This window comes from Elephas maximus, chromosome 1, assembly GCF_024166365.1.
Source record: "Elephas maximus indicus isolate mEleMax1 chromosome 1, mEleMax1 primary haplotype, whole genome shotgun sequence".
NCBI classification, from domain to species: domain Eukaryota; kingdom Metazoa; phylum Chordata; class Mammalia; order Proboscidea; family Elephantidae; genus Elephas; species Elephas maximus.
In genome coordinates this window covers 75,602,663-75,674,751 of record NC_064819.1, presented here as the reverse complement: position 1 = coordinate 75,674,751, position 72,089 = coordinate 75,602,663, and the positions used below count along the sequence as shown (strand labels likewise).

At 41.3% G+C, this 72,089-nt stretch overlaps 5 non-coding genes across 5 annotated transcripts; 2 read left to right on the top strand and 3 right to left on the bottom strand.

Moving 5' to 3' along the window:
• Positions 1–10,393: 10,393 nt before the first annotated feature.
• Positions 10,394–10,466, bottom strand: TRNAM-CAU (transfer RNA methionine (anticodon CAU)). Its single transcript has one exon. It is a non-coding gene; the product is annotated as a tRNA-Met (tRNA).
• Positions 10,467–30,320: 19,854 nt separating this feature from the next.
• Positions 30,321–30,393, top strand: TRNAA-UGC (transfer RNA alanine (anticodon UGC)). Its single transcript has one exon. It is a non-coding gene; the product is annotated as a tRNA-Ala (tRNA).
• A 7,527-nt stretch (positions 30,394–37,920) lies between these two features.
• TRNAM-CAU (transfer RNA methionine (anticodon CAU)) lies at positions 37,921–37,993 on the bottom strand. Its single transcript has one exon. It is a non-coding gene; the product is annotated as a tRNA-Met (tRNA).
• Positions 37,994–41,122: 3,129 nt separating this feature from the next.
• On the bottom strand, positions 41,123–41,194 carry TRNAM-CAU (transfer RNA methionine (anticodon CAU)). Its single transcript has one exon. It is a non-coding gene; the product is annotated as a tRNA-Met (tRNA).
• A 12,247-nt stretch (positions 41,195–53,441) lies between these two features.
• TRNAA-AGC (transfer RNA alanine (anticodon AGC)) lies at positions 53,442–53,514 on the top strand. The gene has a single exon. It is a non-coding gene; the product is annotated as a tRNA-Ala (tRNA).
• The last annotated feature ends 18,575 nt before the right edge of the window (positions 53,515–72,089 follow it).

Genomic DNA, 72,089 nt, shown 5'->3' with positions numbered 1-72,089 from the left:
AAGGAGAGACTGGAAGTAGGGAGCGGGCTGACTCATTGGGGGGAGAGTAAGTGGGAGTATGGAGTAAGGTGTATATAAGCTTATATGTGACAGACTGACTTGATTTGTAAACTTTCACTTAAAGCACAATAAAAATTATTTTTAAAAAAATTGAGTATTTTCTGGAAAAAGCAGAAAGCCCCAGTGTAAAAAGCCAAAGCAAACCCATTGCCTATAGTGACCCTATAGGACAGGGCAAAACTGTCCCATAGGGTTTTCAAGGAGCAGCTGCTGGATTTGAACTGCTGATGTCTTGGTTAGTAGCTGAACACTTAACCACTGGGGCCACCAGTGCTCCAAACACTGCTACTGGAAAAAAAAAAAAAAAAAAAAAAAAAAAACAAAGCCGTGGCCATCGAGTCAATTCATAGTGACCCCATTAAAAAAAAAAAAAAAAAAAAAAAACATTTTTATCTAGTCAATTTCGACTCATAGCAACCCTACACAACAGAGTATAGAAGGGCATAATTTGACCAAATAGAAAGGACTCAGGAAAAAGATAAAGGCTCAGAAGCCCAAGATTAAAGCAGGAAACCTGCTACCAGAATGAGATTTCTGTGGTGGAGGGAAGCAAACAGTCAATGTGAGTTTTATATCCACAATTTGAAAGGCATATTCACCAGAGTTCCTGTCTACTGACTTCAGAAACAAAAGGAAGAAAAGAAACTTGTCCTGCCATTCAAGAGAGAGAAAACCCTTTCCTGTGATTTTTGCCTGAAAATCCTAACACATAATTAGGATCAAAAGGAATTCTGACCCTAGGAGTATTAGTGTTCTTTTTGTCAACCTTTCCTTCAAACCTAACTCTGAGGAAAAGCCCTGATTTCCATAGCTTCCAGTGATGTCTTAAAATTCTCCTCCCCCTCCCTCAACTTAGCCTTGTCCCATGATCCTAAGGTTTTCCTAACTTGACCCTATCTTTCTCTGGAAAATAGGTCAGCAGATCAAGCTCTACGTGGCCATCTTGTCCACATTGGGAGAGATGATTAGGTAGATATGTGGGCCTGTGAGGCTGCCCACTTCCTCCTCCAAAAATAAAGTGACAACAACAACCTCCCTTTTTAAATCACAGTAACACAAGTTTTAAGAAAGCCAAGTAGTTCTGACTGAAGCTGTTACCCAGCTAGAGATTGTGTCTTCCTTTATGGCAAATCAAGAAAGTAAACTTCAGCCAGCTCAAACCTTTCCACAGCGAGTTTTCCCTCAGCAACTTTCGTCAGGAATCCTTTCCTCCATACTCTCTGAGAGAACCAGTAATGTTCACCCAGTTTTGTCTGAGGCCATGTCTGAGATGCTCTGCCCTCACTTGGGTCCTGATTCCTCTTTAGTGGTCTTGAATTTCACTGAGGTCCAGGGTAGAGCCATACAATCGTCAGGGCACATCATGTCTAATATGACCACAGGTCAAAAAGAAAGCAAGAGCATGGCCAATTAAGTGAAATGGTAGAGTGTTTGCTTTGCACTCAGAGGTAATGGAATGGACGCCTGTTTTCTCTAGTTTTGTTCCTTCTTGTTAGGTACCCACCATCTCAGAGGTTCTCTTCTGAACTCAAATCCAGGAAATATTGAATTTCTTTCAAAAGTGGTTCTGGTTCTTTTCTTTTTTCACACACAAGACAGCTCAGGGTCAATCTTTCACCAACATTACCTGTCATTGTGATGTAGACAAAGAAGAACCCCTGAAAAGAGCTGTCTGTGGAGAAGGTAAGTATCATGTGTGCTAGGCATTTTCATCTTAGGATAAGGAGTGCTCTTTGGGTATTGGAGGGGCTGAACTCTCACTCCTGACCTCTCATCCCTGTTCTTGGACAGAGAGAACCTAATTTTTCAGGTGAAAGGAAGACCTGTCCTTTACTTGGAAATGGGATTATAGGGATCTTTGAAATATTTGAACAGATGAAGTAAGAAACAAGGAAAGCTGGGGAATCAAGGAAAGCTGATGAGAGACACCTAGAGAGTATGTACAAGACACTTTGTGTGGCAGCACACTCCGCCTTTCCACCTCAGGTTTCCAGTGTCCATCCAACCAACTCCTGTCCCTTTCTGCCTTCTCATCCTGCCTCTGAACAGGAGCTACCCATTTAGTCTTGTGCATCTGTTTGAACTAAGAAGCACACTCTTTACAAGTATTATTTTATGTTTCAGCATCTAGTCTTTGTCTAAAGTGTTGACTTTAGGAATGGTTAGTTTTAAAAGGGTTTTGAAAGGTAGTTTTCTCTTGCAAAAATCTATGAATTGGGGCAGGGTTACAACATACTATTAACTGTTCTGTTATTATAGAAAAAAAAAAGGAATTCCATCTGATTTGACATGGATTAGAGTAATCTGATTTAAAATGTAACTAAGGTTCTCATGGCATTTTTTAAAGTAACCTAAAGCTTCTGAAGCCCCTCCAATGAACAATTCGTTGCTGAAGTTGGGATGTCACACAGAGACAAAAGTGAGATGAATTTATTAGCTGTATTTGTTATTTATTTATTTATTTATTTATTTTATTAGTATTGTAAATATTAACAGCTGTCATTTATTAAGAATATATTATGTGGTAGACATCTTAGAAACATAACCTACATGATTGTCATATGTCTCTTTAGCCACAGAAAAGTAGAAAACCAAGATTACTGAAAGTCAGGAGGTTATTACAGCCAGCTCAGGGATGAAAACTCAGTAACAACAAAGTCCATGATATTTTTCTTTAATTATCCATCATCTGTAAACTTAACACTATACCAAGTTTTCTTGCTAATTAAAAAAAAAAAAGAAAGCTCTCAACTGAAACTGTTGTATTGAACTTGTAAGGGCTAGTCAGTATAACTATAAAATTGTCCCAAACTGTCTTAGAAATTAAGGACAGCATTGCACAGGTGATAGCTGAGTTTAATTAATTCATAATGAAGAGTCGTCTTGATTTACAAGATAAGAGGGTGGAGGAAGCAAAATAGAAAGTGAGATATTATGGTAAGGCTCAGCATGACAGAGTTTGGTTAGTGCAAGTAATTCCATATGGCTGGAACAGAAAGTGCTAATGGATGTTGTAGAGCCAAATAAATTAATTGCTAAATCTGTCCTGTAGAAAATTAAATTTAAAAGGTTCATGATGGGAATTGTTAAAGAAGGTGCAAGCCATTGGCTAACCATATGTATGTCAAACTACTTTTCTTGTGTGTTTAACTAGAACAACAGTAATCTACTTGCTTATTCTTTTCTATGCCCTCATTTATTCTTCTTCATCCCTTTGCCGAAGAAGCTGCCTTCTATCCACTCTCTTATTTTCCACTTCCAAAATATTCATGTCAAAGCTCAATCTCTTATCTCTAGGTCTAGCAAAAATACCCTTTATCCTACAGAGTTTCTCTGACTCCCTTAAAAAAAAAAAAAAAAACTCTTGTCTGAGTCACATCCATTTCTCCTATGCATTATTAATGTGTTAAATTAGGCATTATTTAATTTAGGGTGGATTGATTGACTGCCTACCAAGTGCCAGGTAATGTAATAAACAACTGAAATATAACACTCCTGATGGCTTAGTGGTGAAGCATTCAGCTGCCAATCAAAAGGTCAGCAGTTTGAATCCACCAGTGCTCCTTGGAAACCCTACGGGGTAGTTCTACTCTGTTCTATCAAAACCAAAAACCAAACCCACTGCCCTTGAGTTGATTCCGACTCATAGTGACGCTGTTCTATAGGGTCTGATGAATGCTTCATGGAAGGAGGGAATGGAATGTATGTCACCTTTACATAAATTTCTAAGGAGCTAAGTCTCAAGGCTATTTGTGACCCTGCTCTTAGTCCAAAGAAGTTATTTATAATGTCTCCATACACTAAACAGGACTGTCAATGTTAATTAATGAGACAAGTCTACTTTTTCATCTGTTTTGTAGAGAAAATATGTGTAGCACCAGATTTCGTTTAGTCTACTTTGTGCTGAGCTTCCAAAGCTAGAGAAGGCATACAAAAAATCAACATAATATTCATGATTCCTCAAGCCTCATTTGGAGAAGAACACAACCTGCACTTCAATTGTAATAAAGCCAGGGGAGCTGAAAAAATTCTCCTTTTCTCAAAAGTTTCCAATTCTTGAGTATAAAATATCTTGAAATACATGTTTTTGTCAATTTTTTGAAAGGCTTCGATATAATTCTATAGAATCAGCATCATAATTTGAAGCTCTTTGATTCCTGTCTAACTAATTTAAGAAGAACATTGAAATCTTCTCATAGTCTGGAGCTCATAGTCTAGATAGAGCTCCAAGGCATCCAAATTTAGCACACTGAAGAGGAAACAGCACCTTTTCCTGTCTATCTGAATAGGACATTGACTTTATGTCCCATCTTTCACCTACAGCCTTACAAACCTACCCTCATGCTTTAATTGTCTATCTATTTTTTAGAAATTCCTAGAGTAAATGTGTACCAGAGCCAGCTCATACTGGCTTATGAGAGCTGATTGCTAAATATTCAGGAATTTTGCAAGCCTGTTGTTAAACCATCGGTAGTTTGAAATCAGTCATGGTAGGAGCATTTATACCACAGAATCGGCAAATGCTACAAATCAGGCTGTGTTGTTGTGGTGGTCCAGTAACAGGCACGCACCTGAGAATAACCATTATGGACCAGACACTGTATTAGTGCTATGTATACTGATGTGAATAAGAGAGTATTTCTGCTCTCTAGAAACTTACAACCTAATAAAGAAGATAAACAGGCAACTACAATCATGCGACAGCCCAGAAACTGACTTTGAGCACACAGACACCTGAAGAAACCCTATCCCAATCGCTGAGTCAGACAGGGGTGAAGGAAAGCTCGTGAGAGAGGATATGATGGGTTTGTGTTTCAGGCATACAGAAATAGAGCCAAGGCATGGAGAAGATTCAGTATCTATTTTTTGTTTGTTTTGAAGAGCTGGAAAGAGTTATGTGTGAATTCTAGCAGAATGCCAGAAAAATGTATGTATGAAGGTAATCATTGCAGCAACACCAAGAGACTAAAAACCCCCTGAAGGTCCGTCTATAGAACAGTTTAATATATTACGGCACAGCCATATGATGGAATCTTTGATTAACTTAAAAAGGAAAGGGAGGCACAAGATTAAACAAAAGAGAGAGAGATTAAAGGTCTGTTGTTAAAAGTAAGTTTTCCAAAGATTGTAGAGCAAGAAGCGAAACCTCAAAAAGAAACCTATTGCTGTTAGGTCAATTCTGAATCATAGCAACCCTATAGGACAGAGTAGAGGTTTCCACGGTTTCCAAGGAGCCACTGAAGGAATTGAACTGCCTTCACCACTGCATTACCAGGGCTTCAGCAAAGAGGCAACTTTAAAGAAAGAAAGAAATCCAAACCCCTTGGCTTTGAGTCTATTCTCATTCATAGTCGACCTATAGGACAGAGTCGAACTGCTCTTTAGGGTTTCCAAGGAGTTGCTGGTGGATTTGAACTGCTGACCTCTTGTCTAGCAGTCGAGCTCTTAAGCACTGTACTCCCAGGCACCCAGAAAGGAGCCAGTAATCCAAAAATACACTTAGGTACATAGATCATTTCTTGGACATTCTTTAAATAGTCTTTGGAAAGACACACAAGCATTTGAAGACATTGCTTGCACCTGGGACAGAGAATTGAATGCCAAGGAACACAGCTGGGAGGGCAATTTTTCACTATTCCCCTTTGGAAAACTTCTTAAATATTGAACTATGTGATTGCATTACCTATTCAAAATATGCAAAATTTTAAAATACAATATTACTTTCAAATGACTGAGCCAAGGGTGGTAGGTGCAGCCTCCAGATATCAGGGAGAAAGCCCAGTGTTGCTGGCCTGGAGGAGCTGAAGGTTTTTTCATGATGGGATGGCTCAGGGAGAATGTGGAGTGCAAGGCACTCACAGTGTTCTTGGAGAGGGAATGGGAGGAATGGTAAGCAGTAGACTAAAAACTCTCCAAACACCTCATGGTCCCCACCTGTTTTCAGATAGACCTTGCAGTGTCAACAATTAAAGCTGAACATTGATTTCTTTCCTACAATTATTTTTTAGCAACTGAAAAACAAAACAAATTCCTTTTCATGTCAAAAGGATAGAATACTTAATTGGAATTTTAAACTAAAAGCTCTTATCTTGAGTTACAAATAAATGTACAAGTTACCAGTAAACATGGTTTTCTGCTTATACATAACTAGTCACACTGGGGAGAGCCCTGGTGGTGCAGTGTTTAAAGCACTCAGCTGCTAACCAACCTTCCAGCTCCTCCATGGTAGAAAGATGTGGCAGCCTGAGTCCATGAAGAGTTACAGCCTTGGAAACCCTATGAGGCAGCTTTGCACTGTCCTTTTACTTGTTGTAAGTCAGAACCCACTCCACAGCAGTGGTTTTGGTTCTTGTTTTGGTTCAGTCACACTGGGAGATGACAAGTGGAAGTGGAGCCTAGAAACATACACTCAAAAACATCTCTTAGATGTCACTTCGTCAACAGTCAGTTGATAATAATAACTCTTTTTAGACACAAGAGCCACAGATCGTTCTGGGATGCCCGTGCTAATTAACCCAGCAGTTATCATTGTGGCCTACCCTAGACAGGACTCCCTCTCTTCTCTTCCACGAAATCTGGGAAGTATGAATTGTGATGGAGACAAGGAATTTCCCACAGCGATCTTCTCCAGGTCTTCCTTATCCCCTCCTTCCTCCTCTCAAATCAATGATTGCCCCCTCATTCTTGCCCAAGGCAGTCTCTGAGAGGCTAAGCAGGTATACTGTATTTGGATCCTGGCTTGTATCTTGATGGCAAGAGAGTGAGACATATGTCGATCTGATTTGCAAATGAGCCAAAATCTTGAAAGCAGAGGTAGATGAGGAGAATTGGCTCAAATGATAGAGCACTTGATTAGCATGCACGAGGTAGTGGGATCCATGCCCTCATTCTGCAGTTTTTCCTCTGGCTGAGAAACATGACAAGGACCAAGGAAATCAGGGAAAGCGTGGGGGGTGGGGGGGACAGGACTACAGGAAGGCTAGAATAAGTTCCAGAAAGTAGAGTAAGACACAGCAATTTCCTCTGTACTGAACTCTCCTGAACATTTCCATTGATTTTTGTGGGGCTGTGGGCTACGGGAAAAAGACCTGGCGATCTACTCCTCTAAAGATTACAGATTAGGAAACCCAATTGGGCAGTTCTATTCTGTCACATGGGGTCACTATGAGTCAAAATTGACCCCACAGCACACAACAGCCTGGGAAACAAAAGAGCTATGGTAGTCCCCATGGAAAGGCTAGACAAAGGAGAGAATTTGTGAGGCTGGGGTGTCCCAGTTTCAGCGGTACGGGAAAGAGGCATGAAGAGCCAGAGAGTCCACGAAAGGAAGATTCTCACACCCAGTGATATCTTTACTGAAAATTCATGTGGGGAGTGGGGGCAAGGGAGTAATTGGAAATAGGTGATCAACAGGGAAGTGTAAGGGTCTTTCTCAGGACCCACCATCAGTGACCCACCATCACTGACATTACAGGTCGCTGTAATGACAGTACAGGTTTATATCCTCAGACTGGCCTCAAAAATTGAAAAAGGAAAACAGATATAATTTTCTAGCCGAAGCTGAACTGATTTTTTTCCTCTCCTTTTAGAAGCAGAAATATGCAAAATATGAAAAAAAAAAAAAAAACTCCCAACTGAGAATAGTGAAGAGCAGTTTTGTCCCCATCAGTTCTCAGATCCTGGTGGGGTTCAAGATAGTGAAGACAAGGGAGAGAGGCTTCTGGTTCTCCTATTGCAGAGCAGTGGTAGTCCTGGCATTTCACCCCTAGCTCACAACTTTCCTCTCCTTCAACTTGAGCTATGTACCTGATACTCAAGTCCCTGGGTCCTGAGCCATCAAGAAGCCTCTTGATTGTGCACTGGACATGAAGGAGTCCTGGATAAGGAAGGTTCTTCAACAAAGCTAGCAATCTGAAGGCCAGTGATGTGGTGTAGAGGACTAGGTTGAGAAAATGCTTACAGTTGGCTCAGCTGCACAGGCACATAGTGCCATAGAGGTAGTCACTGGGCATCTTTGCTGATTCTTTTATAGGCTGGTTGGCTCATCGTAGAGGCCCTTACTCCAACTGACAGCCTTCATTGGGAGTTTGTCTAGTCTTGCTCCAGAGTTGGCACCATGGCTTCCCTGTCAATCACTCAGGATTCAACACAAAAGTCACTTTTTCAGAGAGCCTTTTTCTGACCATTCTGACTAAATCAATACCATCTGCAGCTTCATTCAAATGTATCTGTACTGAAGAGCATCAGTGAATTACTGCTGTATTGTCTATCTACTCCCTAGAACGTATGCTTCCTGAGGCTTGTCTTTTCTTGTTCTCTCAATGAATCCCCAGTGTCTAGAGTAACATCAGGGTATCTGCAGAAAAAAAAGATACCCTGACGTAATGAGACAGATATGAATTCAAGAATGATTAGTTTGATAAGTAAAAGTTAAATTACATTATGTTATTTTCTCAGTTTAATCTTAGGGCAAAGGGAAGAAAATGAGGGAACTAAAGGATTCTAAACCACTTTTAAAGATTACAGGCAGGTTAGATAACTCATCAATTCCAGCACAAATCCATTTTCCTCATACTACATGGCAAATTGAGAAGTGTGTTTTGTCCTCCCAACAGTAAAATGAAGACTAAGGATATGGATTACAATTAAAATAATCGTGCAGTGTGCCATCTCTCACACTTAGCACTATTCCATTTAAACATATTAGAAAACATAATTTGAATAGGATCTTAATAAACCAATCAAGCTATAATCAGTATTTTGAATCTCAATAATACATAATTGCTTTATTAAATATGATGTTAGTCTTTACAACTAATAAGTGACATGGAATTTATATTCAATACTACAAAAGTATATTTTTAAAAATTAATAATGCAAAATGAACAGTGGTAAATTCTATTCCTTTTTACAAAATTATATACATACATGTATAAAATATTACACATTAATTTATAAAATATAAACAAGATAAAAATAGATAATTTTATTAAGAAGAAACTTAAAACTTAACTGTGTGTCAATAAAATATTAATTCTTAATATGTACATTAGAAGAATAATTAAAGCAAGTTATCAGACTACATTGAAAATGATGTGCTGATAAATTTATAGCATTATTCCTAATTCTTGTTAGATTTTAGGTTCTATTCTTAAATACTTACGAAGTACTAATGATTAAATAAGCTGTGTATTCAAGTGAAGTAAGAAAAAAGAAATATTGAAGGAGGCAGAAAGGATAAATGGTAAAGGTAAGCGTGGTAATTCATTAATTAGAAAATAATATGGGCTTGGTCTATTGGGAAAAACATATCAATCAACAGTCAAATAAAAAAAGATGGACTGAGCCCAAATTTCTTTTCTCTTTTGCTCTTTCAAGCAAAATAAATTAGTGGATGCTGAGGTACCTCATTTTAAAACAGTGGTAGGACAATTTATTGAAATGCTCATTAGTATTTTATCTAGCTGTTCCCCTGGGTGCAGGGAAGTACGCACCAAGCCAAGGCTACTTCAAGGATGGCAGAGTTCTGGAAGGGAAGTGAAGGCGAAGACCTTCTTCCTCTTTGTGCATCTCCCCCTGCTAGGGGTTCCCTTCCTTTCACTCTTCCCTGGCTTTCCTTCATGGATTAAGTCGGAGTGTGGGTCAAGACATTACCAGTCCTGTCATATGTGGAACTATAAAAAAAAAAAAAACTATACGGGAAGAAAAACACAAAAAGATCAAGTTTACTACATGTCAAAGACGTCCAATGTTACTCATTAAATTAGAAACAGGAAGATTTTTTTAAAAAAGGACCATGTTTTCTTCATGTGCATCCAAGGATAAAACTCCGAGGTAATCAACGGTAAGTCGCTGTTACAGACCGAGGGAGAACAGAGGAGCAAAGCTGGAGAATTTTAAGCCAGCCAGGTACAATTTCGGCTAACTCCGGCGCTGTTGGATATGTCGGAAAGCTGGTTATTTGAGAATAAACGTTTTACGGTTTTGCGGAACACTGTCGGTCTCTGCTCCAGAGCCACCGCCTTGGTGGAGCCAGAGCGGGACTGAGGGTGGAACCTCTCCTGAACTTCTCCGGAAAACCCTTCTGCAAAACACAGAGCTCCGGTCAAAGCGGGACCTGGAGACCATTACCCTGGGAAAGTTTTGGCAATGACACTTTCGGGTTTTTTTGGTATTTTAGAAAAGAAGGGACTCCATCCCAACTGTAAGTAATTACAACTATCTCAGAATGTTCTGAATATTTTATCTCCGAAGGGAGTTTTGTGATTATCATCTACACAAGTACCAGGAAAGAAGTACAAGGAACACAAACTTGCGGAGCAAGAAAATAGAGTGCCCTCTCTGAGGCTCGAGCTCAGGACCTTCAGATTATGAGACTGACGCGCTACCCACTGCGCTAAGAAGGCACCGAGGGTAATAACGGGTCACAAATTTAATAATCACTGAGGGAGGAGTGTGAAAGGTGTTCTATGCTCCGTTGTACCCTCAACACGAAACTAGTTTCCATTCACAACTTCTCAGTTATTTCCCTGATTATGCCTTATTCTATCTCAGGTATCTTTCAATTTGATGCAGAAATACAGTACTCCTGCATTAGAAGTTAGAGCTAAGGGCACAGCCATAGCTTTTGAGGCACTCAAGTGCCCGGAGGAACAAAGGTATTTGTGGGTGGAGACTATGGGGGTGCCATGTTTTTTAAATGACAGAGGCAGCAGGGTAGATCCCATGTTCCTGTTGTGGTGTTGGGTTCACATACTTATGATGTCATTAAATGTTCCTGCCAGTGGGGAGACTGGAAGAGATCAGAACATTCTACTCTTGAAGAGAAGGCAAGGATGAACCTCTGAGTGAAAAGGAGCCAAAGAAAACAGAGTGTAATCAAAAGGTGAAAGCTGAAAGGGAATACTCCTGGAAAGTGGGGGGAAAAGGGGTAAAAAAAAAGAGAAAAGGTAAGCTGCTAACAGTGACAGTAGGAGACCAAGGGAGAAAAAAGGCTGTGACTCCAGGGTAGAGATGATAAGGAGGAATGCTGAGGCTTCATAGCATATGACAATTTTTACTTCACTTGACATCACCAAGGAATGTATTCAGTATGTGTTAAGTTTTTTCGTTTAAGCTTTCTTTGCTTTTAAATACGTAGAAACCAAAGATTATTAGTGGTTACCAAGGATGGGAGAGAAGGGGAAGTAGGGAGTTTTTGCTTAGGAGACACTCAGTTCATGTTAATGGTGATGGGATATTTCAGAAAAGGATAGTGAAAATAGTTACACAACTTGAAGAACATAATCAACATCACTGAATTATACATGTAGAAATTGTTGAATCCATGTATGTTCTGTTGTGTAATTTTCACCTTGATCAAATAAAGAAAAGAAACAATCAAGAAAGGCCAGGGATCACTGCAGCCCTTTAAGCCAGTCCTGCCTGGAATTCTAGGACAGGGTGGATCAAGTGTGATGCTCACATTTCCCAAAAGAGGAAGTGACACCCAGTGGGACAGGATGGTGGGTGCAGGTTCAGATGCCGGGATCCCCCCCTCCCCCAGGCCAGGTCTTACCTGGTGGGCACTTGGGAGCCAGAGTGGACCAGCCAGAGAGAGCAGATCCATGCTCTGACATCCATATCCTTGCCCCTGCAGTTATACTCAGCCTGGACCTTCATGGGTGGTGGGCAGACCTGAGCTCCTCCTGGGCCACGAGAATCAGGCCCTGGACCTCCTGACCTGCACTTGGGAGCCAGAGTGGACTAGCCAGAGACAGCAGATCCATGCTCTGACATCCATATCCTTGCCCCTGCAGTTATACTCAGCCTGGACCTTCATGGGTGGTGGGCAGACTTGAGCCCCTCCTGGGCCATGAGAATTAGGCCCTGAACCTCCTGACCTGCATCTGGGAGGCAGGAGCAGAACCCTTTCAGGCCGCTTTCTGAGGAGTGGGGACAGAGGAAGGTTTGTAAAAAGGCTCAGGGCCTCCGGGATGGGGTAGGGGAACACCAGCAAGTCCAGGACCTCAGGAAAGATGGTCTGCCCAGACCCACAAGGACCCTTCACCGGCGAGAAATTGAGGCTATCCCAGGAAAAAAATGATAACAATTTGGAGGAAAAAGCAATCAACATAAAAGACCCAGGTAGAAAAAGGCCTTGTTTCGAGAAAATGCTTGACAGTAATGAGGTTGCCAGAGATGTCCATCAAACATATGGTGCAACTAGTACGCCAGGAGAGTGGTAGACAAGCCAAATGAAAACCATGTAAGGAAAAAAATAGAAGGGATTGGAATATGGTTTATTCAAGGGACAATACTGATAGTAATGTAATCTCATATAATTGATATATTCCTTTCCACATCCCGAACCCCTCACCCTTTACTCTTTTTCACAAGTTCAAGCTTGTTTTCTCTTCAAGGTTCAGCTCAAATGCAAGGTTAGTGGTTCCAACTTACCCAGCACTGTTACAAAAGAGAAGCCTTGGAGATCTGTTTCTGTAAAGATTACAGCTAAGAAAACCCTTATGGAGCAGTTCTACCCTGTAACGCATGTGGTTTCCATGAGTCGGAATAGACACAACAGCAACGTTTTTTTTTTTCTTTTTCTTTTTCTTTTTGGGAGGGCTGGAAGTATAGCCGGGGGAGGGTGGGTTCCCAAGATTCAGCTCAAATGTGAGGTCATAGAGAAATTTCTCTGACTTCCCCTTCAGGGTGACTTGCTCTGCTTCTGTGGTCTAGCGCGTTTTCTTATTTCTGAGTTAACATTTCTCTGTTATTGTGATCCATCAGTTTATATTTATCTCATTTACCAGATGTTAATTCCCTGAGGGTATCTCAATGACATTTCAATCTGTAGGGTATCACATTGTGCTTGGTAAACGGATACTTAATAAATGTTTTTGAGTTATTAAAGTTAATCTTTAGAAGGCTGGAAAGGAGTTGAACATTGTTATCAATGATAATTATCTTCTACTGACAACCTAATTATCTGCCAGTTGCTTTACCTGCCTTATCTCATTTAATCCTCACGACCCTGCAAAGGAAGTATGATCATCAGGTCTCAGTGGAGTGACTGAATGATGGTTTGTCCAAATTCACATAGCTAAGAAAAGGTAGGGTTAAGATTTTAACCTGGTTCTGTCCCAAAGGCTACACATTCTCTTGATGTCAAGTTACTTCTACATGAACAATGATGGGAACATAGAGTTAAAGCTAAGACATAAAATTATGGTTATATTGTGGATGAACAAATTGTGATTGTAAGGAATCTGCAAAAATAAGCCTGGAAACCAATGAGAATTATATCTTTTATAGACAAATTTGAGGGCACGAATGACTAATTTTGAGAATTAGGAGTTTAAGTGTGCTGGCCTGTCCTACAGAGCAGACTGAGGCAAATATTTCAGGTTGAGCTTCAGATATCCACACCACCATGCATTTCTGCTTCAGAAGTTACAATGTTTTTTTCATGCAGTCATAATATTCTGAGAAGTATGGTACCTTATTATTAATAATCGATTGCCATCAAGTCCACTCCAACTTATAGTGACCCTATAGGACAGAGTAGAACTATCCCCTAGAGTTCCCAAGGAACGGCTGGTGGATTGGAACTGCCAACCTTTTGTTTAGCAGCCAAGCTCTTAAGCCACTTGGCACCAGGGCTCCACTAAAATAGCAGAGGATGGTTTCGATCCATTGACCTCTGGGTTATGGGCCCAGCACGCTCCCGCTGCGCCACTCTGCTCCTTGGCTGTATTACTAATAGCCAAACTTATCCAGTCCTGATTCATGTCAATATGTCAGCACATAGAATTAATGCCATTTTTCTCGTCATCAGTACTGAATAAAAGCTCTAGATCAAATTATTTCTATGATGCTTAGATCTGGAAATCTACTTATGGCCTCCTGTGGGTCAATTAATGGAAGTCTCAAAATTCTTAAAAAAAAAATCGAAAACAAACATTTTATTTCCAACATGGAGATGGAGTAGGCCATGGCAGCCACTACTGCTTGCCTGCACCACAGTCAGCCACTAACACCACCCGCCAGGCCCCGTTGCCAACAGAAAACTGATTTTCTTCACGGAGGCACCTCTATTCTGCCCTGTGCTTTAGAGATGGTAGATCCCATTCTCAGCTCCGGAGTCTGAGTTGTGATTGATCTGCTTAATCATAGCGGTTCCCTTCTTCATGGCAGTAAAATTTAGGCAAGACTATGTGATACAAATGTAGCTAATGAGACTGGGAAGCATATAGAAGAGACTGTCCTCAATTTATCAAACACAGCAATTTTTTGTTTTCTGTCTAGACTTTGTCTGAAATTGTGCAAGTTTGAAGTACTGCAGGGGGACTAGCTGGAGTATGAGACTCATATGTGGAGGATGGCAGGGTGAAAAGAGGCAAAGAACCTGGATCTTGATGGCTTCATGAAGCCACTGAATTAACCAGCCAGGTAGCTTCCCTACCCTCTGGATCCATTCTTATGTGTGACTATAAATCCACTTTGTTTAAACCAGTTGAGTGTTGTTTTAATAGTTTCCTGTTACTGGGGAGAGGTCTTTGGGTTAGACTTTTCACACATATATTTTATACACATTTTGTTCTAAATTGTTCTGATTATTGACATTGTGAAAAAACGCAAATCTAACCATGTACATAATATGTAAAATGTGAGTCTGTTGTGCCCTTGGCTCACTAAGCTTTTTCTTTCATACTAGCAGACCAGGTGTTCTCTTTACTTGGGAGGGCTACCTGTCACCCACTAAATCTAGTCAAACCCTACTGTCTCACTCTCACTACTTCTAGGCTTATGGGACACCTGCCAATCCCAACTCCTTCCAGCCCCTGGAAATTTACACAGTCACACCTCAGAGCTATATTCAAGAATTAGGGTACTTCTACTGTATATATAGAAAACCCAGATGGCATAGCGGTTAAGAGGTACTTCATGCTACAGGTGCTAACCAAAAAGTTAGCAGTTAGAATCCACCCGGTGCTCCTTGGAAACACTATGGGGCAGTTCTACTCTGTCCTATGGGGTCAATATGAGTTGGAAACAACCTGATGGCAATGGGTTTGGTTTTTGGTTTTGACTGAATGTAGAAGGAGCCCTGGTGGTGGTTCAAACACACCAGCCACTCCATGGCTGAAATATGTGGCAGTCTGCTTTCCTACAGATTTACTGCTTTGGAAACCCTATGAAGGAGTTCTACCCTATCCTATAGGGTCACCACGGGGCAGTTCTGACATTTCCTCCAGGGTCCCTATAAGCTGGAATCAACTTGACAGCAATGTGTTTGGTTTTCTGATTTACTGTATATAGAATTTCACTATTTTTCTGTTTAAACATGTGAGCTGGAATAGCATGGGATCTAAGATCTGTGATAATCCATCTAGACCAAAAATTAGACCTTTTTCCTGATGCCTCAGTCATTTTTCTTACTCAATTCACCACTCACGCACGTAGACGTACTACATAAAATTAGTTATGGTAGACATTGAGGGTGCTGCCCTCAAGGAACATACAATCTATTGGGGAAGACAACCGAGTGAGTAGTTGTTTACAGTACAGGGTGATAAATGCTACAATTGAGGTGTGTGCCCAGGGCCCTGGAGAAAGAATTGATTGCTCCTTCAGTTTGTGAGCCTTTCAGTTTTTTCATTTCCTCACAGTGGTCCCTGACAGTTAGTTTTCTCTTGCTTTGGATTTTTTTTTTTTTTCTTCCCCCACTCTAGGAGAGCTAAGCCTGAAATCTTCCTACATTATCTGTTGTTTCCAGGGCCCTCACCATGAGGCTAAGGACTTCAGGTCAGAAGAAAAGTGATTTAATGAGGTTCAAAGGTAAGCTAGGAATTTTTAGCTTCTCTCACAGTTAAGCACTGGAGTGCTAATCAAAGCAAAGGTGGGAGGTTCGGATGAACTCACCAGAAGCTCCTGGAGAAAAGACCTGGAGATTTGCTCCCCTGGAGATCACAGTGGTGGAAACCCTATGGGGCAGTTCTACTCTGTCCTACAGGGTCACTGTGAGTTGGAATCACTCTAAGGCACAGGACAACTTCAGCTAGGAGGCTTGGGAGCAGACAGTGGGTGGGAGGCCAAGTGGTGTAAAAGTGCAAAATTTATACCATAAGAAATAGGTGGTATAAAAGTGCAAAATTCTTGAAAGTTAATTAGCAATGCTGCCAAAGGTACTGAATTTCAAAGCCATGGGGGAATGAACAAGGCATCTTACTAAGATCAGAAGGTTACTGGTTCTACTCCTAGCTGATTTGAGATTTTACCTTCCTGTTTAACTGGGAGAGTGTATGCTCTGCAATGTTATATATGAGACACATTTAGTTAAAAAAAATTAATAAACCATTTTTCTAATGATGAGGCCCTCCTAGTTGCTGGGACTTTCTCTTATTATCACTCCTGAGAAGGGTCAAGAGAGGCAAGGGAGGCTGGTAAGAAATTACAAGGAATGAAATAAGAATCTGGTTCTATCACCGTAACCTGGAGAGACAGGTTAGAGAAAAGTGAGGGAGGCTAGATAAGATTTACAGGAATAAAATTTGAATCTGGTACTATCCACAAAATAGTACCTTCTTTACCAGCCCCTTTTGCATGAAAAAGTCTCCCTTTTTGAGAACTCTTGGCTCTTTTTTTTTAACGCTCTTTCCTGAGAGTTAACACAGAATTCTCCGCAGATCCTGTTTGATTTCCTTCAAAATTTAGCTGTAAAAGTTCACCCCAAAACCAGCTACAGCTACATAACGAAAAAGAAAGAAGCAAAAATCCGGAGGGCAGAGAGCACTACCCATTTCCTTGCAGTCCATTCAGGCTAAGTAAATTTACAGGACAGAGTGGAACTGCCCCACAGGGTTTCCAAGGCTGTAAACTTTAGGAAGCAGATTGCCACATCTTTCTCCCTCATTGTGCCAGGGGATTGGAACCACCACCAACCGGTGTAAAAATGACCTTGAGCAAAGAGGAGCAGCTGGTGAGCGATGAGTCCTTCAAGGAGGGACCTGGACAATCTTGATGGCGTTTTTACCAAGTAACTGGTGGTGGTGGTGGTGGTGGTGGTGGGTGGGTGGAGGGGATCAACGAGGAGGAGGCAGCAGCACGAAGTTTAAGAAGAGTTTCCGCGCTTGTATCCACAGAAGCTCAATCCCCACCTGCGCTGATGACCACTCCATGCCCAGGCCTACAAGGCGGAGGTGAATTGCAGACTGTAGCTTCCGAGAGCGCCCCTCCTCCCGAGGGAAAGAACCTGTGCGGCCCAGGGGCGCGCACACAACAGAGGAGCAGGGCTAGAGTCTTGGCTCCGGGAAGAAACCGGTTCTTCCATCCTAGTGAAAGGAGCACGCCGCTGAGAGGAGGCGGGAGACTGAGGACAGAATCTGGGTGACTTCGGAAAAGAGAGAAACGTGGCCCCTGGTAGCGGGAGTTGGCCCTTGGACCTGCCCCTCTTCCCAGCCCGGAGGTGTTTTAAGGAATTCAGTAGGCCGTGTGGTGGTCCTGTAGGATTATGAAGCTCAAATTTTTCCTTTGAAGTTTTGGATGAGGTGGTACACTCCTTGGCGGGCAAGACACAGTTCTCACTCTTCATCAACTCCTTCCTGTTTACCCCACCGCCCACAATCACTGTTAATGGCCCCTGGGTGTCCTGTAGGAGCCCTGGTGGCACAGTGGTTAAGGGCTCAGGATGCTAACCAAAAGGTCAGTAGTTCTAATCCACCAGCTGCTCTTGGAAACGTTATAGGGCAGTTCTTCTCTGTCCTACAGTGCCACTAAGAGTCAGAAACTACTGGATGGCAATGGGTTTGGTTTTTTGGCTTGATGTGTCCTGTAGGAGCCCTGGTGGTGCAGTGGTTGATGTTCTGGGCTGCTAATCAAACGATAGACTATCACCTCAGCTAAAATGCAGCCTAATGCCTGGCCTGTTTCTATTCCTATTTCCTGCTTTATTTGATTCCATCGCACCTGGGCTGCCCTCACAGGTGCTGACTAAAGACAAAATTTCCTCTTAGACTGTCAAGTAAAAGCAAACAACAACAACAACAAATTAGCCTTCTTCTCCCAGATATTCATGCAATTCCTAGTTTCAACTTACCCATTTTTTCGAAAGTGGAGTATTTTGATTCTCCTGAAATTTACACCAACTTCTGGTTGTAACTCCAAACCCATTATCTGTAAAAAGACACTGTGAAAGTGTATGTTTTCTTAATGTCTCTGTTGGCTTGGCTTTATTTTCTTTTTGAAACAGTAAGTCTATTGTCAATTTCTACAAAAGAAAAAAAAAAAAAAACTCAGCTTGAATCTTGACCTTAAGATCTTCAGATTGAGAGACAACCCCTCTGGCTGCTCCACTGTTCTCCCTGCCAGACAAGGTTGTTAAATTCAGCCCCACAAGTAAGACCCAGTTCCTCCTCAGTGTGTTGTGCTGCTTGATGGAATGATATTTCTCCCTGTAGAGAAGCAGCAGTTCCTTGAGACTTCCCACGTAATTCAATGCGAGATCCCATCTTTTGGAAGTGCCTGGCACTCATGGCCGTGGAGTTAACACTATAGGGTCGCTATGAGTCAGAATCGACACGACGGCACTGGGTCTGGGTTAGTGACCACGAAGCAGCTGAAAACACAGGGAGGCACTCAGTGCCCAGAGCCTAGGTACATACAGTATGCCCCCAAATGAGGATTTGTTAAATGAATGAAGGAGTTCAACTCCACTGTCCTGCTGCATTAAAGATGTTCAGCATCTCTGCCTGAACTATTACAATGATAACCTTACTCTTCTTCTGGCCTTTGCACTCAGCTCTCAACTTTTTCACCTGTTTCAAGCATCTGGAAATCCAATTTAGTTATAGTCCAACCTAAAATAATTTAAGGATAAACTTCTGCTTACAGAGACCACGAAACAATTTATCATAACCTCCGCAGTCCTTCATGAGAACAGCTGGCTTCTCTTTCAGCTTCATTCCTGGAAATTATCCCATGCACCTTCTGGACAAATGAAGCCATTCCTAATTCACCTTCATTACTTATTGTTTCATTTTTCTTAAGACCTTGCACACTCCTAACACACCCTTCAGTAAGGCAGCTGAATATCTCCTTATCTTTAAAAATGTAATTGTGGGCATTATCTTGAGTGGAGGTGGAAAGAGAAGGTGGAAGGAAAATGAGAGACAAAGGATTGATGAAACTCACATCTTCTTTCCTCTTCTTGTCTGGTTTGACAGTCAGTGTCCAGAAAAAGGAAAGCAGAAGCTTTTCTCTATATCTCTTCTCAATAGAACTAGGCCCAGCTTCCCATTAAACCTTAAATTCAGTATCCGATTGGGGCAGACTGGGGAGAGGTGGGAAAACAAAAATTTGTACAGTGATGTGCAACACAGAGTAATAAACACTATACAATCATGTAATGCCACTGTATTTGAGTACTTCTCTTTCTTATGTATTTTATACGACAATTGCCTTCCAATTACACCAGTAAGAACTCAGAAGCACCTATTTCCTGACCTCCAAGCTGAGAATGAACTCCACAATAATTTCATGAGTGGATTTATCTTGTTTCCAGCTGTGGCGAGTTATCTTGTCCATTCCAGAACACCAGAGGGCCTCGCAACTTGCCACCTTTCCATAGCATAATAGTTATTTCTCCTGGAGTTTACTCCATGAAGGAACACAACACAGAGGAAAATCTTTCCAATCCATGTCACCAATTTCTGTACAGGCAGTAGGCACGAAGACCATCATTCTAACCATAACCCCTGGGAATAAACTGGGAGGATCTAGACTATAAACATTTTAAGAAACTTTTACTGTAGGGGACAAACAATAATTAATATACATTCCCATATAAGATTTTATGAACTTGATGGAAGAGAGAGAGGGAACACATTCATTCAGCTGGTGAGGTCAGGGGATGGCCCTCTGGGAAAAGTGACTTTTGAGTTGTAGTATGAGAGATGAGAGAGTCAACTATGCCAAGTCTGGAGCAAAAGTAGAAAAGTTTGGAGGCTGACATATGATGCCAGAGCCTCTGTTGGCAGGCAGATGAGAAGTCAATGGAAGAGCCCAGCTCCACAGCACACCTGAGTAGAAGAATTTTCCTTTTGTCAATATTTGAAACTGTACATCACAGCCCTTACAGGTTTTGAGTTCCTGAGGGTCCATCCCATTTCCAAAGGACCCTTGTTGGTTGATCCTCATTATGTAGAATACCCTGTTTTTAGCTGGCTGGTTGGCTAAGTTGGTTAGAGTATGGTGCTGATTACACCAAGGTTGTGGGTTTGATTCCTATATGGGGCTGGGCTCTGAAAAAGGTCCACAGTTCCAATCTACCAACCACTCCTTACAAACTCTATTAGGCAGTTCTACTCTGTTTTATGGGGTCGCTAAGAGTCAGAATCAATTTGATGGCAGTGGGTTTTGGATTTGTTTTTGTTTTGATAGTGGCATAACATTTTAGTACTGAGCTGTTAAAAGAAAGTTTGATGGTTTTAACTCACCACAAAAAAGACATGGCAATCTGCTCCAGAAACCCCATAAGCATTACAGAATAGGAAATCCTATGGGGCAGCTCTACTCTCTCATATAATGTTGCTAGGAGTCAGAATCAACTTCCTGGAAAGCAACAACAACATGGAGGATTTTGCTGTAGACTCTCATTACTGTAAGAAGACACAGACTGCAATGGGTGTTTACAGCCACAGTTAACTGCCTACTGTTCCCACTCCGCCTGCCAGAGTTATCTATACTAATTTCATTTTGTGTCAGAACCTTACTTTCCCTGACTCTTTGGTTTTCTAAAATCCTTTTTCAAGTGCTGCCCTGTGCATTCTCTCCTGCATCTGGCCCCTTTAGCTCTCAGGATTTGGTCTTCCTTATTTGCCAGGCTAAATCTCCACATAAATCTCAGTCTCAATTAGCAGGGATTCCTTCTCATTACCACTGGAATTCTCTTTTCTTGGTCCAGAGAATAGGGGTGATGTTCAAGATCCCCACTTCTGAGATGTACCATTCGTCCTTCATGCAAAAGGCGCCAGCACAGTCTGGAGACTTTCTCCCTCTCTAAGGAAGGATCCCAGTCTGCTCAGGTTTCCATCCTCACTTGCTTCTTCCTGGTTTCCACCACCTTTTTACAGTCCTTGGAGTTTTCGTCAAGCCATTGTCAGCCCCATTCTGTATGTGCCCATAAAGAATACGAAAAAACAGAAAGACCTAATGCCAACTGTTGCCAAGATTTGAACCTGCTGTCACAGGTGAGAAGCTCTGTGGTTGTCATCTAGAGAGCAGAGATCTCCACTACATGTAAGGGAAAGGAAGGTGGAAAGTGGAGAGAAACCCTGAGTGTCAGTTACCTACTGCGGCTATAACAGAAGTATCACAAGTGGATGGCTTTAACAAACAGAAATTTATCTTCTCACTGTTTATGAGGCTAGAAGTCTGAACTCAGTGCGCCGTCTCTGGGGTAAGTCCTTCTCTCTCTGTTGGTCTAAAGGAAGATCCTCGTCTCTTTTGAGTTTCTGTTACTGGGCAATCTTCACGTGGCTTGACACTTCTCTTCCCTTGTCTCTGCTTTTTTCACTTGCTTGTTTAATCTCTTTTATATCTCAAAAGAGATTGATTTTTAGGCACACCTTACACAACCCAATAGGAAAGAGTAGAACTGTCCCATTCAGTTTTCCAAGGAGTGGCTGGTAGATTTGAACTGCCCACCTTACCTTTTGGTTAGCAGGCATAGCTCCCTGTAGCTCTTAACCACTGCACAACCAGGGCTCCAATTCTCTCTTATTAACTAATAAAGACAACCCATTCCCAAGTAGGATTATGAGCACAAATATAGAGGTTGTAGGATTATAACACATATTTTGGGGGAACACACCTCAATTTATAATAGCTGGCTTACAAGCTCCCACCTCTCTTAGGCAAAGTGCATGCATTACCATTACTTGTAAATACTTCCTGCTGGACCATTTTTAAATTCAAAGCCTTAAGTGCCGCAGTCCTACTTCACTTTCCAGGCCATCCAGTCCTGCCAGGAACTTCCAAGCCTCAAATACTTTTTCATCACCATGTGCTCAGAGGAGTTACATCATTTTCTTCAGGTCACATAACTGTAAGGAGCAAAATCAGAAATGGAAATCTCATTTTTTTTTTTTTTTTAAATTTAAGAAGCTTGGATCCAGCAATTGTACTCCTAGGAGTATATATACATGAGTTGAAAAATTACATCCACATAAAAACATGCCCATGAATGTTTACGGAAGAGTTATTCATAGTTTCCCAAAATTGGGAGTAACTAAGATGCCCTTCAATAGGTGAGTGGATAAAGAACTGTGGTGCATCCATACAATGGAATATTATTCAGTGATACAAAGAAATGAGCTATTGAGTCATGAAAAGACATGAAGGAGACTTGAATGCCTATTACAAAATGAATTAATACAGTCTAAAAAAGCACTTATTGTAGGCTTACAACTATATAATATTACGGAAAAGACAAAACTCCAGAGACATTTATAAAAAATTTAAAAACCTGTGGTTGCCAGGGATGCAGGGGAATGGAGGGAGTGATGAAAAGGTGGAGCCCTGAGGATTTTTAGGGCAATAAAACTATTCTGTATAATACTATAATAGAAGACACATGACATTATGCCTTTATCAAAACCCATAGAACTTCACAACACAGAGTGAACCCTAATGTAAAGTATGGACTTCAGTTGATAATAGTGTATCAGTATCGGTTCTTCAATTATAACAAATGTACCACACTAATACAAAATGTAAATAAGTGGAGAAACTGGGGGTGGAGAGGAAGTATACAGAAAACCTCTGTAAGTTTCCAGTTATTTTTCTGTAAACTTGGAACTCCTCTGAAAATAAGAGCTATTAAATTTTTAAAAATAAATGTGTGTTTTCTATTAACCTAGAACACAGTCTCAGCATCTATTTTTCTCCACATCAGCTCATTCATGCATGCTTTCATTTAACAAATAACTATAAATGTGTAGGTTTAGCCTTCAATTCATCAGATATGAATTCAGAGTCTGTTCTGTGTCCACCACCCCCATACAACACTGTTTAGTACTCTTAACTCATTCTTCTCCTTCAAGTGTCTTTACCCAATGTCTTGACACTGTAGAGTCTTCCCGTACAACCTTTCTAGAATCTTGCTCTTGCTTCTCATTTGTCTATCCTTTCATTCATTTTACAATGTGTGGAGGATGCATTCTGGAATAGGCAGTGCAGTGGGTGCTGGAGATGCAGAAAGACTCATGCTGCTAACCTCAGGAGCTGATGGGACAACAAAGGATAAACCTCATGTCATGGATTCAATTTAAAAAACCCTTATGTTCCCCAAAAAAGTGTGTATCAATTTAGCAGGGCCATGATTTCCAGTATTGTGTGGGTATCCTCCATTGTTAGATTGTAATTTTATGTTAAAGAGGATTAGGGTAGGATTGTAACACTCTTGGAAACCCTGGTAGCATAGTGGTTAAGAACTACAGCTGCTAACCAAAAGGTCGGCAGTTCAAATCCACCAGGTGATCCTTGGAAACCATATGGGGCACTTCTACTCTGTCCTATAGGGTCACTATGAGTTGGAATTGACTCCACGGCAACGGATTTTTTTGGATTTTGTAACACCCTTACCTGGTACACATGCCTGATGCAATGTAAAGGGAGTTTCCCTGGGGTGTGGCCTGCATCACATTTTATCTCTCAAGAGATAAAAAGAAAACGGAAGCAAGCAGAGAGTTGGGGACCTCATACCACCAAGAAAGCGGTGCCAGGAGCAGAGCGCATCCTTTGGAACTGAGGTTCCTGTGCTGAGATGCTCCTAGACCAAGGGAAGACTGATGACAAAGACCTTCCTCCTGGACAGAGAGAGAAAGCCTGGGAGTTGATGCCCTGAATTTGGACTTGTAGCCTACTCGACTGTGAGAGCATAAGTTCTCTTTGTTAAAGCCATCCATTTGTGGTATTTCTGTAATAGCACCATAGACACATCGGTCCTTAAATACTTTGATGACTTCTTTCCTTTTCTCCAATTTTAGTTTCACTATTTCTAACCTCTTTTTTTTTTTTAATTATTAGGCCTAAAAGGCTTTTCCTGAAACATTACCCTGAATTCTTCAAAGATTGTTAGGCCTCCGTAATATTCTTACAACATAACTCCGAGTATCCAGGCTTTTCAATTACTGCCTTCTTCCATGAGTTTTTACACACACACACACACACACACACACACACACACACACACACAGGTAGGCTCCTCACAAAGGAATGTTCTCTCAGCCCTGTGTTCCCTTCTCAGCTCCCTTCCTCAAGGTCCACTCTTGATTCCTTCAGTCTAGTATGATCTTCCCTCACGACCTCCATGGCTTCTTTCTGTAATACTGTGGTGATTTTTGCTGTTCTCTCATGATGGGGATATATGATTTCTACATGACACACCTAAATAGGAATTCAATCTAAATCTCTCAGAAACTAGAAAAAGAAAACTCACAAATCGACCAGTTTCCGGATTGTAGTGATTACCAGGGTCGCCTAACAAGTGTAAGGTTTTTGGTTCAAAAACGAGCAGTAATATTTGGTGTTGTTTCCCTTCCAAAATCGGGGAGAGCCTGTCCCTCCACCTCCTCCTGCGTGGCCACAGCGACGGGGAGTAGAAGACAATCAATCACGCCTTTCAAAGAGTCAAATGGTCATCCTAGGAGAGCTGTGCCACGCAGCCAGACATTTCTGGGTCGATCCTCTCTAGTTAGGATGTCCTTTCTTCTCTTCTCGAAATTCAGAAACGTAAAACGTTGGCGGAGCCTGAGCTTTGCCACCGCGTCCTTTTCCAGGTTTACCTTTTCTTCTCCTTAAAGGCACAGCGGACCGAGCAGTCAAGGCGCTCTATCTTGCCCAAGACCATCTCTGAGATGGTCCGCCTTGGCTGAGTCCTGGTTCCGCTTTAATTCTACAAAAAGCCCAACCAGTCGCTTGATAGTGGATTCCGACTCTTGGAGGCAGCAGAGTGCAGAAGAGAACTGTCCCACAGGATTTGTAGAAGCAAGCTGTCACATCTTTCTCCTGGGAACAGCTGGTGGGTTCAGACCTTTCGGTTAGCAACCCAGAGTTTAGCCACTGCGCCACGAGGGATCCAAATGGTTCCGCTATAATGGCCTGGAAAATCCTGGTATTCGGGACTGCTGGAGATAGTGGATACTGGAGTGTGGAACGGCATTTTGATTGCTGAATAAATATAAGGTAACGCACTCAAAGCCATGAAAAAGAAAAACAAAATCTCTTGTCTGAATCACATCCATTTCTCCTATGCATTCTTAAAGGGTTAAATTAGGCATTCTTTAATTTAAGATGTATTAATTGAATGCTTACCAAGTGCCAGGCAAAAATTTAGGTTCTTAGGATGATCTAATGAACAACTGAAAAATAATACTCCTGGTGGTGCAGTGTTGAAGTGTTTGGCTGCCAATCAAAAGGTCAGCCGTTTGAATCCACCAGTGCTCCTTGGAAACCCTGTGGGGTAGTTCTACTCTGTCCAAAAGGGTCTGATAAATGCTTCATGTAAGCAGGGAATGGAATGTATGTCACCTTTACATAAATTTCTAAGTAGCTAAGTCTCAAGGCTATCTGTGACTCTGCTCTTAGCTCAACAAAGTTATTTATAATGTCCCCATACACTAAACAGGACTCTCAATGTTAATTAATAAGTCTATTTTTCATCCATTTTGAAGAGAAAATATATATAGCACCAGATTTGGTTTAGTCTACTTTGTTTTAAGCTTTCAAAACTAGAGAAGGCATGCAAAAAATCAACATAATATTCCTGATTCCTCATACATCATTTGAATAAGAACACAGCCCGTACCTCTATTAAAGCCAGGGGAGCTTTAAAAATTCTCCTTTTCTCAAATGTTTCCAATTCCTGAGTATGAAATGTCTTGAAATAAATGGATTTGTCAATTTTTTGGAAGATGTGGATATAAATATGTAGAACCAGCATAACTTTTTAAAAAATAATTTTTATTGTCCTTTAAGTGAAAGTTTACAAATTAAGTCAGTCTCTCATACAAAAACTTATATACATCTTGCTACTTACTCCCAATTACTCTCCCCTTAATGATATAGCCCACTCCCTACCTCCTCTCTTTGCGTATCAATTTTGCCAACTTCTAACTCCCTCTATCCTCTCATCTCCCCTCCAGGCAGGAGATGTCAACATAGTCTCAAGTGTCCACCTGATCCAAGAAGCTCACTCCTCACCAGCATCCCTCTCCAACCCATTGTCCAGTCCAAGCCATGTCTGAAGAGTTGGCTTCAGGAATGGTTCCTGTCCTGGGCCAGGAGAAGGTCTGGGGGCCATGACCACTAGGGTCCTTCAAGTCTCAGTCAGATCACTAAGTCTGGACTTTTTTATGAGAATTTGGGGTCTGCATCCCACTGCTCTCCTGCTCCCTTAGGGGTTCTCTGTTGGGTTCCCTGTCAGGGCAGTCATTGATTGTAGCTGGGCACCATCCAGTTCCTCTGGTCTCAGGATGATGTAGTCTCTGGTTCATGTGGCCCTTTCTGTCTCTTGGGCTTGTAACTACCTTGTGTCCTTGGTGTTCTTCATTCGCCCTTGATCCAGGTGGGTTAAGACTCATTGATGCATCTTAGATGGCTGCTTGTTAGCATTTAACACCCAGACACCACTCTTCAAAGTGGGACAGCATCACAATTTAAGCTCTATGATTCCTGTCTAACTAATTTGAGAGGAACACTGAAGTCTTCTCTTAGTCTGGAGCTCATAGTCTAGAGATCCAAGGCTTCCAAATTTGGCAGGAAATTTGTCTGTCTAAATTTGTCTGTCTAAATAGGACTTTGAATTTATCTCCCACCTTTGACCTACATCCTCACAAACCTACCTTCATGCTTTATTTATTTTTTAGAAATTCCTGGAATAAATGTGTGCCGGAGCCACCTCACACTACCTTATGAGAGCTGATTGTTAAATATTCAGGAATTTTTCAAAACTGTTGTTCAACCATTGGTAGTTTGAAGTCAGCCATGAAAGGAGCATTTATACCACAGAATTGGGGAATGTTACAAATCCGTTTGTGTTGTTGGGGTAGTGGTGGTCCAGTAACCAGCACACCACTGAGAATAACCATTATGGACCAGACACTGTGTTAGTGCTATGTATACTGATATGAACAAGAGATTATTTCTGCTCTCTAGAAACTTACAACCTAATAAAGAAGATAAACAGTCAAACTACAGTTATGTGACAGCCTAGGAACTTACTTTAAGCACACAGACACCTGAAGGAACCCTATCTCAATTGCTGAGTACAGACAGGGTGAAGGAAAGCTTGTGAGAGAAGATATGATGGGTCTGTGTTTCAGCCATACAGAAGTAGAGCCAAGGCATGGAGTGGATTCAGTATCTATGTTCCATTTGTTTTGAAGAGCTGGAAAGAGTTATGTGTGAATTCTAGCAGAAGAAATGAGACTGGATATAGATTCAATGTTGAGATAATAAAAGCAAGAGTGTTAGTTTTATGCTGATAATAGTAGGAAGCCATTCAAGTTTTTTAAGGAATGAGTCCCATAGCTAGACCTGCAACTGGAAGAACATTCAGTGGGGTGTACTATGAAGAAAATAATGGAGGAATAAATCTTGTAGTTAGCAAGAAGAGCTAAGAGATTGTTACAGTACTGATGACAATATAGCTAAGTGATTTGAACTTAAATGGGGCAGACAAATGAGAAAATTAGAGGGGACAATAGTATATTCACTAAGATAGATCATCTGGTTTCTTAATAAATGTAAAATGATGGATGTAATAGAGAATAGGATCTCTAATCATAACAAAGTGAAATGTATAATTTTTTCCCATACAATGCAACAGCAATCAGCAAAAAAAAAAAAAACTTACTGATACATACAAAAACATGGATGAATTTCCAAAACATGTAGAGTAAAGAAAAAAAAAAAACAGAGACTACTACATACTATATGATTACAATTGTAGGAAATTCTAGAACAGAAAAAGCTCATCTGTATTGACAGAAATCATTTCCATGATTTCATGGTGAAGGCGTGTGGGGGAGGACGCTCAGAGAATGAGATGAGGCACCCTGATATGATGGAAATGTTCTCTGTCTTAATTATGGTCATGATTACATGCATGTATACATTTCTCATAACTCATTGAACTATCGACTTAAAATGTATACATTTTATTATGTATAAATTACGTTTCAATAACATTGACTTTAAAATATAAGCATTGTAATACCAAACACTGTAAAACTTGTTAATATGAGTAAGTTCCCCAATCTGATTACTTCTAAAAAAAAGAATGCTAAATTTAATGATCAGAAATTTGATAGATAAAATTATGATCCAGACTCAAGGAAGAAATGTGTAACAGCTCTCACCCCTCCTAAGGAAGAAATCTATTAGTAGCACAGACACTAGATAAAACATTAGTTATTTGAAGAACAATAAATGGAAAGATACTTGGGGCTTATTCCCAGATTTATGGGATGGGCTGGGGAAGAAGGTGTTACTAAAAGGTGATGTAGGTAGCAGAGCATTAGGGATAACTGGGCTAATTAGGAACATGCTTCCTTCTCCTCATCTAATGTTGTTGCAGTTGAGTGCAGTCTAGTTGATTCCCACTCATAGCGACCTTATAGGACAAAGTGGGGGGAGTGAAATTGAAGCAGAGCTAGAGCTTTCTTAAACATGTCTTTCCCAGTCTTCCTTTTCCCCATGTTCCGGGTTCTGAGTACAGGTTTGTCACTGAGCTCCTCCTTTACGGCTCTCTCTGGGAAGCTCTACTCTGGGTCCTGCCCTGCTCTGCCCTGGTAATGGTGACATTTCTGTAGAATTCAAACTACCTGAAAACTAAGTTAGGACATGGAGAGGTGTTTGCATTTCCAAAATAAAAATGCACTCAATGAGGAGAAAGCAAGGGGGAATTAGCTCAAGTGGTAGAGCACCCGCTTAGCATGGGAGAGGTAAGGGGATCAAAGTCTGCGTTCTCTACAATGTTATATGCTCCCGTTCCCTCCCCTAATTCCGTGGTTACCCAATAGTATTCGGATTTACCTGGCTTTAGCGAGGGCAGTGCCACTGTGTTCTGTGCTTCTGTGCTAGGTTTGAAAAAGAAATTAAACATTGTATACAAAACAAAAAAAGGAACACAGTGGTCAAAAAGAACTTTTCCAAATACACATTTTTAGACTTCAATCCAAAGTTAAAAAATATTTTGGTGGAAAATAAAATTTTTGCTTTTGTTGACTAAGTAAAAGGAACACCCTGGGAATTGTGTCAGGAGGCACAAGCAGAAGAGGCTGGGTGTGCCCACTTTTTGCCCTTATTCACATTGACAATGCACGGGCAGGGAGCAGAAGAACATTTCTATCAGCTTCTCTGACAGTTGACCAGGTATCACGGAGAAAGACAGGGCAGGGAGATTTGGAACAATCTTGTGTGAAGGTGAGGGCTGGCATATTAATTCGGGTGGTCAGATGTGCTTTTATAAAGAAGGTAACAATTGATGCACCTAGTCATCTCCCTGAAGGGCTCGTTCTGACGGAAATGTGCTCAAAATAAATTGGGAACGAGATCTTCCTCTAATTTCCACGGTGAACCACGTTTAAAAATGTTTTTGAAATTGCAATGTTTTGCCACCTTCAAAGAAAGGGCGTGAGGTTCTGTATTAACCACATCTCACCTGGCATTCAGCTCAGGTGGCCAGAGCACAGCTCACCTTGCTGATGGGGACATTCGGTCTCTGCATGCTCTGGGTTCTGGAGATTCCGAAGATCCCGGGGCCCTCAGTGTTTGCCCCTCTATCCATCCTTCTTTCCGCCCCTCAAACCTCTTTCCAGCAGCACTTGATTCCTGTCAGCATTACCCCGTATATAGAACATAGGAGAATATTTTTATTGATTAAACATGCTTTCCTATTTCTAGATGGGATAGCTGTGTCAATGGGCCAGGCAGTTTTGGGGGTGCGCGGGAGGTCCACAACTGGAATGTGCTGCCTTTACCTTCAGGAGATAAAGACAGTGTTGCGAGGGAGGAGCAAGGTTTTACCCGAGGAACTGTTCAAGTAATCTCTTTTACTCACACTCCTGACTCATAGAGTTTTTATCCCAAGCGTCCACTGCGAAGTTCTGTCTTCAATCCGGTCCTGGCTGGGGCTTGGTGGCCTGAGGTCCCTGCAGCCCCAAGTAACCAGAAAAACGGGTGAGGTGGGGTGTATTTGCCGACACCCAGGCGTAGGGGAATTAGCTCAGGTGGTAGAGCGCTCGCTTTGCATGCGAGAGGTGGCGGGATCGACGCCCGTATTCTCCAGTTTTGACCCGCTTCTCTCTATTGGTTTATATACTTTGTTCGCAATTAGTCCGGCTTTTTGCATTGACAGCCTAGGAGTTTCGCACCTAGGAAACTTGGACGCCTTGTTGCCTCATTTTTACTACTCCCCGCGGAGGCCACTATCCCAAGTTCTAGCCTCCTGTACTTTCCACTTTTGCCCCTGGCTTGGCTCTTCTAGTCACTCAAACCTCCACTTAAATTTCACTAAAACTGCTCTCATCAAAGCCACTGGGTGACCTCTTAAAATTTATAAAATGCTGTGAGAAGTTTTTCTTTTTTTTACTTACTTTTGAGATATGACCATTATTCCTCGCCCCATCCCAACCCCATGAGAATCATCTCTTCCCGGGATTTATGTAACAACAAGTAGTTTTGGAAGCCCTGGTTGCACAGTGGTTAGGAGCTTGGCTGCCAACCAGAAAGTCTGCGATTCCTATCTATGAGCAGCTCCTTGGAAACCTTATGGGGAAACTCTAATCTATCCTATAGGCTTGCTATGAGTCGGAATCCACTCTTGGCAACGTGGGCTTTTGTTTTGTTTTGTTTTAATTAGCTCTTGAACTGGTTAATCTCCTTCGTCTCCACTTTTTCTCTACCTTTGTCTTAAGAACTAGTGTTCTCTGAGATTCTATCCTTGGCCACCTTCTCTTCTTAAGCTAACTTTGGGGTATCTGTAGCCATTCAGGCTTGTATGTAAATATTTCTGTTTAACTGTGACCCCTTTCCTGCAAGGATGTTCTCAGAGCTATACAGTATGCATCACACACAATTTTAAATGTTCTAGTAGACACATTAAAAAAGGTAAACAGAAAAAAAAGAAATTTAATATCATATTTTATTTAATCATCATATGAAATTATTAAAGAAGTATTTTCAAATTTTTTTCTGATACCAAGTTTTGAAATACAATATGTATTTTACACTTGCAGACTCTCATTATAGGCTAGCCACATTTCAAATACTCTATAGATATATGTGGAAACCCTGGTGGCTTAGTGGTTAAGTGCTAAGGCTGCTAACCAAAAGGCCAGCAGTTTAAATCCCCCAGCCACTCCTTGCATACTCTATGGTGCAGTTCTACCCTGTTGTATACGGTCACTATGAGTCAGAATTGACTCCATGGCAATGTGTTTGGTTTTTTGGTTTTATAGCCAGATGTCACTAGTTGTTAACCATATTAAGCAGTGAATCCCTATAGAGTTTATTATTCCTGCCTTCAACTACAACTCCTATCGGTATTCTGGAGGGTCAAGTCGGTTGAGGTCCACTCTTCATCGATGACTCCCTTGCTTGTATCTCCACTTACACATCCCATGAGTATTTTAGGACTAGTACGACATGAAGAGAACCCAATAGTTTCTCTCTCCAAACTGCTTTAGTTAAAGAAGTTCCAGTTTAGAGAAAAGCACCATCATCCATGAAATTGCCCAAGACAGAGACCCAAGGACTTTCATATCCCTTATCAGCATGGGCGTTCAGTGTTTCACTAAATCCTCTTCATTGAACTTCTCTGTCTGAACTAGAAACACTAGCTTCTTTTTATTTTCCTCTTCAGTAACCCCAGCTGATTTTGCATCTGGGCCTTTGCATAGCTATTCCTTCTGCTTGGAAGTCTCAGCAGTCCTCAGGTACCTGACTTTTGCATTAATTGGGCTCACTTTAAATTCATCTTCTCAGAAAGGCTTTCCCTGAATCACATCAAGTGTTTTACTTCCATCATTGCTTGAAATCATCTGGTTTATTATCTTATTTTTATTTTTTATCGCCGCATACAGAAATGCAACACTCTCTTGCTGGTGACTGAATCCTCAAGACTAATATATAATATAGTGCCCCAAAGCCTAACACTTCCGGTGGACCCTTAATAAATGTGTACTGAAGGGATGGAGGGATGAATACATCTAACTCCACTGCCAGTACTCTGTGTATCTATTCAGCATCTTTGCCAGGTCCATTAGGATAATGCCAGAACTCTCCTCCTGACATATGAGCTTACACTTCAAAGTTACAGATGTGCATATTCCTTGACCCAGCGATTCTTCTTCCTACAGTACTCTTGGACATATGCCAGAAAAAAGTATGTATGAAGATAATCATTGCAGCAATGGTGGTTACACCAAGGGACTGAAAACTCCCTAGAGACCCATCTATAGGAGGACTGTTTAATATGTTATGGCAGATCCATATGATGGAAACTTTAACTTAAAAGGGGAAGGGAGGCACAAGATTAAAAAAAGAGAGAGAGATCAAAGGTCTATTGTTAAAAGTAAGTTTTCCAAAGAGTGTATAGCAAGGAGCCAAACCTCAAAAACAAAATTATTACTGTTTGGTCAATTCCAACTCGTAGAAACCTTATACGGCAGAATAGAGGTTTCCAGGGTTTCCAAGGAGCCACTGATGGAATGGAACTGCATTCACCACTGCATTACTAGGGCTCCGCCAAGGATGGAAAAAAAAAAATCCATTGCCACTGAGTCTATTCTGACTCATAGTCACCCTTTAGGACAGCGTTGAACTGTCCCTTAGGGTTTCGAGGAGTTGCTGGTGGATTTGAACTGCTGACCTCTTCACTAGCAGTCGAGGTCTTAAGCACTGTACCACCAGGCACCGAGAAAGGAGCCATTTACCCAAATATACACTTAGGTACATAGATCATTTCTTGTCCATTCTTTAAATAGTCTTTGGAAAGACAAGTAAGCATTTGATAACATTGCTTGTATCTGGGACAGAGGATTGAATGCCAGGGAACACAAGCTGGGAGGGCAATTTTTCACTATTACCCTTTGGAAAAGTTCTAACATTCAATTATGGGATTCTACTACCTATTCAAAATATGCAAAATTTTAAAATTAAATATCTGTCTCAGTCATCTCCGAACTTTTCTATTTTTCCAAAGAAAAAAGACAAATGTGAATTCATTATATTTTTTATTCCCAATTTTTGACCAAGCTCTCTGGACTCTCTACAGGGGTCTTCATCTACAAAGAAAATTTGGATGTCCAGGGCCAGAAACTAAATATGCAAAGGACTACAGAAACTGTGATAAAAGAGGCTTTCAAAGTTAAAGTGGTTCCTAATCTTGGTAACACTTCTCACCCATCTGCACAAGTTTGAGAGTGGGGATTAGGATTAGATTGGAGATGCAATGTGGAGGGGAAAGGGGAATCCCAGGCAGGCAGCCTGCATTAGTTTACATGGGATTTAAGGGCCTGGAGGCAAGGGAGTGAAATTTCAAGTACTCCACCAAATGCCTACAGGTTCTGGAGTAAAGGGACTCAAGCCACAGAAACAGGAACCCAGGATTCACTTCCCAGCTACCCATACCTCAACCCCTCTGCAAGGGAAAATCAAATAGTGCCTGCTGGGGCACAAGGATTTAAGGGAGATAGAGGCTGAACTGTAACCAGAGGGAGCTCTAGTCTCATCAATAAGCCTATGATTCCACAAAGACCAGATGTTAAAATATCCCCTTGGCATTCACAGTAAACATAATGTACTCATATCTTCTCACAATGCCAACCCTTGGACAGAGGAGGTCTTCCAGATCTATCAGGCCCTGGATCAAGTTTCTGTCTCAAAGTTTTGTTTGAACACTCTGTCAATCAAGACATCTAAATAACTTATTTATTCATTCAATAAAAATGGGGTTTAATTGACGAGGCCTCCATGTATACTATGAGCACACTGTGCAAATGAGATTCCTGTGTGGATAAAGGTCAGAAAGAAAATCTATCACAATACTCTGAAATGACTGAGCCGAGAGAGGTATGTGCAGACTCCAGACATCAGGGGAAAACCCAGTGCTGCTGGCCTGGAGGAGCTGAAGGTTTTTTCATGATGGGATGGCTCAGGGAAAATGTGGAGAGCAAGGGATTTACATTGTTGTTGGAAGGGGAAAGGGAGGAAGAGGAACCAGTAGACTCAACAACGCTCCGAACACCATGTAGTCCCCACCTGTTTCCAAATAGGTCTTGTAGTATCAACAATTAAAGCTGAACATTGATTTCTTTCTTACAATTATTTTTCAGCAACTGGAAAACAAAATTCCCTTTCATGTCAAACAGATGGAATATTTAATTGGAATTTTAAACATAAGTGCTTATCGTGATTTACGTATAAATGTACAAGTTACCAGTGAACATGGTTTTCTCCTTATACATAGCTAGTCACACTGGGGAAGCCCTGGTGGTGCAGTGCTTGAAGAGCTCAGCTGCTAACCAACCTAACAGCTGCTCCATGGTAGAAAGCTGTGACCGTCTGTGTCCATAAAGATTTACAGCCTTGGAAACCCTATGAGGCACCTTAGCTCCGTCCTTTTACTTGCTGTAAGTCCGAATCCACTCCACAGCAGTGGTTTTGGTTTTTCTTTTGGTTCAGTCACGCTGGAAAATGGCAAGTGAAAGTGGAGCCTGGAAACACAGACTCCAAACCATCTCCTAGATGTCACTTCCTCAACAGTCAGTTGATAATAATAACTCTTTTTAAACACAAGAGCCACAAATCATTCTGGGATACTTGTACTAATTAACCTGGCAGTTATCATAGTGGCCTCTCCTAGATAGGACTTCCTCTCTTCTCTTCCATGAAATCTGGAAGTATGCGTTGTGATGGAGCCAAGAAATTTCCCACAGCTACCTTCTCCAGATCTTCCTTATCCCCTCCCTCCTCCTCTCAAATCAGTGTTTTCTCCCTCATTCTTGCCCAAGGCAGTCTCTGAGATGTTAAGCAGGTATTGTTTTTGGATTCTGGCTTACATCTTGATGACAAGAGGGCATGACATTTGTTGACCTGAATTGGAAATGAGCCAAAATCTTGAAAGCAGAAGTAGATGAGAAGAATTAGCTCAAATGATAGAGAACTTGCTTAGCATGCAAGAGGTAGTGGGATCCATGCCCAGATTCTCCAGGTTTTCCTCCGGCTGAAAACAGGACAAGGACCAAGGAAATCAGGGAAAGAGTGGTAGGGAGAGGACCCCAGGAAGGCTGCAGTAAGTTCAAGGAAGTAGAGCAAGGCAAGGTAATTTCTTTTGCACTGAACTGTCCTGAACATTTTCATCAATTTTCCTGAAAAAAAGTTTTTTTCTTTTTCACTAGGCTATAGGAGAAAGACCTGGCAATCTGCCCATTTAAAGATTACAGATTGTGAAACCCAATGGGGCAGTTCTATTCTGTCAGAAGGGGTTGCTATGAGTCAAAATTGACTCCACAGCACACAACAGTCTGGGAAACAAGAGAGCTATGATTGTCCCCAAAGAAAGGCTAGACTTCAATGAGAACTTATACACTCTTGCTCCAGAGTTGGCACTGCGGATTCCCTGTCGATCACTCAGGTTTCAACACAAATGTCACTTTTTCAGAAAGCGTTCTTCTGACCACTCTGACTAAATCGATACCATCTGTGACTTCATCTTCTACTCCAAATGTATCTGTATTGAAGAGTATCACTATATTACTGCTGTCTTGTCTACCTCCTCCCTAGAATGTATGCTTCCTGAGCCTTGTCCTTTCTTGTTCTCTTAGTGTATCCTCAGTGCCTAGAGTTACATCAGAGTATCTGGGGAAAGAAGGATTCTGAAAGAAAGATACCCTGATGTAATGAGACAGATATGAATTCAAGAGTGACTAGTTTGATAAGGAAAAGCTAAATTATATTATGTTATTTTCTCAATTTAATCTTAGGGCTAAGGGAGGAAAAAGAGGGAACTAAAGGATTCTAATACACTTTTAAAGATTACAGGCAGGTTGGATAACTCATCAATTCCAGCACAAATCCATTTTCCTCACGCTACATGGCAAATTGACAAGTGTGTTTTGTTCTCCCAACAGTAAATGAAGACTAAGGATATGGATTACAATTAAAATAATTTCACAGTGTTCCATCTCTCACACTTCACACCAGTCCATTTAAACATATTAGAAAACATAATTTGAATATGACATTAATAAACCAATCAAGTTATATTCAGTATCTTGAATCTCAATAATATATTGTTTTTAAATATAATCAGTCTTTACAACTAATAATTAACATTGAACTTTTATTCAATACTACAAAACTAGATATTAAAAATTAATAATGAAAAATAAAAGGTGGTAAATTCTATTCCTTTTTACAAAATTATACACATACATGTATATATTACATAGTAATTTGTAAAATACAAACAAGATGAAAATAGAAAATTTTATTAAGAAGAAACTTAAAAACTAAATTGTATCTCAATAAAATATTAATTCTTAATGCATACATTAGAAAAATCATTAAAGTAAGTTATCAGACTACTTAAAAAATGATGTAGTGACAAATTTTATAACATTATTCCTAATACCTGTTAGATTTTAGATTCTACTCTTAAATACTTTTGAAGTACAAATGATTTAATAAGCTGTGTATTCAACAGATGAAGAAAAAAGAAATACTGAAGGAAGCAGAAAGGATAAACAATAAAGGTAAGTATGGTAATTCATTAATTAGAAAAAAAAAATATGGGCTTGGTCTACTGGGAAAAATTTCAGTCATCAGGCAAATAAAAAAAGGTGAACTAAGCCCAAATGTCTTTGCTCCTTTGCTCTTTCAAGAAAAATGAATTAGTGGATGCTGAGGTACCTCATTTTAAAACTGTGGTAGGACAGTTTATTGAAATGCTAATTGTGTATTTTATCTAGCTGTTCCCCTGGGTGCAGAGAAGTAGGCACCAAGCAAGAATGGGAGAGTTTTGGAAGGGAAGTGAAGGGGAAGACCTTCTTCCTCTTTGCGCATTGCTCCCTGCCTGGGGTTCCCTTCCCTTCTCTCTTCCCTGGTTTTCCTTCATGGATTAAGTACGAGTGTGGGTCAAGACATTGCCAGTCCTGTCATATGTGGAGCTATACTGGAGAAAAAACACAAAACGATCAAGTTTACTACATTTCAAAGATGACCAATGTTGTAATTCATAAAATTAAAAACAGGAAGATTAAAAAAAAAAAAAAAACGTTTTCTTTATCTGCATTCAAGCCTGAAGCTTTGAGGTAGTCAATGAGAAGTCGCTGTTACAGACGGAGGGAGAACAGAGGAGCAAAGCTGGAGAATTTTAAGCCAGCCAGGTACAAATTCGGCTAATTCAGGCGCTGTAGGATATTTTGGATAACTGGTTATTTGGGGAATAAAAGTTTTGTGGTTTTGCAGAATTCTGCGGTCTCTGAGAGCTCCAGGGCCACCGCCTTGGTAGAGCCAGACCGGAACTGACGGTGGAGCATCTCCTGAACTTCCCAGGAAACACAGTCTGTGTAGCGGGGAACTCAGGTCAAAGGGGGACACAGAGATCATTACCCCGGGAACGTTTTAGCCCTGACACTTCCGCTTTTTTGATATTTTAGGCAAGAAGGGACTCCAACCAAACTGTAAGTAAGTACAGCTATCTCCAAATGCTCGGAATATTTTATCTCCGAAGGGAATTGTGATTATCATCTGCAGAAGTACCAGGAAAGAAATACACGGGACACAAACTTGTAGAGCAAGAAAATAGAGTGCCCTCTCTGAGGCTCGAACTCAGGACCTTCAGATTATGAGACTGACGCGCTGCCCGCTGCGCTAAGAAAGCATTGGGGCCTATGAGAGTTAAGTATCTTAGAATCATTGAGGATTGTGAAAGATATTGTATGTCCCATCATACCCTCAACACAAAACTAGTTTCCTTTCACATCTTCTCAGTTATTTCCCTGATTATACCTTATTCTTTCTCAGGTATCTTTCAGTTTGATGCAGGAATACAGTACTCCTGCATTAGAAGTTAGAGCTAAAGGCACAGGCATAACTTTTGAGGCACAAATATGCCCAGGAAAACAGGAATTGGTGGGTGGAGACTATGGGGGTAGCAAGTTTTTTAAATGACAGAGGCAGCAGGATAGATTCCATGTTCCTTTTGTGCTGTTTAGTTCACATGCTTATGTTATCATTTAGATGTTCCTGCCAGTGGGGAGACTGGAAGAGATCAGAACATTCTACTCTCGAAGAGAAGGCAAGGATGAGCCTCTGAGTGAAAAGGAGCCAAAGAAAACAGAGTGTAATCAAAAGGTGAAAGTTGAAAGGGAATACTCCTGGAAAGTGGAGGGGAAAGGGGTAAAAAAAAGAGAAAAGGTAAGCTGCTAACAGTGACAGTAGGAGACCAAGGGAGAAAAAAGGCTGTGACTCCAGGGTAGAGATGATAAGGAGGAATGCTGAGGCTTCAGAGCATATGACAATTTTTACTTCACTTGACATCACCAAGGAATGTATTTAGTATGTGTTAAGTTTTTTTGTTTAAGCTTTCTTTGCTTTTAAATACGTAGAAACCAAAGATTATTAGTGGTTACCAAGGATGGGAGAGAAGGGGAAGTAGGGAGTTTTTGCTTAGGGGGCACTCAGTTCATGTTAATGGTGATGGGATATTTCAGAAAAGGATAGTGAAAATAGTTACACAACTTGAAGAACATAATCAACATCACTGAATTATACATTTAGAAATGACTGAGTCTGTGTATGTTCTCTGGTATAAATTTTCACCACAATCAAAAAAAAAAAAAAGAAAAGAAAAACAATCAACAGACAGCCAGGGGTCCCTGCAGCCCCTTAAGCCAGTCCTGCCTGGAATTCTAGGAGGGTGGATCAAGTGTGATGCCCACATTTCCCCAAAGAGGAAGTGACACCTAGTGGGACGGGCTGGTGAGTGCAGGTTCAGATGCTGGAATCAACCCCGCAGCCCAGCTCTTACCTGGTGGACAGAAGGGAGTAGGAGTAGGGACATCGAGAGCAGTTCCGAGTTCTGATATCCATATCCGTGTCCCCGCGGCTACCCTCAGCCTGGACCTTAAGGGGTGGAGCGCAGACCCAAACCCCTCCTGGGCCAGGAGCATCAGGCCCTGGACCACCTGACCTGCATCTGGGGGGCAGAAGCTGAACCCTCTCAGGCCCCTTTCTGAGGGGGTGGAGACAGAGAAAGGTTTGTAAAAAGTTCCAGGGCCTCCTGGATGGGGTAGGGGAACACCAGCAGGTGCGGGGTCTCAGGGAACATGGTCTGCCCAGCCCCACAAGGACCCCAACGCTGGAGGGAAATCGAGGCTATCCCAGGAAAAAATGATAATAATTTGGAGGAAAAAGCAATCAACATAAAAGATCCAGGTAGAAAAAGCCCTTGTTTCTGGAAAATGTGATCACTGCTTGTCAGTAATGAGGGTGCCAGAGATGTCCATCACACATAATGTGCAACTAAGACGGCAGGAGAGTGGTAGACAAGCCAAATGAAAACCATGTAAGGCTTTCTCTAGTTATGTTAGGGAAAAAAATAGGAGAAATTGGAATATGGTTTATTCAAGGGACAACACTGATAGTAATGTAATCTCATATAATTGATATATGCCTTTCCACATCCTGAACCCCTGGCCATTTATTCTCTTTTTTACAAGGTCAACTTTGTTTTCTCTTCAAGATTCAGCTCAAATGAAAGGTTGGTGTTTCCGAATCACCCAGCAACTGCTACAAAAGAGAAGCCTTGGCGATCTGTTTCTGTAAATATTACTTCTAAGAAAACCCTACGGAGCAGTTCTACTCTGTAACACATGTGGTTTCCATGAGTCTGAATAGATACAACACCAACAGGGTTTTTTGGGGGAGGGGTTGGAGGAGGGGGTTGGGGGGCAGCAGGGGGAGGGTGGGCTCTCAAGATTCAGGTCAACCGTGATGTCATACAGAACTTCTTCTGACTTCCCCTCCAGAGTGACTTGCTCTGTTTCTGTGGTCTAGTGCATTTTATTTCTGGGTTAACATTTCTCTGTTATTGTGACCTGTCGGTTTATATTTATCTCATTTACCAGACATTAGTTCCTTACCGGTATCTCAGTGAGATTTGAGTCCACAGGGTATCATATTGTGCTTGGTAAAGGGATACTTAATAAATGTTTTTGAGTTATTAAAGTTAACCTTTAGAAGGTTGGGAAGGAGCTGAACACCGTTATCAACGAAGACTACCGTTTACTGACAGCCTAATTATCTGCCAGTTGCTTTACCTGCATTACCTCATTTAATCCTCACGACCCTGCAAAGGAAGTAGGATCATCAGGTCTCAGTGGAGTGACTGAATAGCGGTTTGTCCAAATTCACGTAGCTAACAAAGGCAGGGTTAAGATTTTAACCTGGTTCTGTCCCAAAGCCTGCACTTTCTCTTCCTGTCAAGTTACTTCTGCATGAACAATGATAGGAACGTAGAGTTAAAGCTGAGACATAAAATTATGGTTATATTGCACATGAACAAATTGTGGTTATTAAAGAATCTGCAAATATAAGCCTAGAAACCAATGAGAGATCTTTTATAGACAAATTTGAGTGCAGAAATGACTAATTTTCAGAATTAGGAATTTAAGATTACTGGCCTGTCTTACAGAGCAGATTGAGGCAAATATTTCAGGTTGAGCTTCAGATATCCACACCACCATGCACAGGTTAGTCTCCAGCACTTCTGTTTCAGAAGTTACAATGTCGTTTTACCATGCAGTCATACTATTTTGAGAAGTATGGTAACTTATTATTAATAACCGATTTTTTTTTTTATCAAGTCCATTCCAACTCATAGTGACCCTATAGACCAGAGTACAACTGCCCCCTAGAGTTTCCAAGGAGCAGCTGGTGGATTAGAACACCCAACCTTTTGTTTAGCAGCCAAGGTCTTAAGCCACTTGGTACCAGGGCTCCACTAAAATAGCAGAGGATGGTTTCGATCCATCGACCTCTGGGTTATGGGCCCAGCACGCTCCCGCTGCGCCACTCTGCTCCTTGACTGTATTACTAATAGCCAAACTTACACAGTCTTGGTTCATGTCAATATGTCAGCACATAGAATTAATGCCATTTTTCTCATCATCAGTACTGAATAAAAGCTCTAGATCAAATTATTTCTATGATGCTTAGATCTCGAAATCTGCTCGTAGCCTCCTATGGGTTATTTAATGGAAGTCTCAAAATTCTTTAAAAAAAATTAAAATGAAAAACATTTTATTTCCAATGTGGAGATGGAATATGCCATAGCAGCCAGTACTGCTTGCCTACACCACAGTCAGCCACTAACAGCACCCGCCAGGCCCCGTTGCTGACAGAAAATTGATTTTCTTCACAGAGCCACCTCTATTCTGCCCTGTGGTTAAAAGGTGGTGGATCCCATTCTCAGTTCTAGAGCCTAAATTGTGATCTATCTAGTTAATCATAGTGGTTCCCTTCTTCATGGCAGTAAAGTTTAGGCAAGAGTATGTGATAAAAACTTAGCTAATGAGACTAGGAAGCATATAGAAGAGATTGTCCTTAATTTATGAAACACATAGGTTTCTTTGTTTTCCTTCTAGACTTTGTCTGAAATTGTGAATGTTTGAAGTACTGGGCGGGGGAGACCACTTGGAGTTCAGAGACTCATATGTTGAGGATGGCAGGGTGAAAAGAGTCAAAGAACCTGGGTCCTGATGGGATCATGGAGCTGCTGAACTAATCAGCCATGTAGCCTCCTTATCCTCTGTATTTATTGTTATGTGTGATAATAAATCCACTTTGTTTAACCCAGTTGAGTGTTGTTTTAATTGTTGTAGAGCTGTTGTTAAAAGTTTCCTATTACTGGGGAGAGGTCTTTGGGCTAGATTTTTCAGATAAGTACATTTTATGTTCATTTTGTTCTAAATCGTTCTGATTACTGACATTGTGAAAAAAAATCCCATCCATCCATGTAAATAATATGAAAAATGTGAGTCTGTTGTGCCCTTGGCTCACTAAGCTTTTTCTTTCATACTAGCAGGCCAGGTATTCTCTTTACTTGGCGGGGGTACCTGTCAGCCACAAACTCTAGCCTAACCCTGTAGTCCCACTGTTACTACCTCTAGGCTTACTGGATACCTTCCAGTATCCAACTCAATCCAGCCCCTGGAAGTTTATACAGCCACACCTCAAAGTTATATTCATGAAGTTAGCATATTTCTACCGTATACAGAGGAAACCTTGATGGCGTAGTGATTAAGAGTTACTTTGTGCTACAGCTACTAATCAAAAAGTTGGCACTTAGAATCCACCAGGTGTTCCTTGGAACTGCTATGGGGCAGTTCAATTATGTCTTATGGAGTCAATATGAGTTGGAATCAACCTGATGACAATGGGTTTGATTTTTGGTTTTGACTTTTCATGGAAGGAGCCTTGGTGGTGAAAAACCCAAAGGTTGGTGGTTCAAACACACCAGCAAGTCCATTGCAGAAAGATGTGGCAGTCTGCTTTCCTACAGATTTACAGCATTGGAAACCCTATGAGGGAGTTCTACCTTGTCCTATGGGGTCACCATGGGGCAGCTCTGCCCTTTCCTGCAGGTTCCTTATGAGTTGGAATCAACTCAGCAGTAATGGGTATGGTTTTCAGGTTTATTGTATATAGAAGTTCACTGCTTTTCCCTTTAAACCTGTAAACTGGAATAGCATGGGATCTCAGGCCTGTGATAATCCATCTAGACCAAAAATTAGACCCTTTTCCTGATGCCTGAGGCATTTTTCTTACTCAATTCTCCACTCACACACATAGAAGTATTATGTAAAATTAGTTATGGTAAACACTGAAGGTGCTGCCTTCAAGGAATGTAAAATCTAGTGGGGAAGACAACGGAGTAAGCAGTTTACAGCACAGGGTGATAAATGCTACAATTGAGATGTGTGCCCCCGGCCCTGAGAATACAAGAGGGAAAACAGCCAATCCTGGAGAAAGAATTGGTAGCTCATTCAGTTTGTGAGCCTTTCAGTTTTTCCATTTGTTCACATTGTTTTGTTTTGTTTCCCACTCTAGGATAGATGAACCTAAAATCTTCCTCCATTATCTGCTGTTTCCAGGGCTCTCACCATGAGGCTAAGGACCTGAGGTCAGAAGAAAATTGAATTAATGAGGCTCAAAGGTAGGTCACGAATTTTTACCTTCTCTCACAGTTTTTTTTTTTTTTAGATTTTTAATTTTTGATTGAGTTTTTTTTTAATTAACTTTTATTAAGCTTCAAGTGAACGTTTACAAATCCAATCAGTCTGTCACATATAAGTTTACATACATCTTACTCCGTACTCCCACTTGCTCTCCCCCTATTGAGTCAGCCCTTTCAGTCTCTCCTTTCGTGACAATTTTGCCAGCTTCCCTCTCTCTCTATCCTCCCATCCCCCCTCCAGACAAGAGTTGCCAACACAATCTCAAGTGTCCACCTGATATAATTAGCTCACTCTTCATCAGCATCTCTCTCCCACCCGCTGACCAGTCTCTTTCATGTCTGATGAGTTGTCTTCGGGGATGGTTCCTGTCCTGTGCCAACAGAAGGTCTGGGGACCATGGCCGCCGGGATTCCTCTAGTCTCAGTCAGACCATTAAGCATGGTCTTTTTATGAGAATTTGGGGTCTGCATCCCACTGATCTCCTGTTCCCTCAGGAGTTCTCTGTTGTGCTCCCTGTCAGGGCAGTCATCGATTGTGGCCGGGCACCAACTAGTTCTTCTGGTCTCAGGATGATGTAGGTCTCTGGTTCATGTGGCCCTTTCTGTCTCTTGGGTTCTTAGTTGTCGTGTGACCTTGGTGTTCTTCATTTTCCTTTGCTCCAGGTGGGTTGAGACCAATTGATGCATCTTAGATGGCCGCTTGTTAGCATTTAAGACCCCAGATGCCACATTTCAAAGTGGGATGCAGAATGTTTTCATAATAGAATTATTTTGCCAATTGACTTAGAAGTCCCCTCAAACCATGTTCCCCAGACCCCAGCCCCTGCTCCGCTGACCTTTGAAGCATTCATTTTATCCCGGAAACTTCTTTGCTTTTGGTCCAGTCCAATTGAGCTGACCTTCCATGTATTGAGTGTTGTCTTTCCCTTCACCCAAAGCAGTTCTTATCTACCGATTAATCAATAAAAAACCCTCTCCCTCCCTCCCTCCCTCCCCCTTCGTAACCACAAAAGTATGTGTTCTTCTCAGTTTTTACTATTTCTCAAGATCTTATAATAGTGGTCTTTATGCAATATTTGTCCTTTTGCCTCTGACTCATTTCGCTCAGCATAATGCCTTCCACGTTCCTCCATGTTATGAAATGTTTCACAGATTCGTCACTGTTCTTTATCGATGCGGAGTATTCCATTGTGTGAATATACCACAATTTATTTACCCATTCATCCGTTGATGGACACCTTGGTTGCTTCCAGCTTTTTGCTACTGTAAACAGAGCTGCAATAAACATGGGTGTGCATACATCTGTTTGTGTGAAGGCTCTTGTATCTCTAGGGTATATTCCGAGGAGTGGGATTTCTGGGTTGTATGGTAGTTCTGTTTCTAACTGTTTAAGATAACGCCAAATAGATTTCCAAAGTGGTTGTACCATTTTACATTCCCACCAGCAGTGTATCAGAGTTCCAATCTCTCGGCAGCCTCTCCAACATTTATTATTTTGTGTTTTTTGGATTAATGCCAGCCTTGTTGGTGTGAGATGGAATCTCATCGTAGTTTTAATTTGCATTTCACTAATGGCTAATGATCGAGAGCATTTTTTTTTGCACTCAGGTGCTTAACTGTCCTGAGTGCAAATCAAAGCAAAGGTCAGAGGTTTGGTTCGAACCCTCCAGCGGCTCCTGGAAAAAGACCTCAGGATTTGCTCCTGGAGATCACAGTGGAGGAAACCCCATATAAAGTGGCAGTTCTAATCTTTCCTGTAGAGTCGCTGTGAGTTAGAATCACTAGGAAGCTTGGGAGCAGACGGTGGGAGGCCAAGTGGATATCAGTAACAGCCAGAAGTAGTTGGTATAAAAGTGGAAAACTCAAAAGTTAATTAACAATGCTGCCAAAGGTATTACCTTTCAAAGCCGCGGATGAACGGATAAGGCATCTTCCTAAAGATTAGAAGATTCCAGGTTCTACTCCTTGCCGCTTTGAGATTTTACTTTCTTGTTTTCCGGGGAAAGTGGGTGTTCTGCCCTGTTATTTACGAGACACGTTATTTTTTTAAAAATTCGGAAACCGGTTTTTAATGACTAAACCCAGTGCCGTCGATGGGACTTTCTGTTATTATCACTCCTGAGAGAGAAGTGTCAGGAGCTGCAAGGGAGGCTGGTAAGGATTTACAAGGAACGAAATAAGAATCTGGTTCTATCACCACAAACTTGGAGAGACAGGTTAGAGAGAAGCAAGGGAGGCTAAATAAGATTTACAGGAACAAAATTTGAATCTAGCACAAATCCACAAAACAGTACCTTCTTTACCAGCCCATTTTGCATGAAAGAGTCTCCCGTTTTGTGAACTCTTCGTTCTTTGTTTCACCTCTCTTTCCTGAGATTTAACACAGAATCTTCCGCGAATCCTGTTTCGTTTCCTTTAAAGTTCAGCTGTAAAAGTTCACCCCCAAAAGAGCTACAGCTACGTAACAAAAGAAAGAAGCAAAAACCAGGGGGGCAGAGAGCACCACCCGTTGCCATGGAGTCAATTCAGACTAAGCGAACCTATAGGACAGAGTGGAACTCTCCTATAGGGTTTCCAAGGCTGTGAACTTTAGGAAGCAGATTGCCACATCTTTCTCCCTCCGAGCGCCAGGGGATTGGAACCATCAACGTAAAAATGACCTTGAGCAAAGAGAAGCAGCTGGTGAGCGGTGAGTCCTTCATTGGAGGACGGAGACAATCTTGATCGCGTTTCAACCAAGTGACTCCTGGTGGTGATGGTGGGTGAGTAGAGGGGATTTACCAGGAGGAGTCAGCAGCACAAAGTTTACAAAGAGTTTCCGCGCTTGCATCCACAGAACCTCAATTCTCCGCTGCCCTGACTTCCACAGCGTGTCCCCTCGCTCTGAACGGGGGTGACTTGCCAGAGGTCGCTGCCCGAAGCGCTCCTCCTCCCGAGGGAAGGAGCCTTGTGTTGCTCAGGTTCAGGGCCGCACACAGCAGAGATGCAGGGCCAGAGTCCTGGCTCAGTGAATGGCCGGGTTTTTCTATCCTGGTGAACCGAGCGCGTCGCTGAAAGATGCGGGAGGCGGCGGACAGAATCCGGGTGACTTCGGAAAAGAGGGAAAAGTGGCCCTGGGGAGCCGGGGTGGGTCCTTGGACCTGCCCCTCCTCCTCGAAGCCCAGCGGTGTTTTAAGGAATTCAACAGGCCCTCTGGTGGTCGTGTAGGATTATGAAACTCAAACTTTTTTGAAATTTTGGAAGAGGTGGTACACTCCTTGGCGGGAAAGACAGACATACAGTTTTCACTCTTCATCACCGCCTTTGTTTGCCCCACCACTGACAATCACTGTTAATGGCCCCTGGGTGTCCTGTAGTGGGCCCGGTGGTGCAGTGGTTAAGGGCTCAGGATGCTAACCACAAGGTCAGCAGTTCTAATCCACCAGCTGCTCTTGGAAACTTTATGGGGCAGTTCTTCCCTGTCCTATAGTGTCACTATGAGTCAGAATGGACTGAATGGCAACGGGTTGGTTTCTTGGATTGATGTGTCCTGTAGGAGCCCTGGTGGCGCAGTGGTTGAAGCTCTGGGCTGCTAATCAAAAGGTCCAGTTTATCACCTCAGCTAAAATGCAGCGTACTGCCTGGCCTGTCTCTATTCCTATTTCCTGCTTTATTTGATTCCGTGGCACCTGGGCACCCACAGTCCTTCATGAGAACAGCTGGTTTGCTTTTCAGCTTCACTCTTGGAAATTATCCCATGCACCCTCTGGACAAACGAAGCCATTGCTAATTCACCTTCATTACTTACTGTTTTGTTTTTCTTAAGACCTTGCACACCCCTGACACACCCTTCAGTAAGGCAGCTGAATGTCTGCTTATCCTTAAAATGTAATTGTGGACATTGTCTTGAGCGGAGGTGGAAACAGAAGGGGGAAGAAAACTGAGAGAAAAAGGATTGAGGACACTCATCCCTTCTTTCCTCTTCTTTTCTGGATTCACAGTAGGTACCCAGAAAAAGGAAAAGAAAAAGGTTTTCTTTATATCTCTTCTGAATGGAACAAGGCTAGCTTCCCATTAAACCTGAGAATCAGTGTCCAAGGAGGGAAGGGTGGGAGAACACAAATTTCTAGAGCGACATAACTCGAATTCAAAATGTGGATGCTACAGCAACACAGAGTAATAAGCACTATACAATCATGGAATGCCACTGTAAATAGTTGATTATGTCTCTTTCTTACATATTAGTTATGATGATTGCCTTTTTATCAAACCAGTAAGAGCTCAAAAGCACCTAATCCTGACTTCCCAGCTGAAAATGAACTCCAGAATAATTTCTTGAGTGGATTAATCTTGCTTCCAGTTGTGGCAAGTCATCTTGTCCATTCCAGAACAGCAGAAGGCCTTGCAGCTTGCCACCTTCCCTTAGGATACTAATGATTTCTTCCTGAATTTACTCCATAAAGGAACACAACAGAGGAAAGTGTTTCCCCTCCATGTCACCTATTTCTGAACAGGCAGTAGCCGCAAAGAACATCATCATAACCCTAGCCACTGGGGATAAACTGGGAGGATCTAGACTATGAACATTTTAAGAAACTTTTACTGTGGGGGAGAAACAATAACTTATGTTCCCATACAGGATCTTATAAACTTGATGGAGAGTAAGAGAAGAGAGGGAGGGCATTGGTTTAGCTGGTGAGGTCAGGGAACAATCCTCTGAGGAAGTGACAGTTGAGTTGTAGTCTGAGAGATGAGTCACTGTGTCAAGTCTGAAGCAAAAGTAGAAGAGTTTGGAGGCTGACATCTGGTGCCAGAGCCTCCGTTGGCAGGCAGAGGAGGAGTTAAGGGAAGAACCCATCTCCACAGCACACCCAAATAGAAGAATTTTCTTTTTGTCAGTCTTTGAAACTCTACATCAGAGTCCTACTGGGTTTTAGTTCCTGAGGGTCCATCCCATTTCCATAGGGCCCTTGCTGATAGAGCCTAATCATGTAGAACACCTTGGCTTCAGCTGGCTGGTTAGCTCAATTGATTAGAATGTAGTGCTAATAATGCCAAGGTCCCTGGTTTGATACCCGTAGGGGCCAAGGTTGTGGCCTATCACCATCAGGCAGTTTCTTTTTGAAGCCTTGATTGCTCAGTGGTTGAGAGTTAGGCAGTTAAAAAGGAGGCAATTCCAAGCCACCAGCCACTCCTTAGAAACTCTATTGAGCAGTTCTACTCTGTCTTAAAGGGTCACTACGAGTCAGAATCAACTTGATGGCAGTGGGTTTTGGATTCGTTTTTGTTTTGGTAGTGGTGAATGGTTAAGTATTGGACTGTTAACAGAACGTTTGACAGTTTAACTCACCACAAAAAAGACGTGGCTATCTGCTCTCATAAACATTACAGCATAGGAAACCCTATGCAGCAGCTCTACTCTGTCATATAGGGTTGCTAGGAGTCAGAATCAACTCCCTGGAAAACAACAACCTGGAGGATTTTGCCCTGGACTCTCATTACTGTAGGAAGAGACAGACTGCAATGGTGAGATCTGAGCGGACGTTTACAGCCACAGTTAATTAACACTCTGCCTGCCAGACTTTTCAGTATGAATTTCATTCTGTCAGAACCTTACTTCCTCTCACTCTTTAGTTTTCTAAAATCCTTTTTCAAGTGCTGCCCTGAGCATTCTCTCCTGCATCGGGTCACTTTACCTGCCAGGCTTTGGTCTTCCTTATTTGCCAGACTAAATCTCCACATAAATCTCAGTCTGAATTAGCAGGGATTCCTTCTCTCACCATTGAATTTATCTTTTCTCAGTGCTGAGAATAGCGGTGATGTTCAGGCTCCCACCTCCTGAGATGTACCACTCATCCTCCATGCAAAATGTCCAGCACATCCTGGTGACTTTCTCCCTTTGTAAGGATCCCAGTCTGTTCTGGGCTCCTTCCTCACTGCTTCTTCCTGGTTTTCTCCACTTTTTACAGCCCTTGACTTGGAGTGTTGGTCAAGCCATTGTATTAGGGTGGGTTCTCTAGAGAAGCAAAACCAGTAATGTGTATAAATATATACAGAGAGATTTATATTAAGGAAACAGCTCATGAGACTCTAGGGGTTGGAATGTCCCAAGTCCTTGGATCAGGACAGAGTCCTTTCCCAATTCACAGAACCGCGGAAGCTGGTGAAACCAAGATGAGCAAGTTGGAGAGCAGGGATCCTGCTAACAGGTTGTGAAGGTCCAGGAATCCTCAAGGTCAGCAGGCAAGACCACAAGATTTCTCCTGAGTCACTTAACTGCAAGGGCTGGCGAACCCAAGATAGGCAAGTCAGGGAGCAAGACTCTTGCTCTCAGGCTGTGAAGATCAGTGAATTCCAAGATGAACAGGTAAGTTGCTAGCTCAAGTTCCAAGACCAGACGGTCAAACGAGAGACAGCTGCTGGATCCAGAATAAGCCAATAACCTTTGCAAGGCTAGCAGGAAGGAAGGAGGCGGTGGAAGGGGAAGAGAGGAAGGCTGTGGGGGCGGTAAGCAACCACAGGCTGCATCCCCGCAGGTACCACTCAGCAGATTCCATCATGGGGGTGATCACATATCAAATTTCAACAGGAAAGTAATCACAACATTATATAACTGCCAAAACACTGAGAGTCATGCCTCAGCCAAGTTGACACACAATCTTAACCATCACAGTCATTGTCAGCTCCATTCTGTATGTGTCCATGAAGAAGAAAAACAAAAAGACCTAATACCAATTGTTACCAAGATTTTAACCTGCTGTCACAAGTGAGAAGCTCTGTGGTCATTTGGGTCACAAGCGAGAAGCTCTGTTGTCATCTGGAGAGAAGAGATCTCTAATACAAGAAAAGGAAAGGAAAGTGGAAAGTGGAGAGAAGCCCTGCGTATTAGTTACCTACTGCCGCTCTAACAGAAGCACCACAAGTAGATGGTTTTAACAAACAGAAATTTATTTTCTCACAGTTTATGAGGTTAGAAGCCTATATTCAGAGCACTGGCTCTATTGTAAGGTGTTCTGTCTCTGTTGGTCTGAAGGAAGATCCTCCTCTCTTCTGAGGTTCTGCTACTGGGCAATCTTCACATGGCTTGATGCCTCTCTTCCCATCTCTGCTTTTTTCACTTGCTTGTTTAATTTCTTTTATATCTCAAAAGAGATTTCTTTTATATCTCAAAAGAGATCGATTTATAAACACACCTTATACAACCCAATAGGACAGAGTAGAAACGTCCCATAGTGTTTCCAAGGAGCTGCTGTTGGATTCGAACTGCCCACCTTTTAGTTAGCAGCCTGTAGGTCTTAACCACTGTAGGTCTTAACCACTGCACCACCAGGGCTTCAATTCTGTCTTATTAACTAAAAAAGATGACCCATTCTCAAGTAGGATTATGAGCACAAGCATAGAGGTTCTAGGATTATAACACGTATTTTGGGAAGACACACTTCAATCTATAGTAGCTGGCCTACGTGTCCTACCTCTCTCAGGCAATGTGCATGCACTGCCATTCCACCTAGATATTTCCTGTTGTTCTGTTTTTAAATTCAAAGCCCTAAGTGCCACAGTCCTACTTCACTTTCCAGGCCATCCAGGTCTGCCAGGAACTTCCCAGCCTTAAGACTTTTTCACCACCATGTGCTCAGAGCAGCTAAATCATTTTCTTTAGGTCACATAATTGTAAGGAGCAAAACCAGAAATGGAAACCTGTTTTTTTTTTATAAGAAGCTCAGATCCATCAATTGTACTCCTAGGTATATACCTACATGAGTTGAAAAATTATGTTCACACAAAAACCTGCCCGTGGATGTTTACAGAAGGGTTATTCATAATGTACAAAAATTGGAAGTAACTAAGATTCCCTTCAGTAGGTGAGTGGATAAACAAATTGTGGTGAATCTATACTATAGAGTATTATTCAATGACCCAAAGAAATGAGCTATCAAGTCATGAAAAGTCATGAAGGAAACTTAACTGCATATGACAAAGGTAATTAAGCCAGTCTAAAAAAAAAAAAAAAACTACTTATAGTGTGCTTCCAACTATACTACATTCTAGAAAAGTAAAACTGTAGAGAAAAAAACAAAAACCTGTGGCTGCCATGGGTTTAGGGGGAGAGACGGAGTGATGAAAAGGTGGAGCCCAGAGAACTTTTAGGGCAATAAAACCGTTCTGTATAATACTGTAATAGTGGACACATGACATTATGCCTTTATCAAAACCCACAGAGCCGCACAACACAGACTGAACCCTAATGTAAACTATGGACCTTAGTTCATAATAATGTCTCAGTATTGGTTCATCAGTTGTAACAACTGTCCCACACTAATACAAAATGTAAATAATAGGAGAAACTGGTGGTCAACAGGGAGTATATGGAAAGCCTTTGTAAGTTTCCAGTTATTTTTCTGCAAACTTAAAACTCCTCCAAAAATAAGATCTATTAAATTAAAAAAAAAAAAAACAAACGTGTGCCTTTCCTTTACCCTAGTACAGAGTTTCAGCACCTGTTTTTCTCCACATCAGCTCACTCATGCATTCCTTCATTTAACAAATACTGATAAAGGTGTAGATTTAGTCTTCCTTTTATCAGATAGGAGCCCAGAGTCTGTTCTGTTTCTGCCACCCCCGTACAACACTGCTAAGCACTCTTAACTCCTTCTCCCTCAAATCTCTTTAGCCAATGTCTTGACAAATACTGTAGAGTCTTCCCGTACAACCTCTCTAAAATCTTCCTCTTGCTCCTCATTCGTCTATCCTTCCATTCATTCTACAATGTGTGGAGAATGCATTCTGGAACAGGCAGTGCAGTGGGTACTGGAGATGCAGAAAGACTCAAGCTGCTGATCTCAGGACAACAGAGGTAAAACTCAATCCATATATACTTTTAGAAATTCTTTCCTTTTCTCCCGATTTCAGTTTCACTATTTCTAACCTCTTTAACATATAAACCCTTTTCCTAAAATGTTACTTTGAATTCTTCAAAGATTCTCAAGACTCCATAATATTATCCCAACATAACTCCAAGTGTCCAGGCTTTTCAATCACTGCTTCCCTCAAAGAATATTCTACACACACACACACACACACACACACGGACACACACACACAGGGGTATTCTCACAAAGAAATGTTCTCTCAGCCCTGTGTTCCCTCCTTATCCGCATTCCTCAAGGTCCACACTTGATTCCTTCAGAAGAATATCATCTTGCTTCATGACCCCCAGGGCTCCTTTCTGTAATACTGTGGTGATTTTTGCTGTTTTCTCATATGATGGGGATGTATGATTTCTACATGGCATACCTTAATGGGAATTGAACCCAAATCTCTCAGGAATTAGAAAAAGAAAACTCACAAATTCAGTAGTTTCCAGATAATAGCGGTTACCACGCTAACCTAACAAGTGTAAGGTCTTTGGTTCAAAACGCAGCAGAAATGCTTGGTGCTGTTTGCCTTCTGGAGTCGGGGAGAGGATGCCCCGCTGCCTCCTCCTGGGTGGCCACAGCTGCGGGGAGCAAATGACAATCACGCCTTTCAGAGAGTCAGATGGTCAACCTAGGAGAACTGTGCCCCATCGCCAGAACTTTGTGGGTTGGTCCTCTCTAGTTGGGACGTCCTCTCTTCTCTTCTTGAAAATCAGAAACGTAAAATGTTGGCGGCGCCCGAGCTTTGCCACCGCGACCTTTACCGATTTACCTCTTCTTGTCCCTGGCGGCACAGGGGGCTGAGCACCCAGGAGGATCTTGCCCCAGGCCATCTCAGAGCTGGCCCGCCCCGGGTTGAATCCTTATTCCGCATTAATTCTACTAAAAACCAAACCCCGTTGCCTTATACTCTTGGAGACCCAATAGGACAGAGTAGAAGGGCCCCACAGATTTCCAAGGCTGTACCTGTTTGCGGAAGCAGGCTGTCACATAGTCTTCCCGCGGAGCAGCTGGTGGGTTCAAACCTTTCTATTGGAGGCCGAGAGCTTAACCACTGCGCCGCCAGGGATCCGTATGGTTCCTCTTTAACGACCTTAAAAATCCTGGTGTTTGTAACGAACTGCTCGAGATAGTGGCTATTGGAGTGTGGACCGACATATTGATACTTGAAAAAATATAATACACTTAAAGCGCAAGGGGAATTAGCTCAAGTGGTAGAGCGCTCGCTTAGCATGTGAGAGGTAGTGGGATCGATGCCCACATTCTCCACATTTTGCACTTTGGACTTCGACCTGTTGAAAACGAGAAAATATTGATCTGTTTGAAATTAGTTGTCCAAGTGCATGCTTCTTCGGGTTTATTACCTACGGGTACTGGCAATACATGGATCTAGCGATTTATAATTTGTTTTCTGTTTAGAGGAGCTGTGATTCCAAGAGGGCGTTGCGTGTCCAATTCTCACTCTTCTTTTTTCTTCCTACAGCTTGGCCCTAAAGGCAGTCACAGACCTGAGTGCGGGGCAGAACCCAGGAAAGAAAGCCCCAGCTTCCTGGCTAGGGGACTGAAAAGGGAAGCCCCAAGCAACAAGGAAGTACCTCTGAGATTGAAGAGGAGGAAGAGTTCATGAAGGCTAACCCATAAAGTTTTTTGAGCTCCAGGATGCACTTCAGGGCTGCAAATACGTAGCTCTGATCTCTAGTAACTTTACAGAGACTTTGAGACTGAACTAAGTGACAGACCACTGCCCAAGTCCATAATGGACACTCTCTAATCTCCCTTTAATGCTAAGTGCACATTATGATGCATAGTTGTGTTTCTGAAATTCACTTGGACTAAATGAAATAATTGTAAATCTCTTAGTAGAATCAATGATGCATAATAAAATTAAAAAAAGGAAGATAGCATTATAAGTTCAGCTGGGGATGTTAAAAAGAGAATGTAGCTAGTCACATAGGTGCAAGTGGAGGAAATTTGGGCTGGAGATAAGGTTGGGAACTATTTATTCTTTCATTCACTCAGTCAGTCAGCTAATACTAACTGAGCACCTCTTATGTTTCATTTCAGCAAAGGAGACCTTGGAAGGTGAAAGGGCGGTTGAGATCTCTGGGGTGTAAGATCCAGGTCATTGAAACAACAGAGTAAAAGGCAGACACAATTGTCCCAGGTCCCACGGCCCACAGGGAGTCCTATGGCCTGGTGCGGACTCTATGCCCCTGGTTGTAGAATCCTTGAAGGTAGCGTTGGTTTATATGGAGTGACTTTATAAAGCAATGATTATGATTTAAAGAAAACTGGAAATTGACCAAACAGCATCTCTTTGAGACTAACATTGGAAAACACCGTTCCTCAGTGAACCTTCCTCAGGGTGGTGCCCTCTTGGTGAAACCTGCAACATGCATGTCAGTCTCATAATCCGAAGGTCCTGAGTTCAAGACTCAGAAAGGGCATGTTGTCCTCTTTTCACAGTCAACAGAAAAACACAACACAATAAAAACAAAACAATAAAAAACAAAAAAAAAAAACGTTGCAGAGGAGTTGATTACTACTCATAGCGACTGTCAGAGCAACAGAGTAGAACTGGCCTGTAGGGATTCCAAGGAGCCGCTGGTGCATTCAAAACACCAACCTTTCTGCCAGCAGCCAAACTCTTAACCACTGGACCACCAGGGCTCCCAACGAGGTAAAAACACCAAACAAATCCTGTCAAATACTGGCCCCATTACTCGCTGAGAATCACTGAATTTTGTAACCTTTTGAGGCTGCCAGTGGTTTGAATAAAATGGAGGGATAAAGCGATATTCCCAAAAACTACGAGCCATATTTTATCCTTCATCTTCCTAACCATCTTATGAGGAAAACAGAACTTTCTCTTCCCACTTCTGCTTTCATAGTGCCCAACCTGCAGATGTAGGGTGCAGGAAGTTTAAAGTCTGTCATTCATTTATTCAGCCAACACATGTTTCTGGAGTACATATCTTGTGTCGGGACTGTTCTGGGAGCGAGGATTTCAAGAGTGAATAAAACATGAAAATCCCACCCATGTAGAAATCTACTGCCATCGAGTCAATTTTCACTCATAGCGACACTATGTCTTAATGGGTCTTTAAGCAGCGCCTGGTGGATTTGAAGTGCTCTTAGCAGCCTGAGCTATTAACCACTGCACCACTAGGGCTCCCCACTTGTAGAGCAACATCCTAATTCGTAGTAGGGGGGAGAAACAGACAAGAACCAATAAGAAAAACACATAAAAAGCTGGGTGAAGATGCCTGCTGTGGGGGAATAATAAGAAAATAAAGGGAGTAGAAGTCAAGGGTGGTATGTTCAGCTTCCAAAGGAAGAGAAAGGAAATTTGTTACCTTGAAGATATTATTTAGTCTTTCCTTCATCCAGCCAGCTTGTTGGGATCCTTGTGCCCAGGTTTTCTAACGCTGTCATTAGAGTGGTTTTTGCCTATCAAGGGTACTGGAGGTTCTGAGAATTTTTTTCACTTAAGGTTTGTTGGCTTAGTTGGATAAATGCTGGTATATGAGTCCTGAGGTGGAAATCCTTCACATATACCTTCATATGGAAAATGAGGACTGTAAAATCCCCTGGGTGGATTAATAATACCTGGAGCAGGACCAGAGCAATAGGACCTGCTTCTGCTTTAGGTGCCATTTCCCTGCAGAACACTGGTCTCTGGCACAGAGCTTGTATCATTAGGGGCTAGACAAATGCATTTGTAGGTTAAGGTTAGAATCCACCATAGTTCTTGTTACAGATCAAATTATGTCCACCCCTCTCCCCATATGTGTTAGAACCCTGACCCCTATACCTGTGGATGTAATCCCATTTGGGAATAGGCTTTTCTTGGTTATGGTAATGATACCACATTAGAGTAGGGTGTGTCCTAAACCTAATCACCTCTGAGTGATACAAAGAGTAACATAGACACATAGACAAGCCAGCACAAATGGGGGAAGACAGAAGCACATGTGAGGATCACCAAAGAACCAAGGAAAGAGGAACACAGAAGGTATAGAAGCTGAGACAAGGATCTTCCCCTAGAGAAGACAGAAAAAGAGCCTTCCCCTAGAGCTGGTGCTCTGAATTCAGGCATCTAGCCTCCTAAACTGTGAGACAATAACTTTGTGTTCTTTAAAGCCACCCACTTGTGGTGTTTCAGTTACAGCAGCACTAGATAGCTAAGATGTTTCTCTTCCTGGAAAGAGCTGGCTTTCCTCTAAGGTTCCCGATCTTCCCAGGTGAGGAAAGAATCCCAAATGGTCTTCAAAAATTGAGCATTTTCTGGAAGAAGCATGAAGCCGCAGTATAAAAAGCAGAGCCAAACCCCACAGAGTAGAACTACCCTGTAGGGTTTCCAAGGAGCAGCTGGTGGATTCGAGCTGCTCACCTCTTGGCAGCAGCCAAACACTTAACCAATGGGGCCACCAGTGTTCCAAAAACCACTAATGAAAAAAAAAAAAATCCATTGCCATAGAGTGGGTTTGTACTCATAGCCACCCTATAGGACGGGGTAGAATTGCCCCACAGTTTCCCAGGAGTGCCTGGTGGATTCGAACTCCTGACCCTTTGGTTAGCAGCCCTAGCACTTAATCATTACACACCCAGCGTTTCCAGTGGGCATAATTTAACCATATAGAAAGGACTCAGGAAAGTTAAAGGCTCACAGGGTCAAGATTAAAGCAGCAAATCTGTTACCAGAATGAGATTTCTGTGGCGGAGGGAAAAGATGTGACAGGTTTATATCCACGATTTGAAAGGCATGTTCACCAGAGTTCTAGTTTATTGATCTCAGAAAGGAAAGGAAGAAAAGAAATTTGTCCTACAATCCGGAAGAGAGAAAAGCCTTTCCTGTGATTTTTGCCTAAAAATCCTAACAGATAATTAGGATCAAAAGGGATTCTCATCCATGGAGTATCAGTGTTCTCTTTGTCAACCTTTCCTTCAAACCTGACTCTGAGGAAAAACCCTGATTCCCATAGCTTCCAATGATGTCTAGTATTATCCTACCTTTCCTCAATTTATCCTTGTCCCATGATTCTAAGGTTTTCCTACCTTAACGCTGTCTTTCTCTGGAAAATAAGTTGACTGATCAATCCCTACCTATCCACCTTGGCCACACTGAGAGGGATGATGATGTAGGTATATGGGCGTGAAAGGCTGCCCACTACCTCCTCCGAAGCTGCCACATTTGGTAAATCAAATGACAATCACAGCCTCTTTTTTAAAAAGCACAGTAACACAAGCTTTAAGAAAGCCAGGTAGTTCTGACTGAAGATCCCACCCAGCTAGAGTTTGTCTCTTCTTTCATGGCAAATCAAGAAAGTAAACTTGCAGAGGGCTCAAACGTTCCCACAGCAAATTTTCTCACAACAGCCTTTATTAGGTGCCCTTTTTTTTCTCCACACTTTCTGAGAGAAACAGTGGCATTCATCCCATTTTTGTCTGAGGCGGTGTCTGAGATACTCTGCCCTCTCTTGTGTCATGGTTCCTCTTAGTGGCCTTGGGTTTTACTGTGATGCAGAGTGGACTCCTGAAATTGTCAAGGCACCTCACATCTAGACTGTTCACAGTTCAAAAAGAAAGCAAGAACATGGCCAATTAAGAGAAATGGTGAAGTGTTTGCTTTGCACTCAGAGGTAATGGAATGGGCACTTGCTTTCTCTAGTTTCCTTCCTTCTTGGTAGGAACCCACCATGCAAAGCTTCTCCTCCAAACTCAAATCTAGGAAGTATTGAATTTCCTTCAAATGTATTTCTGGTTCTTTTCTTATTTAACACACAAGGCAGCTCAGGTGCAATCTTTGACTAACATTAACTATTTTTGGGATGTAGATAAAGAAGAACCCCTGAAAAGATCTATGGAGAGAGAAAGTGTCATCTGTGCCAGGCATTTTCATTTCAGGATATGCAGCGCTTTTTGGGTGTTGGAAGGGCTGACCTCTCACTCCTGATCTCTCACCCCTGTTTTTAGACAGAAAGAGCCTAATTTTTCAGGTGAAAGGAAGACCTCTCCTCTACTTGGACTTGAATTTTCTGGGGACATTTGAAATATTTGAAGAGATGAAGTAAGAGATAAGGAAAGCTGGTGAAACAAGGAAGGCTGATGAGGGACACCTAGAGAGACAGTATGTACAAGATAGTTTGTGGATCTGAGATCTCTGAGTAGAAGGGTCTCGGGAGAGGACACCAAGAGCCAGAGGGTCAGAAAAGGAAGTTATAACACTCAGGGAAATTCTTAGATAGAACTCAGGCCAAAAGAATGGGAGTAAAAAGCCTTGGGAAGTCCTTACTGAAGGAGGTTTTTACCCATCTGCCTTGGACCCCAGGATCAGTACCTGACAGTCCAAATCAAAACCCTCGGAAACTTTAGTAACTTCAGAGAAACTTGTTTCTTCTGTCTATATTATTTTAGACATAATCCCATTGTCTGTGTACAGAGCAGCACATGTATACCTACAATGAGGAAATTGTGTGCACCAGAAATACATTCCTTTAAAATTGATTTAAAAAAAAAAAAAAAAAAGCCTTAGGAAAAGCTTGTCACTTTTCTAAGCAAATTCCACATGCAGAACTGAAGATACATTTTTTTTTATTTGCAGAAGCAGCTAAAATTTGATTCAAATATGGAAGAAAAAAAAATACCCCATCATCCTGAAGCATCTTAAATCTCCTTTAAGGTGAACCATATACCAAAAAAAAAGGAAAAAAAAAAAAAAAAAAAGAGCTCAGAGAGTGGAGAAGTTTTAACCTTAAGTCAATTTCAACTCTTTTTTTTTTAATTAATTTTTATTAAGCTTCAAGTGAACATTTACCATTCCAATCAGTCTGTCACATGTAGATTTACATACATCTTACTCCCTTCTCCCACTTGCTCTCCCCCTATTGAGTCAGCCCTTTCAGTCTCTCGTTTCGTGCCAATTTTGCCATCTTCCCTCTTTCTCTATCTTCCCATCCCCCCCTCCAGTCAAGAGTTGCCAACACACTCTCCAGTGTCCACCTGATTTAATTAGCTCACTCTTCATCATCATCTCTCTCCCCCCTGCTGACCAGTCCTTTTCATGCCTGATGAGTTGTCTTCGGGGATGGTTCCTGTCCTGTGCCATCAGAAGGTCTGGGGACCATGGCCGCCGGGATTCCTCTAGTCGCGGTCATACCATTAAGTATGGTCTTTTTATGAGAATTTGGGGTCTGTATCCCATTGGTCTCCTGCTCCCTCAGGAGTTGTCTGTTGTGCTCCCTGACAGGGCAGACATCGATTGTGGCCAGGCACCAACTAGTTCTTCTGGTCTCAGGATAATGTAGGTCTCTGGTTCATGTGGCCCTTTCTGTCTCTTGGGTTCTTAGTTGTCGTGTGACCTTGGTGTTCTTCCTTTGCCTTTGCTCCAGGTGGGTTGAGACCAATTGATGTATCTTAGATGGCCGCTTGTTGGCTTTTAGGACCCCAGACGCCACATTTCAAAGTGGGATGCAGAATGTTTTCATAATAGAATTGTTTTCCCCATTGACTTAGAAGTCCCCTCAAACCATGTTCCCCAGACCCCAGCCCCTGCTCCGCTGACCTTTGAAGCTTTCATTTTATCCCGGAAACCTCTTTGCTTTTAGTCCAGTCCAATTAGACTGACCTTCCTTGTATTGAGTGTTGTCTTTCCCTTCACCCAAAGCAGTTCTTATCTACTGATTGATCAATAAAAAACCCTCTCCCTCCCTCCCTCCCTCCCCCTTTGTAACCACAAAAGTATGTGTTCTTCTCCGTTTTTTCTATTTCTCAAGATCCTATAATAGAGGTCTTATACAATATTTGTCCTTTGGCCTCTGACTCATTTCGCTCAGCATAATGCCTTCCAGATTCCTCCATGTTATGAAATGTTTCAGAGATTCGTCACTGTTCTTTATTGATGTGTAGTATTCCATTGTGTGAATATACCATAATTTATTTACCCATTCATCCGTTGATGGACACCTTGGTTGCTTCCAGCTTTTTGCTATTGTAAACAGAGCTGCAATAAACATGGGTGTGCATACATCTGTTTGTGTGAAGGCTCTTGTATCTCTAGGGTATATTCCGAGGAGTGGGATTTCTAGGTTGTATGGTAGTTTTATTTCTAACTGTTGAAGATAACGCCAGATGGATTTCCAAAGTGGTTGTACCGTTTTACAATCCCACCAGCAGTGTATGAGAGTTCCAATCTCTCCGCAGCCTCTCCAACATTTATTATTTTGTGTTTTTTGGATTAATGCCAGTCTAGTTGGTGTGAGATGGAATCTCATCGTAGTTTTAATTTGCATTTCTCTAATGGCTAATGATTGGGAGCATTTTCTCATGTGTCTGATGGCTGCCTGAATATCTTCTTTAGTGAAATGTGTGTTCATATCCTTTGCCCACTTCTTGATTGGGTTGTTTGTCTTTTTGTGGTTGAGTTTTGACAGAATCATGTAGATTTTAGAGATCAGGCGCTGGTCTGAGATGTCATAGCTGAATATTCTTTCCCAGTCTGTAGGTGGTCTTTTTACTCTTTTGGTGAAGTCTTTAGACGAGCATAGGTGTTTGATTTTTAGGAGCTCCCAGTTACCTGGTTTCTCTTCGTCATTTTTGGTAATGTTTTGTATTCTGTTTATGCCTTGTATTAGGGCTCGTAAGGTTGTCCCTATTTTTTCTTCCATGATCTTTATCGTTTTAGTCTTTATGTTTAGGTCTTTGATCCACTTGGAGTTAGTTTTTGTGCATGGTGTGAGGTATGGGTCCTGTTTCATTCTTTTGCAAATGGATATCCAGTTATGCCAGCACCATTTGTTAAAAAGGCTATCTTTTCCCCAGTTGACTGACACTGGTCCTTTGTCAAATATCAGCTGCTCATACATGGATGGATTTATATCTGGGATCTTAATTCTCTTCCTTTGGTCTATGTGCCTGTTGTTGTACCAGTACCAGGCTGTTTTGACTACTGTGGCTGTATAATAGGGTCTGAAATCAGGTAGAGTGAGGCCTCCCACTTTCTTCTTCTTTTTCAGTAATGCTTTACTTATCCGGGGGTTCTTTCCCTTCCATATGAAATTAGTGATTTGTTTCTCTATCCCCTTAAAATATGACATTGGTATTTGGATTGGAAGTGCATTATATGTATGGATGGCTTTTGGTAGAATAGACATTTTTACTATGTTAAGTCTTCCTATCCATGAGCAAGGTATGTTTTTCCACTTAAGTATGTCCTTTTGAATTTCTTGTAGTAGAGTTTTATAGTTTTCTTTGTATAGGTCTTTTACATCCTTGGTAAGATTTATTCCTAAGTATTTTATCTTCTTGGGGGCTACTGTGAATGGTATTGATTTGGTTATTTCCTCTTCGGTGTTCTTTTTGTTGATGTAGAGGAATCCAAGTGATTTTTGTATGTTTATTTTATAACCAGAGACTCTTCCAAACTGTTCTATTAGTTTCAGTAGTTTTCTGGAGGATTCCTTAGGCTTTTCCATGTATACGATCATGTCATCTGCAAATAGCGATAGCTTTACTTCCTCCTTGCCATTCTGGATACCCTTTATTTCTTTGTCTAGCCTAATTGCCCTGGCTAGGACTTCAAGAACGATGTTGAATAAGAGCGGTGATAAAGGGCATCCTTGTCTGGTTCCCGTTCTCAAGGGAAATGCTTTCAGGTTCTCTCCATTTAGAGTGATATTGGCTGTTGGCTTTGCATAGATGCCCTTTATTATGTTGAGGAATTTTCCTTCAATTCCTATTTTGGTAAGAGTTTTTATCATAAATGGGTGTTGAACTTTGTCAAATGCCTTTTCTGCAACTATTGATAAGGTCATGTGGTTTTTGTCTTTTGTTTTATTTATGTGATGGATTACATTAATGGTTTTTCTGATATTAAACCAGCCTTGCATACCTGGTATAAATCCCACTTGATCAGGGTGAATTATTTTTTTGATGTGTTGTTGGATTCTATTGGCTAGAATTTTGTTGAGGATTTTTGCATCTATGTTCATGAGGGATATAGGTCTGTAATTTTCTTTTTTTGTAATGCCTTTACCTGGTTTTGGTATCAGGGAGATGGTAGCTTCATAGAATGAGTTGGGCAGTATTCCGTCTTTTTCTATGCTTTGAAATACCTTCAGTAGTAGTGGTGTTAAGTCTTCTCTGAAGGTTTGGTAGAACTCTGCAGTGAAGCTGTCTGGGCCAGGACTTTTTTTTGTTGGAAGTTTTTTGATTACCGTTTCAATCTCTTTTTTTGTTATGGGTCTATTTAGTTGTTCTACTTCTGAATGTGTTAGTTTAGGTAGGTAGTATTTTTCCAGGAATTTATCCATTTCTTCTAGGTTTTCAAATTTGTTAGAATACAATTTTTCGTAGTAATCTGAAATGATTCTTTTAATTTCATTTGGTTCTGTTGTGATGTGGTCCTTCTCGTTTCTTATTCGGGTTATTTGTTTCCTTTCCTGTTTTTCTTTAGTCAGTCTAGCCAATGGTTTATCAATTTTGTTAATTTTTTCAAAGAACCAGCTTTTGGCTTTGTTAATTCTTTCAATTGTTTTTCTGTTCTCTAATTCATTTAGTTCAGCTCTCATTTTTATTATTTGTTTTCTTCTGGTGCCTGATGGGTTCTTTTGTTGCTCACTTTCTATTTGTTCAAGTTGTCGGGACAGTTCTCTGATTTTGGCTCTTTCTTCTTTTTGTATGTGTGCATTTATCGATATAAATTGGCCTCTGAGCACCGCTTTTGCTGTGTCCCAGAGGTTTTGATAGGAAGTATTTTCATTCTCGTTGCTTTCTAACAATTTCCTTATTCCCTCCTTGTTGTCTTCTATAACCCAGTCTTTTTTCAGGACGGTATTGTTCAGTTTCCAAGTATTTGATTTCTTTTCCCTAGTTTTTCTGTTATTGATTTCTAGTTTCATTGCCTTGTGGTCTGAGAAGATGCTTTGTAATATTTCAATGTTTTGGATTCTGCAAAGATTTGTTTTATGACCTAATATGTGGTCTATTCTAGAGAATGTTCCATGTGCACTAGGAAAAAAAGTATATTTTGCAGCAGTTGGGTGGAGAGTTCTGTGTAAGTCAATGAGGTCAAGCTGGTTGATTGTTGTAAGTAGGTCTTCTGTGTCTCTATTGAGCTTCTTACTGGATGCCCTGTCCTTCTCCGAAAGTGGTGTGTTGAAGTCTCCTACTATAAATGTGGAGGTGTCTGTCTCACTTTTCAATTCTGTTAAAATTTGATTTATGTATCTTGCAGCCCTGTCATTGGGTGCATAAATATTTAATATGGTTATGTCTTCCTGATCAATTGTCCCTTTTATCATTCTATAGTGTCCTTCTTTATCCTTTGTGGTGGATTTAAGTCTAAAGTCTATTTTGTCAGAAATTAATATTGCTACTCCTCTTCTTTTTTGCTTATTATTTGCTTGATATATTTTTTTCCATCCTTTGAGTTTTAGTTTGTTTGTGTCTCTAAGTCTAAGGTGTGTCTCTTGTAGGCAGCATATAGATGGATCGTGTTTCTTTATCCAGTCCTTGACTCTCTGTCTCTTTATTGGTGTATTTAGTCCATTTACATTCAGCGTAATTATAGATAAATAAGTTTTTAGTGCTGTCATTTTGATTTCTTTTCGTGTGAGTTGTTGGCCATTTCATTTTTCCACATACTTTTTTGTGCTGAGACGTTTTTCTTAGTAGATTGTGAGATCCTCATTTTCATAATGTTTAACTTTATGTTAGTTGAGTCGTTACGTTTTTCTTGGCTTTTTTCTTGAGTTATGGAATTGATATTCCTTTTTTGTGGTTACCTTATTATTTACCCCTATTTTTCTAAGTAAAATCCTAACTTGTATCATTCTATATCGCCTTGTATCACTCTCCATCTGGCAGTTCAATGCCTCCTATATTTAGTCCCTCTTTTTGATTATTGTGATCGTTTATCTATTGATTTCCATGATTCCCTGTTATGTGAATTATTTTGTTTATTTATTTATTTTTTAGAATTAATCTTAATTTGTTTGTTTTTGTGCTTTCCCTATTTGAGTTGCGTTGATATCAGGACGTTCTGTTTTGTGACCTTGTATTGTGCTGGTACCTGATATTATTGGTCATCCGGCCAAACAATCTCCTTTAGCATTTCTTGCAGTCTTGGTTTAGTTTTTGCAAATTCTCTAAACTTGTGTTTATCTGTAAATATCTTAATTTCGCCTTCATATTTCAGAGAGAGTTTTGCTGGATATATGATCCTTGGTTGGCAGTTTTTCTCATTCAGTGCTCTGTATACGTCGTCCCATTCCCTTCTTGCCTGCATGGTTTCTGCTGAGTAACTAAAAAAAAAAAAGTCTGAACTTATTCTTATTGATTCTCCCTTGAAGGAAACCTTTCTTTTCTCCCTGGCTGCTTTTAAAATTTTCTGTTTATCTTTGGTTTTGGTGAGTTTGATGATAATATGTCTTGGTGTTTTTCTTTTTGGATCAATCTTAAATGGGGTTCGATGAGCATCTTGGATAGATATCCTTTCGTCTTTCATGATGCTAGGGAAGTTTTGTGTCAGGAGTTCTTCAACTATTTTCTCTGTGTTTTCTGTCCCCCCTCCCTGTTCTGGGACTCCAATCACTCGCAAGTTATCCTTCTTGATAGAGTCCCACATGATTCTTAGGGTTTCTTCATTTTTTTTAATTCTTTTATCTGATTTTTTTTCAGCTATGTTGGTGTTGATTCCCTGGTCCTCCAGAAGTCCCAGTCTACATTCTAATTGCTCGAGTCTGCTCCTCTGACTTCCTATTGCGTTATCTAATTCTGTAATTTTATTGTTAATCTTTTGGATTTCTACATGCTGTGTCTCTATGGATTCTTGCAACTTATTAATTTTTCCACTATGTTCTTTAGTAATCTTTTTGAGTTCTTCAACAGTTTTATCAGTGTGTTCCTTGGCTTTTTCTGCAGTTAGCCTAATTTCATTTGTGATGTCTTTAAGCATTCTGTAAATTAGTTTTTTATATTCTGTGTCTGATAATTCCAGGATTGTATCTTCATTTGGGAAAGATTTTGATTCTTTTGTTTGGGGGGTTGGAGAAGCTGTCATGGTCTGTTTCTTTATGTGGTTTGATATGGACTGCTGTCTCCGAGCCATCACTGGGAAACTAGCTTTTCCAGGTAATCAGCTAAAAAAAAATGCAGTCAGATCCCTATCTGAATTCTCCCTCTGGCTCAGGGTATTCGGATGTTAATGGAGCCACCTGGGGAGGGTGGGGGAGGGATCAGAGAGCTAGGAGTGTAGCACCCTCGGAATATAGAGCTGATCCCCGCGCTCACGCTCCGCCCGCATCCACCAAAATCCCGGCAGGACGGCTCCCCGGCTGGGATGCTGCTCTCCCCGCTCCAAGACCAGTCACTTCCTCTCGGGGACTTCTCCCTCCGGTGCGCCAATTTCAACTCTTAAACTGTAGCATGGAACAGAAAATTCTAATTTCTGGTTTGAGACTTTTTTTTATATACAGGAAGAAATCACAGGAGTACCTGAAATGTCACACAGGAAGAAGGGAAAAATTCCTATCAAATAATTCATTAATATTAATAAATTTTCTCCTTTTAGTGTCCCCATTCAGACTTAAGGGGCAGTCTGTGGCAGAGAAGACCAGTAGTGCCACCTGAGGCTTTTTGTTGCCAGTTTCCAAAACCTGTAGAAGAAATAGATTTGCTGAAAAGTTAGGAAAGACAATGTTGCATTAAAGAGGCAGACTGACTTAAGAAACAGAAATCAATTTTCCCAAGGCTAGGATAAAGAAGATCCCTTGTTGTCTAAGGTAAAGATGTCTCAGGACCTTTAACAATAAGAACACGTGCATTAGTTGGTAGAATTTTCCCCAGGTCACCAAACATGTGATAACCCATGTGATAACCTCTGCAAATAAGTCTGTGCCTGTGGCAGAACACAGCATGGAAGCTTCAGATCAGGGTGTTTCTGTCTTTGCACTATTGACTTTTGGGGCCAGACTAATTCTATTTTAGGAGTCTGTCCTACACATTGGAGAATACTTAGCATCATCCTTGGCTTCTACCCACTAGATACATGATGATCCTGGGCCATCTGCTCTGGTAATGATTACAGCCTAGGAAACCCTGTGGGGCAGTTCTACCCTGACTTACAGGGTTGCTATGAGTTGGAATCGACTTGACTGCACTCAGCAACAATTCTATGTCTTTAGTCCCCTCTGAAATTCATTACATTTGTTCAAAGTAGGCCTGGCAATACATAATAGGGGTAGGTTTTAAAGGGTTGCTTCCTGAGTTCCACTTCCGATACTTCTGAGATAGAGAATAAAAATCTCCATATTTAAGTACCCTAAATCTAGATTACAAAACTGAAAAGACAGCTGGTTCGCAGACTTATACTCCTAACTGTAACAAGGGTTAATCTCCAGAACCCGTTTTCAAAGGAAGCTCATATTTATTATATACGTGAGTTTAGAATGGTTTTGAAAACGTTTATCCCAATTTCAGTCACTTAAAAATGGATCAGTTCTGCATCTGAGATGTTGTTTCACCCCAAAGCCTTGGACATGATAGAAAGGGATGTGTGTGGTTAGCATAAGGTCCAGGAAATATCCAGACTTTACGTATTAATGCTTATGTATTTGCTTGTTCTCTCAGTGCATCCTCATTATTATAATAAGCCTTAATTAAGACTGAGATAATTTGAAGGAGGGCAGCTAATCATCTAGTTATGGAAGGAGGCAGTGAGAGAGGAAAGTTGTACCTCAAGGGATAAATTTTCTGCACAGGGAGCCCTCTCCGCTGCCAAGCCTCAAAGTTACAGCAGCCTTGGCAGGAGACTAATTTTACCCTGACATCTGGAAATCCAAATGGTATAAATATGGCCCGGAAAGTCCTGCTGCAAATACCAGTCTAGATCCACCTGCATGTTACTGCCAAGGTAAGTACACCTGATAAATGTGGCGCTGACTTCCATGGGGTGAGGACAGAATGGCTGCCTTGGATTGTGAGTTTGATTCATTCTCGGGGGAGAGTTGGGGTGAAGTGAGGCAGTGGAAATGAGTGCATTGAGCTCTTTTTTATTTCCTATACAGGAACAATGCTCAGGGTCAAAAGAGATGTTAAAATGCTAACATTTCCAAGTGAAATGGCAGAAATGTTTGTCCTTGAGTTCAAGATCCATCTCCAGAATAAGGAATTGTCTGTTTGCTGCACTTATAAAGTAAGCTGCCCTCTTTACTCTTTTCCAGAAAATAGTGCCCAATAAAAATGATCTTTGTTGCTTTTTAAACCAAAATAACCAAACAAAACCCATTGCTGTCAAGCAGATTCCAACTCATAGCAACCCCCATAGGACAGGGTAGACTGCCAGATAGGGTTTCCAAGAAGCAGCTGGTAAATTTGAAGTGCTGACCTTTATGGTTAGCAGGCAAACACGTAACCACTGGACTACCAGTGTTCCAGCTGCTTTTTAGTTGCTAAATCCTTACTTGCCAAACACTGGGTTCTTATCTTATCTGGCAGAGGACAATGCAGAAGCAAATGGAAGGTAAATAAATTGCCAAAACTCACACAGAGTCAGATCAGACTAGGAATGCAAATCAATTTGTCAAGTTTGAAAGCACACTCTCCTATGAATCTTTCAACTGCCTTGTAACTGACAGTGAACTGGGCCCTGTGGTTTATAATTCAAAACAAAATCATAACAAATGAAACCAAAATTTGGAATACTCAGGATCCATGAGCATAACTATAAAAGGGATTGTATTTCTTTTCGATTTCTCTACAGCCCAAAATAAATTCAGGAAGTTCAATAACTTTTCTGTTTATTCTTAGTTCATACAAAAATCCTACTGTCACTTTAAGTTGCAAACCATCTTCATAGAGAAATTTGGTATTACCCTCTTCTTGCTAATGGAAATCAGTGAACAGATAAAGGGATGTGTTCTTTTCATAACCTTTCCTCCACTCTCTAGCTGTAATTCCTGCCTGCTCCTGGTTTGTGAGGGTGGGATGGAAAGGTAAGAAGGCTAGAACTTACTTACTTGCCTGAAACTCTTGAAATATTGCCTCATACTCTCTGGGCCTAGTATATGTTTAAAGCTCACACATTGTGTGGTGGACATTTTTATAAGTTCTCTAGAAATTACTTTTCAATTGTCAATATAGCCAAGCCAGCTTTCTCAAGCTTAGTATTTGCATGATATATTCTTTCTCATCCTGTTATGTTCAACTTGTATGTGTCTTTATGTCTCAAGTGTGTTTCTTATTATCAGCAAAAAGTTGGGACCTGATTTGTAATCTCTTCTGAAGATCTCTGTAATTAAATGGGTATTTGGTCCATTTAAATTTAATGTGATTCCAGATACACTGGGATTTAAATTTACCATTTTAATTTTTCTTTTCTGTTTATCCTATCTGTTCCTCTGTTCTTCCTTTACTGCTGTGTGTCTGTGTGCATGAGTTGAGTATTTCATAGATTACCTTTTAACTCCTCCACTGACTTTTTATTTTTAATGTCTTTAATGAAGTATATCACACACCATATAATTCATCCATTTAAAGTACACAATTCAAAGATTTTATTATATTCATTGTGGAACAAAAAAACTTGGTTTGGCCCTTTGACTTTGGTTTTTGAAAATAACCCCCAGCAATTAAGATGCTTTTATTTTGTAAAATAGCCAAGCAAGCAGGGGCTACACAGGCCCCACACTACTAGGATGGGAGGGGGCCTGATAGAGTCATGCACATTTGTTGATTGAATCTATCATAATTATGCATTAAGGCTGAAGTCATGCAGATTTATAGAGGTCCCAAGGACTAGGGAATGCAGAACTTTGGAGGACTCTATTTGAGGTCTCCTGGATTGGTGAGAACATCCATGAATGGAAGAAGGAGAAGCACATCCCTGGGATTCTCTGCAGGGAACTCTCTCAGACCTTACTTGATGTGTCTACACTTGCATCCTTTCAGGTCATAATAAATAGGGAACTCCAAGTACAGGTAACAGTCTCTGTTATAGAGAATTAAAGGAGCCCTGGTTGCCCAGTGGTTAATTGCTTGGCTGCTAACTGAAATGCTGATGGTTGGAAATAGCCATTCTATGGGAGAAAGGTGTGGCAGTATGCTTCCTTAAGATTACAGTCTAAGAAACCCTGTAGGGCAGTTCTACTGTCACGTGGGGTCGACTGCAATGGGTTTGAGTATAGGAAATTAATGAACCCACAGGGCCCATGAGCAGCAGGGGTTGACAGTACAGAGATGATTTGTGTAGACTGAGCTCTGGGTGGCTAGGTGATAGGGAAAGGCTGCATGGGCAGTTGATGAAAAAGGTTAGAGTCCTTCTAAGCTGTGACCTAGTCCCAGGGGTTAGAGAGAGAGAGACCAGCTAGTCTGAACTATAGGTAGTTGAGCCTACTCTTGAGCCTAAGCCAGCTCCCCGATGACCTGGCCTCAGGGGGTCAGTGATGTTTTGACACAGCTCAGAAGCACCGGGAAGAAGGTCTGATCTAACTCTGGGTGGTTAGGACTAGAGAGAGGAATTGCCAAGTAAGCGGCTTGTGATGAAGAATGAAATGTGGAAGGGTAGGGCCAGGATCTACTTTCTGCTGGAAATTAGATTCATGCTGATCTTTGCCATGCAGTTAGTGATAAAAGTGGGGTTTGCTCACCTCATCCCTTTGTTAACTAGCGACAAATTCATATAATTGGGTAAACATCACCACAATCTGATTTTAGAACATTTTTCATCACCCCAGAAAGAAACCCTATGCACAGTAGTTATCCTCCTTATCCTCCACTCTGCCCCTGCTGTAAAAAAACCACACTGTTGTCATTGAGTTGATTCCAACTCTCATATAGACCCCCTAGGACAGAGTAGAACTGCCCCATAGGGTTTCCAAGGAATGCCTGGTGGATTGGAACTGCCAACCTTTTGGTTGGCAGCTGTAGCACTTAACCACTACGCCACCAGTGCTTCTGCCCCTGTTGCTGGCAACCACTAACCTACTTTCTGTTTTTATAAATTTGCATATTCTGGACATTTCCTATAAATGAAATCGTAAATACATGGCCTTTTGTAACTGCTAACTTAACACTTTGCATAATGTTTTTAAGGTTCATCCACGTTTGCTGAAAGTTCTATTTATGGATATACCGCATTTTGTTTATTCATTCCTCAGTTAATGGACATACGGGCTATTTATACATTTTGACCTTTATAAATAACACTGAACGTTTGTATACAAGTTTTTTTGTGAACCTGTGTTTTCATCTCTCTTAGGTATACACATAGGAGTGGAATTGGTGGGTAATATAGCTAAGCTACATTTAATATTTGAGGAACTGCCAGGCTGTTTTCCAAAGCAGGTGCACCATTTTACATACCCAACAGTAGTGCGTGATTGTTCCAAGTTGACATTCTCAGGAACACTTGTTATTATCTGACTTTTTGATTCTAGCCATCCTGATGGGTATAAAGAGTCCTTGGGTGGTGCAAGCAGTTAATATCCTCTGCTGTTAACAGAAAGGTTGAAGGTTCAAGACCATCTAGAGGTTTCTCAGAAAAAAGGCCTGGCAATCTATTTCCAAAGAATCAACCACCGAATACCCAATGGAGCACAGTTCTACTCTTAGACACATGGGCGTTTCATGAGTTGGAATTGACTACATGGCAACTGGCTTGGTTTTTATCCGTTTTCTTTTTTAAGTGGGTATAATATGTTATCTCATTATGGTTTTGATTTGTGTTTCCCTGATGACTAATGATGTTGAGCATCTTTTCATGTGTTTATTGGGCACTTGTATATCATCTCTGAAGAATTCTTAGCCCATTTTTAAACAGAATTTTAATATTTTTATTATTGATTTGCATCTATTTTTTCAATATGCTAGGCACAAATTTCTGACCAAATATATGATTTGCATTTCCCTTGGAAATAGTATCTGTTGTGTATGTATTTATCTCACCTAATCTTCAATTAAAATATCTTATTCTCTTAAGCAGTGTTTTAATGCAGTAGGATAAGTAAGTTTAGTATTGAAGTAGAGCATACCTGTTGCTTTTGAGTCGATTCCAACTCATAAAACTGTCCCACAGGGTTTCCAAGGCTGAGCTCTTTACAGAAACAGGCTGCCACATCTTTCTCCACTGGTGCAGCTGGTGGGTTTGAATCACCAACCTTTTGGTTAGCAGCTGAGTGCTTAACCACTGGCCCATCAGGGCTTCTTGAAGTAAAGTATAATAAGATAAAATATTTTCAGACCCAGGATCTTCCTGGAGCGGAGAGAAGAGAGGCATCTGAGCCTGACTACGTGCCAGAAAAAGCTTACCCAAGGATATGATACCTGGCTAGATTTGAAACAATGATTAAGAGCTTGCTTGTAAAAAAGATAATAAGATAGCTTTCCAAGCACATTTAAATACAAGCATGTGCAATGAAACTGTGATGTGAAGCAGAATGATATATTTATTTTTAATGAAAATCTATGAAAGTTACTGTGCTCTTAGCCACGATGCTATGTTGCATGTAGTTAAGTCAGTTAAAATGTATCATTGTTTTCTAAATATGTAGTGTAGACATGACAGTTTAAGGAGTTGGAAATGGAGTCATTAAAGTATGGCCAAACAGTCTGCCCTATCTGCTTTTGTAGTCAACCTAATTAAGGCATAATTTACGTATAGAAAATTTTACCTGTCCAGTTTTTAACTGTCTGGTTTTATGAGTTTCCACAAATGCTAACAGCTATGTAACAACTAAGGAGTCAAGTTATAGAGCATTTCCTTTTTGCCCCAGTTTTCTCTTCTGCTCCTTTTTAGTCAGTCTTCCAGCTCCTGGCATCCAGTAATCTGATGTCTTTGTCTCTAGCTT